The 62057-nt window shown below is 38.1% G+C and overlaps 1 protein-coding gene across 2 annotated transcripts; it reads left to right on the top strand.

The window, feature by feature from the left end:
* Window positions 1-6192: 6192 nt before the first annotated feature.
* On the top strand, window positions 6193-46095 carry CLCA2 (chloride channel accessory 2). Of its 2 annotated transcripts, XM_043460775.1 has the most exons (15): window positions 6193-6617; window positions 7510-7647; window positions 11075-11225; window positions 13869-13977; window positions 15231-15390; window positions 17427-17654; window positions 20568-20798; window positions 21868-22045; window positions 22871-22977; window positions 27727-27951; window positions 30351-30621; window positions 33337-33507; window positions 36875-37108; window positions 39018-39075; window positions 45566-45695. In XM_043460775.1, exons 1-14 carry the CDS (start codon window positions 6432-6434, stop codon window positions 39062-39064), a joined length of 2436 nt encoding a protein of 811 aa, XP_043316710.1. In that variant the 5' UTR covers window positions 6193-6431; the 3' UTR covers window positions 39065-39075; window positions 45566-45695. The 2 variants fall into 2 exon arrangements, with proteins under 2 accessions (XP_043316710.1, XP_043316709.1); XM_043460774.1 differs by lacking the exon at window positions 39018-39075 and having other exon boundaries at window positions 6198-6617; window positions 45566-46095.
* Window positions 46096-62057: the final 15962 nt, after the last annotated feature.

The raw sequence follows: 62057 nt of genomic DNA, 5'->3' as shown, positions 1-62057 counted from the left end.
CTATTACTTGGGGCCCCAGGATCAGAGATCCTCAGTATGAGGGTAAGGAGAATATGTTGCCTAAACAATTTAGGGTCTGTGCCCCTTACCAGCAGGAAAAAGTTACAGAAAGATTTCTCTGCCCCTTTCCCTGGCAACCATATTCTGCTAAAAGAAAAAGGGGGGGGGGGGATGAAAGAGTTAAAGCTTAGGCAGGCCCTCTAAAGCCCTTTAAGGAGGAGATGAATTCTCCCTCATGCTTTCTTTTTGCCTTGTGCAACAATGTATCTCGCCCAAGAATTGGCCTTTCTTTAGAAGCTAATGATCACACAGCACAACCTCTTACTCACAGAACTGCTTTTCTTAGGCTCTGTGTTAATGACTATAATTGTCACACGTCTTGCCTGGGAACCTGTTTCTCAAGAGGCACCCCTGATTACACAGCAACAGTGTATCTCACAGAGTCAGTTGCCCAGAACTGTTCTCCTTGGCTAATCTTGTGTCAAAGTTGTTTCAGGGTGTATGCCTTGGGAAAGGGTTTGATGGAATTCTTACAACCTTGAGGTATTCTTTGTATCTATTTTCAACAACTAGTTGAGAAGTATATGAGGCCCCTTAAACTAGAGAGGTGGGTATTCTCCTTCCCCCTCCTGATGTCTATATCAGAAGCTTTTTCTGTCACTTTCTCTTTAAAGAAAATCTACACAAAGCTCTGAGTGACTGAGACTGTCTTTGGTCCCGGAGTTAAATCTTCTCCTTTGGAGACCACGAATCCGGTGGCACCATTCACCATTCACTGCATAAGCTATTAAACCTAGCTATCTGTGTTGATGCTGCTATTTTCAACCTTGTACTTAGCCGTTGTTTCTTTACAAAGAATAAACAATGGTGTTACCACAAAAATCCATAATTAATGCAATATTTTTTCCCTGAGTTCTGAAGAAAACACATGCCTTTCCCATGAGAATTAAAAAAAAAAAAAATTGAAAGACTACACAGACTACCTCTTTCTAGTGTAAGGAATGTAATCACGAAGTGTGGCCCAAGGACTAGCAGCCTCAGCATCACCTGGGAGCTGAATAAAAGTGCAGAATATAGACCTTGCCTTGACCTCCAGAGTTGGAATCTGCATTTGAACAGGTAACTCTCAGGAATATTTAAATTTGAAAAGCACTATGCCAAGTATCTTTTGGTCTACTCTAGAAGGTCTGTGCAGGCTAATTTTGTTTGCTGAGAGTTTGCCTGGGGATTCAGAGCCCCAGGTACCTACACTCTAAAAACAGAAGGGGGAGCCCTAATCCCCCTATTTCCAGATCTGGTTAGAGTTGATTTCCTGTTCTTTGTCTGGTGGGATTAAATGGAGTAGTAGAAGCAGCACAAGGAGAGAAGGAAAACCGAAAATTTGCTGCCCCCTGTTGGTGGGAATGGGGGAAGTCAAGGAATCTGGCAGAGCTGGGGGCTTCTCAGAGGTATTGAGGACAGAATCAGACCAAGAAGAAAGCAGAAAAGGAAACTAGGGAAGAGTAGAGTTAAGATTTTAAACTTCTACTTCTGCTTTTTGTTCTTACTGAGTCTCTCTGGTTATTTTTCATCTTTTAAAATAATTTCCCCTACATGTTTGCTTTCTCTTTTTTCTTCTCTGAAAAAATAATGGTAGTAATATCTTATACATAGCGTGCTACTATACACTATCTGGTACATAATAGAACAATATTTTATAGAAAGCAACTTTATAGAATTTTTTGCAAATGAATATTCCATACCTTTCTCACATTTTCTTTATTGTGCTGTGTCCTCAGTCGCTCAGTCGTGACCAACTCTTTGTGAACCTATGGACTATAGCCCGCCATGCTCCTCTGTCCATGAGATTCTCTAGGCAAGAATACTGGAGTGGGTTGCCATGCCTTCCTCCAGGGGATCTTCCCAACCCAGGGATCGAACCCACATCTTTTAGTCTCTTGTATTGGCAGGTAGATTCTTTACCACTAGCTTGGATTATCATTAAAAGTAGTTCTTGTTTCCATTCATTTGGGCAAATTTTGGAGGGTTTTCTTGCACACAAAATCATCTTCATTATTGCCACCATGAGGGTGGAGTTATTGTTGTTCAGTTTCTCAGCTGTGTCAGACTCTTTGTGACCTCATAGACTGCAGCACACCAGGCTTCCCAGTCCTTCACCATCTCCCAGAGTTTGCTCAAACTCATGTCCATTGAGTTGGTGATGCCATCCAATCATCTCATCCTCTGTTGCCCCCTTTTCCTCCTGCCTTCAATGTTTCCCAGCATGAGGATCTTTTCCAGTATCCTTTTCTAAGATCCAAGATGCAAAAGTCAGCTTTTTGCAGCAGAAGACCAAAGTATTGGAGCTTCAGCTTAAACATCAGTCCTTCCAATGAGTATTCAGGGTTGATTTTTCTTTAGGATGGACTGGTTTGATCTCCTTGCTGTCCAAGGGACTCTCAACAGTCTTCTCTAGCTCCATAGTTCAAAAGCACCAATTCTTTAGTGCTCAGCCTTCTTTATAGCCCAACACTCACATCTGTACATGACTACTGAGAAAACCATAACTTTGACTATACAGACTTTGTCAGCAGAGTGATTTCTCTGCTTTTTAATAAGCTGTCTAGGTTTGTCATAACTTTTCTTCCAAAGAGCAAGCATCTTTTAATTCCATGGCTGCAGTCACTATCTGCTGTGATTTTGGAGCCCAAGGAAATAAAATCTGCCACTGTTTCCACTGCTTCCCCATTTATTTGCCATGAAGTAATGGGACCAGATGCCATGATCTTAGTTTTTTGTTGCAAAATCCCAGAGGTGAAAGACTGCATGGGGAGAATTCAAGAAATGAGAAATGAAGTGTAAGCATTCTGTGCTTTGGCAAAGTGGTGACTCAAGAAACACAAATGACTTCCCAGACCCTGTCTGCACGATCAACTGCACTCCTTTGCCTTGAAAATGAGTGTAACTGTAAAGAAAATGGGGTAAGGCAGGTGTACAATGTGCCATCTTCTTCCTTAGCAAGGTCTGTGTTTTATTTAAACTCTGCTCAATACTATGTAACAACTTAATTGGGAAAATAATTTGAAAAAGAATAGATATACGCACATAGGTATGATTAAATCACTTTGTTGTACACCTGGAACTAACAAAATATTGTTAATCAACTATACTCCAATATGAAGTAAAAAGTTAAAACAAATTTAGTCTACAACTGGTTTTACCTTCTGTTTTGATTTAGTTCAAAAACATTGCAAAACTGAAGTGGCCCATAAGCTTTGTAGCCAAGACACACAGATGATGATATTCTCCTCTTCTAAATGGGATTGCTGACAAGCTGAAACAAAAGCCTGAGAGAAAATTATTCAAAGCTTTTGGGGACTCCTCAAGATGTCAGATCTTCTGATTGTCTGACCCCAACTGCATGTTTAGCTCACTTTGATTATGGGTCTCTGCCTGCATATTCTGTGAGAAAGAAAGAGAGGCCTTCTGGGGTCAGCCTGAACTGCAGATTTAGACAATGAACAAAAATGTGCTTTAGATTCTTCAGTTACTGAAATGGAATAACTCTTATTTTCTTGAAAACAGATAAAAACAGTAGAATCCTAAAATTTATATAACATTGAAATAAATGCTTAAACATTGTAGTCCCATTTTTCTTCACTTCAGGTTTGTTTCAGTTCTCAGATATCATAAAATCTAAGGGAGCAGTGACTTTTTTTGAACGAAAGGATAATCTGGGTTTTTGTTGTTGTTGACAAGCTCTCACAATTTATCAGAAGTGGACACTGCTCAGGAATGACTTTAAGTCACTTAGTCAAGTCAGGATTTGCCAGCTTTTTAGTTTTGTCTCCTGTAGGGTCAGCGTGGTCAGAAGAGAAGGTAGGAAGAAGAGTACTCAGCCCGGCCCCAGGTCTGGTTGCTGAGAGCAGAAAGTGTTCTCAGGTAGGTCAGAACAGAGGCGATGGGAAAGGGCTTTCAGGAGTGAGTATGACTCCCAAGACACAGTTTAAAAAAAAAAAATGGGCCAGGGACTAGGAATCTGAAGAGGCAGGTGATGAAAGCAGAATCCTGCCAAGCAGCCAGACCTAGGGATTAGGTTCCAGAACCAAGGAATCAAAAAGCAGATAGACAGGAATGGATGTCATGCCTGGACTCTCAGCCCAAGGTGAGCAAAATCTGACTGTGTTTTTCAGGTTTTAACCCAGGTGAAGTTGGATAAAACTGTCCACTTATGATTGTTCTTTATAAGGTTGCTCGCACTCTGTAGCCAACATTCTCCACCCTACATTCTAAGGGAGCCATTGTAACTATTGACAAGAACAAGTAGAGAGAAAGCTGGATGTCCGCCCTCAGCTCCCACCTCAGCCAGCGAACAACCTACGTAAGTGTGCACAGTGCTAAGAAGAAACTTCCCTGATTGTGGCAAAAAGCTACTGTCATGATGTGGCTTACGCTTTTAATTTTTTAGTATATTGCTTTGCTGATGGGAATAATGCTTTTCTTGAAACCATAAGAGATTAGTAAAAGAAAATTAAATGCCAAGGAAAGCTGAAAATAAAGTGTATTGTTGCAATCAATGAGTCACAGTTCTGGACAAAGACTTTGAAGTTGCCACGCCTTATAGCTTCCACTCAGACACAGCATGAATGAGAGGAAAAACCACGGCTGTGAGTCAGCCCCAGAAGACAAGACAGCTGAGCTGACCTCTGAGCTGTAGCATGAGCAGCTCTGGTAGGCACGTGGTGACTAGTGACATTCATTCCCCAGCACCCCCGAGAGAGCACCGGAACCCAAGCAACTTCTCTTAAGAGGAATCAAGAGGGAAACGGTTCCAGAGCAGAAGCAATACCTTCTAGAAGAGATACTTTCAAAATTGGGAAGATTATTTTCACACTATAATCCAGGGCTGTTTCTTATTCTGCTTTACTTTACTTCTCTAACTCTGTTCATTCATTTATTCAACAAATCTTTATTGAGCATTTACTGAATTAGGTCCTAAGGAGGTAGTGAGAAAAATAGACAGGGTCCCTCTGTCATAGGCCCCTCAGCGGGAAGCAGGCAGCAGATAACACAATATGAATGTGACACTGTAGCCATGATCAGACTTCAAAGGGGAGGTACCTGATGCACTGACAGAGTGAAAGAGAGGATTCTAGGCAGGTAGAGAGCTCAGCTCAGGCTCCCAGGACGGTAAAGGAATTTGTAGGAAAAGTAGGTGAGACACAGTGGGAGGAAAGTTTACAAACAGAAGGACAGTAAGAGACAAATCCCCTTCAATATCCCTCAACATTTCAGCTCTGAACACTTCATTTCTAGTTTCTTGAGAACATAGAGACATGGTTCAGTGAAAAACCCTGGAACCTAGAGTCAACTGGTCTCATTCTAACCCTGTAATAACACTCACACAGCTTTGAACCAGTTACTTAGATTTTCTGAGCCTCAGTTTTGTTACCAATAAGATAGAAATGATAAAACCCAGCACACAATAAAAGTTAGCTCCCTTCCCTATTGGCCAGTTTTCATCATCTGTCTGAGACTCAATGTCTTCGTTGAAAAATAGTAGTAAAAATTACCTATACTAGGCAATTGAAATTTAAGTGGGTTCACTTGTAAACTCTAAAGCATTATATAATTATCAGGTAACATTAATCACTTATAAAATATTTGTGAGGCCTACTGTACTCCAGATCCTGTGAGAGCTATTGGAGAAATGGAAGGTTGATTGAGGCACAGCCTTGCTCTCTGGAGAGAGCTGCTAAAAGAGAAATTCATTCTTTTCCTTGACCCAGAGAGAAAAGGCAGCAAGGTCAGAGGGAACGGCCTCTATGGCCTGCATAGGCAGGCGAGTTCCTGGCACCTGACCCTCTCTGGGGGATACCTAATACCTTCCCTCCAGTTATCAGCTGACCTAAGGGAGAGGGTTGCAGGATGGATTTTCGAATCTTAAAAATCAGCAGACACAGGAATCTTCCATCAAACAAAAAATTACCTGAGAGCCATAGGGAAGTAGTTGCTCTGACTGATGGAGGAGGTTTTCAAAGATGAAGAGAGAAAAACAGATCTCTGTGTGTCTAGTAAAAGTGGATGGAAAAACCCAGATTCTCTAATTCCCAGCCCAGCCAGCCCTCCCTCTTTGAAGCTCTTTTTGCCTTATTTTCCTATTCCTTTTGAGAAGACATAAAATAAGTAAGGAGTGGAAGATTTCTTGCCCAACCATGATTCAGGAGGAAGCCCAGCCACAGAACAGGCAAGTGTGGTATCGCCTAGAGAAAAACGACTTGCAGAGACAGGTCTCATTTAGATCCACCCCAGATTTTGCAAAGAAGGCACCTCCTTCATCATAGACTCTAAGCCCTTCCAAGTTCGGGAAGAAATTATCTGCGTCGCCATTAACAACTTGGCACAATGTACCTGGCAGGACCAGTGTGACTGAATCGGAGGTTTTTCTCAACATGACCCACAGGGACAGTGAAGGTCCTGTTTGCAGCCTGAAATTTGTGACTCTCCTGGTGGCCTTAAGTCCAGAATTCCTCTTCCTGGGAGCCGGACTGCAGCTTCGAGACAATGGGTACGATGGATTACTTATTGCAGTCAATCCTCAGGTATCCGAGGATCAGAACCTTATCCCAAACATTAAGGTGAGTGGCGTATATGAAATTGAAACCATCATCTTATTCATATAGACCTGTAGCCTTCTTTACGGAATTAACAACCCTGCCTGGTTTGTATTTGAGCAGCAGAGAAAGGGGTGTTTCTCAAAGATAGCAACAACAATTATAATTAAAGCCAAGCCAATTCATTCACCTACTTCTGTGTAGTCTCAGCCTACATACTGTTTACCTAGCCCCCTTTTATCTGTTGTTGGTTACTACTAATTTTAGCTTTTGTGTTTAATGACTTGACTGTTTTGGGGGCAGAAACTCCAAAAATAACCCATTGTGGCAACAAAGACCAGATGTTTGGCTGATGAAGACTCATGATTGCACTTATTAAAATCATGTTGCTGAATTCCATCCTGAGGGTGGGAATTCTCAGACAGAAAGAGAGTCTGGATGGAGTGCCAAAAAGCAACATTCTTTTCACCTGAATGTCCTGTGAAGTAACTTGACTATTTTCACCTTAGTATGGTAAGGTAGACTCACACCTCCATTACTTGATTCTCCCTTTGGTATTGCTTTAATGAAATTAGTATTGTCATAAAGTATGGTCTTGGCCATGCCCACAGGTATGACATGAAAAAGATTTGTTTGGTGAAAGCTTAGAAAGCTTTGTGAAAGCTTTTCTTTTACAAAACTGGGAAAATTATATGGGCAAGCCGAGACACACAGTGTCCTAAATTCTCAGATAAGCATTTGAAGTTTATTTATTTTGCTTCTAAGTTTTCCCCAAATCTAATGCTGTCTCTAAAAGAAATGGGTTCCTTCAAAATATTTTCATTATTTTTGTTACTACTTATTTAAGTATAACTAGAAAACCAAAACAATAAGAATTCACAGTGATAATATAAACGTTTCTTTTATTTGGTTATAGGAAATGATAACCGACGCTTCTTTTTACCTATTCAATGCTACCAAGAGAAGAGTGTTTTTCAGAAATGTAAAGATTTTAATACCTGCCACATGGAAAGCTAGTAATTACAGCAAAGTAAAACAAGAATCATACGAAAAGGTAAGAATTCAGGATTTCGTTAAATGAATTTAACTGAAGAAGAAAATACAATATAATATGTTCAAACTTTAGGCAATAATAAATCATTGATATTAATACACAAATAATATCATTGAAAAGATTGTTATGCACAAAATGTATGAAAATGCATACATGTAATAAGTGAAAATTGTGAAGTAAAAAATAAGCAAAATGCCATTGCCCAGGCAGCCTCGCAGATGATCTCTTTCACTTTTTAACTTACAGGGTCCTTCCTTTCTGAAATTCTTGGTTAAGGACCAAGAACTAGTTTTATTCTGAGTATGAGATGTAAAGGGAATGATTCCAATTATGACTATCCTCATTTCCCACCCTGTCAGGGGCAATAAACATGCATGTCCACATGGAAGCCTAAGCCACTCACACATAAAAATTTGACTTTCCTATCCCACAGAGTGCAAATTAATAGAATTTCACATTAGCCCAAGTCCAGGACGCTGTTTTTGAGAGAAGCAAGGAAGAAAGCAGCATAAGAGGCATGGCTACCTTTTCTTTCCCAACCAAAAAAAGAAAAAAGAATTTAAGCTTCAGGGACTCTCATAGCTGAAAATTATAAACATCCATGGCCATGTCTAGCACATACTGGGAACATGCTACAAATAAATGTTAAATAAATTTGGCAAATGACTATTTGAGATTACTGTGAAAAGAGTCCTAGCAGCTACCAGAAGGGGCAGGAGCAGAGGCATTGAGGACACAGCTCAGGGCGTCAGCAATGGCGCAGGTTCAAGACAGCTCAAATAGAAGGGCTGGATTATGGTAATTTCCCCTTTTCCTTATTTGTGTCACTTGGCATGAATTTTCCTAAGGCTGTTTTAATTCTTAGCTCTTTTTTGAAGTTTATGCCTCAGTAACCAAATGATATATTAATAGCAATCTTGATAGGCATTCCAGCGTCCTAAAAAAGTTAAAGGGGCTCTTAAAACTATTTGATTTATAACAAAATGAAAGCATTTGATGCTCGGACATGGAGAAAAGAGAGACAGAGGCACTGGGATAAACTAAGAAGAGAGATACTGTTTATCAAACTTCAATTAAATGCCAGGCATTCCACATATACATATAATTATTACAATATTATTATATTGTTGATGTATTATTATATTATTGTGTATCAGCTGGTAAAGAATCCACCTGCAATGCGGGAGACCTGGGTTCGACCCCTGGGTTGGGAAGATCCCCTGGAGAAGGGAGCACCTACCCACTCCAGTATTCTGGCCTGGAGAATTCCATGGACTATATATTCCATGGGATCGCAAACAGTCAGACATGACTGAGTGACTTTCACTTCACTTCAAATGCCAGACATTACATATATATATAATTATTATAATATTAACATTATATTATTATATTCTTGGCACATTATATTATATAGTATATATTCCTACATATTCCATATAACTGCTTAATTGCTTAATATATATATTGCTTAGTCCTCAGTCACACCTAAAATTGTTGCTGTTAGTTGCTGTTATCAAAAATTACAAAAATGAGGCTCAAATATAGTAAGGATTTTATCCCAAGTCAAACAGCTGGTAAATTAAGGAGCAATTTTGAATCCATGCTTATTTGATTCCAAAACCTATGTTTTTTGTTCTAAGCTATGCTGTCACCAGTTATCTTACACAGATGTTGTTAATCACTTTGGCCTTTAGTGGAACAAAAAAGTATTGGCGTTAACCAACAACAAAATCAGGTGGTACTTCTTATCCTAATGGAGAAGATAAATAAATAACTAAAGCAAAGATGACTGAACAGAAAGATTGAAGAATCACTGAATCATATACCTGCTAGATACCAATTCTTTTAATCTCATAATGTTAATCAAGCAAGCATTTAGTGAATAATCATTATATACAGGAGCCATGCGAGGCGTGACAGAGGACACAGGAAAAGCAATATAGTTCCTGTCCTTGTGAATCTACAGTCCAGTGTAGGTAGGAAGCAGAGGGTGGAGAGAGGGTTAGGAAAAGCAGATAAAAACTGCCTTACTAAGACCTATAAAGTAGAATATAACCCCAAACAGCCTGAACATTCCATCCCATGCAGAGCACTCTTTCCTGGTTGCTTCAGGACAACTTTCCAGACATAGAAATGAGATTTTGTCCTCGTGAAGACTCTTCTAGGGCAAGACTGTAGCTCTTCCACAGGTGTTGCCTTGAAAAGTCCTTGGCCTGAATTTTTACCTTTCTAAAAATAAATGTTAATTATTATGAAAATAATCCATGCTTATTGCAAAAAGGCAATGTAGAAATATGGAAAATGAAAACATTACTTTCCATTATTCCTCAGTGGTGTGTACACAGACACACACACACACACCGGTACACATGTAGTACTTTTATAGTGATCATTACATATATATATAAACATATATATATATACACACACACACATTTGTGAAAGTGAAAGCCACTCAATCATGTCTGACTCTTTGCCACCCCATGGACTATACAGTCCATGGAATTCTCCTGTCCAGAATACTGGTAGGTAGCTGTTCCCTTCTTCAGGGGATCTTCCCAATGCAGGGATTGAACCCAGGTTTCCCACATTGCAGGCAGATTCTTTACCAGCTGAGCCACAAAGGAAGCCCATACACTTATAGGATTATATTAAATCTATTGTTCCAAAATCAGCTTTAAAGAAATCAACCAGATACTCAACTTCTAAGAAGAAGTCTCCAACTTCTAAGAGCAAGTCTCGAGACAATGTATTATCTTTCTTCCTAAAAATGAACAATGTTGTATATAAAACTGTGTTCTCTAGATGGTTATTTGAATAGATATTTATTTTAGTTTTCAACTTAAAATAATGTGTTTTATAAATAGTAATTTAAATGGTCAGGGTATAATATGAAATATATCTTCAACAGAAAAATTGTTTTGTTATTCTGATTGGTTATGGGAATAAAAGGACAAGGGATCAACCTACAGAAAGTTGTTCACAAAAAGCTATAACATTTCACAGTACAGCTCTAAATGATGTGTAAATGCTCTTAAAATTTCTTTAAATATTTAAATTACATTTTACAGTGTATATAATGTCAGAATTTTACTGTGTTGACTTCTGAGAAAATTTTAATCTGGAAAATGGGTACATCAAATGACAGTAATGAAGTTCCATGGAAATCTGTTAAGTTTTTTAAATGTACACATTTTTGAAAGTGACAGATATTTGTGTTGACATTTAGTTGTGAATTCATTCTAAACTCCATCTAAAGGCATATGTTTTTAAAAATCCATTTTTAAATTGGGATATAAACCACACAGAAAGAATGCACATATCTTAAATGTACAGTTCAATGTGTTTTAACAAATGTAGATATTTGTGTCACCAATATCACAGTCAGGATACATGGTATTACAAGGCATTTCTTTTAATCTAGGCAAATGTCATAGTAACTGACTGGTATGGGGCACATGGTGATGATCCATACACCTTGCAATATAGAGGATGTGGAAAAGAGGGAAAATATATTCATTTTACATCTGAATTTCTACTAAATGATGGCTTAACAGCAGGCTATGGATCACGAGGTAAGTGTGGTCAATCAAGAAACAGACAATGGACAGCACTGTTTATAATATTGTGCTCAGTGCTGAAAGGGATTCAGAGAACCTGAAACCTGTCCGGGGCTTACATTTGGATGAGAAGATAGGCCACATGCCCATAAAAATGATGAAAATCAAGGTGAGCCAGAAAGGGTTAAGCACCAGATTAGTGGCCCAGACAGGGAGCACTTTAAGAATTCAGCAAAGAGGGAAAGCATTTTGAGCATCTGAGTTAGAGATCCTCTCACAAGAGGATCTTCAAGGTTGAATATCATTTTGATGAATGGAAAGAAGGGAGAGAAGAGTGGGAAGAGTATGAATAAAACTGTGGCAGCAGAAGAACCCAGGGCATATTTGAGAGAAGGAAGCAGTAGACCCCACTGCTGGTGCAGAGAGATTATGGGCAGTGGATAAGGGGAGAAAATGCTGAAATGCACACGGGGTAGGTAATGGAGAGCCTCAAATGCCCAGATTAAGGAATCACCACTGAAGGTTTACAAGCATAGCAATGAAACCATCCAAGCAGGGTTTTTCAGAAGCTGAATGTGGCTGCATGGATAATCTGGCTTCCTCAGATCAATGAGGAAGAAATTGGATTATCGAGAGAATAACTAGAAGTCCAAGCATGAAGCCATGAGACTTGAGTAAGATTGGAAGCAGTGAAATGGGGAGGACAAGAAAGATAGCCATGAGAACAAGAAAATTTTCTCTGTGCCAAGTGCTGGGCTATTTGCTTTTTAAATGTTGTTTTATTTAATCCAAACAACTCTAAGTAAGGATAGTCCAGAGAGTGGAAAAATATTAAATAGAGATCAGAACTGCTTCAGAGTGAAAGGCAACAGGTGTGTGTGTGGGCAGCAGCATTAAGGAATATATTACGTTTTTGTCAGAAATAAAAGACAGCAGTTTAAAGGGGAAATCCACAAGTCTGAATTTCGGTGATTGAGTGTGAGGAACAGTGTTCTGTGCTTGGAAAGGCCTAGACTGTGGCTGGAGGAGGATGACTGGAGTGTGCAGAGAAGTCAGTGTCATAGGTTTGGAGACCAGCATTTAGTAGATGAGATCTGAGAAAGAAACTGTGGTGAGAAAAAAATCAGCAAGTCGAGGGCTAACTTTTCAATTCTTAATTTTTTGCCTTTGATTAATGTACAGTAGTGCCATTCAAATGTTGTTTTCACTTTTACCCCCATTTAAATCCAAACAGATTTTATTATCCTCTGTATAACTAGCAGGAAGTAGAGCCATGCACCCCATAAAATACACTTTATAAAATACTTTATAAAAAAGGTCTTTTTTCCTGGTAACTATGAGGTGTTGATAATCTCTGTACAAATATATGACTTCACCAGCACTTCTAAATTCCATGAGTAGGCAGAAACTTTTCCTTAACACTTTCAGCTTAGACTGTTCCCCTCCCTTCCTTTGTCCCAACGTCCCAAAATTGCACAACAGATCACAGCCCGAGTCAACTCAGCAAACATTTCCTGCCTTCCCAGATCTTAAAAGTATTCAGTAAAGAAAGTGTACTTTGGGAGGAGAGTTAATCTGGAAAATTCTAGAGAAGTCAGTTTTTTGCTGAACATTAAAGAAATGCAAGATTTAGAGAGGTAGAGAGAAACTTATAAAGGACTTGATGCCAACAAGGAGGATTTTCATGAGTAAGAGTTGGAGATAAACATGGAGAATCAGGGATATAATGAAAGAGAAAGGACCATCCAACCTGGTGAAGAGGTTCTATGATTCTTTTGGCTCCTTCCTCCCTCCCTGGCCCCAAGGTTTTAATTTTTACTCCAGACAGAATTATCTATAGGAAAAAAAGCAGCAGGCATGCCTGGATAAAACAGACTGAAAAACAGGAAAGCTTTATTTGCTTGTTTGGTGTCTTAGTCCATTTTGGTTGCTATAACAAAATATCACAGACTGAGAAGCTTACTCACAGCAGAAATTTCTCACAGTTCTGGAGACTGGAAGTCCAAGGTCAAGGCACCAGCAGAACTGGTGTCTATGATGGCCCACTTCCTGGTTCACAGACAGCCATCTGCTCCCTGTGTCCTCTCATGGCAGAAAGAAGAAGGGAGCTCTCTAGGGCCTTTTGATAAGAGCACTCATCCCATTTATTAGGGCTCCAGCCTTATGATCTAATAATTACTCCCAAAGGCTTTACCTTATAACACTTTCACATTTAGGGTCAGGATTTTGACATATGAATTTGGGAGGGACATAAAAATTCAGTCCATTGAGTTAAAACATTCAGTCCATATGGTTTTTTTCCTTTCCCAGAATCCTGAACTTAGAGGCATGTATGAAGCTAAATAGAAATCTGTTAGGCAGCTTCATTAGGGAAATGAGAGGATATGGGATTCCTCACTACTTTCTAACAGGTGTGCAACAGGTAAGTCACTGGTTTACACTTACAACACTAAACGTATTTTTATGCTCCCTTTTTTGTGGTGGTGGGAATAAAGCAGGAGATGGGAATGGCGTGGGGAAGAGGAAAGTGGAAGGAAGAATTGCACTTCAACCATTCAGAATCAGTATATATAGTCAGCTGATGCTATATCATCAATGATTAGCAAGGTCCACTGCTGAAATTTTAGGAACTCAAAACAAAAATTCTCTCTTCCACAGGCAGAGTGTTTGTTCATGAATGGGCCCATTTCCGTTGGGGTGTGTTTGATGAATATAACAATGAGAAACCCTTCTACATAAATGGGCAAAGTCAAATTGAAGTAACAAGGTTAGTGGTTTTTCACATGTTTAAAATTTCTTGTTTATTTTTTATTCTAAAATAGTTTATAATGGCAGGTAAAACTTAATTGACAATTTTGAAATTTTATTGCATTTTTAAAAATTTGTAAATATTTATGTGGTCGAATTTGAAAACAATATAAAAAGTTATACTCTTATATATCATGCTGCCACCACTGTCTTCACCCTATCCTCTTTCATTCCCTCTAGGTCACCCACCTTATTTGTGGTTTTTTAGGAAAATTGAAATAAATATTAACAAATATTTTTCTTCACTTTTTTTTCTTTTAATTGCATAGTGTTCCAAAGTATGATATGCCATAATTTTTCAACCCGTCCCTTGTTGTTGAACAAGTGAGTTGTTTACAACGTCTGTCATTACTACAGGTTGCAATGAGATATATATATGTATATATATATATATATACACATACATGACCTTCCCTGGTGACTCAGATGGTTAAGAGTTTGCCTGCAATGCCGGAGACCTGGGTTCAATCACTGGGTCAGGAAGATCCTCTGGAGAAGGAAATGGCAACCCATTCCAGTATTCTTGCCTGGAAAATCCCATAGACAGAGGAGCCTGGCAGGTTACTGTCTGTGGGGTCACAAAGAGTTGGACACAACTGAGCGACTTCACTTCACAATATTTGTTATTACTACAGGTCGTAATGATAGATATATATATATTATATATATTATTTCCATTTTATACAGGCAGATCTGTATATCTATTGAACAGCTTCTAACAATTACCAGGTCATAGGGTAATTTTAGTTGTAACTTTGGTAGATACTGATTCTTCTCCTGAAAGTTACAGGTTTTTCATCCTTTTGACAGTATTGAGACTGTTAAATTAAGAAGGAATCCTTTATCATCATTACATGTTCACCCTCTTCTTCCTCTGATGTCCAATGACAATGAGCTCAAAGAAGTCCTGATTCAGGATATCACCACTCATGCTTTCCTAGGGCCTTCGAAAGTTCATGGGGATTTCCTACTTGCTTTTGCTTTGACCTTGTATAGCTGGTAAAGCTCTTGGCAAAACAGAGCTTCCCATCAAAATCAAATGCCTGAAAATAAAGTGGAGTGCATTTATAAATTAATGACCTTTCTTAATAGTTTTAAAAATGTTTTATGTGTATCTAGCAATCTACAATCCTTAAAACAAATTATTTTATGAGTCAGTGAAAAGGAAACATAAGTTTTTATAAAACAAACCAATTTCTCTTACTATTTTAGGTGTTCATCTGACATCGCAGGCATTTTTGTGTGTGAGAAAGGTCCCTGCCCCCAGGAAAACTGTATTATTAGCAAGATTTTCCAAGAAGGATGCATGTTTATATACAATAGCACCCAAAATGCAACTTCATCGATAATGTTCATGCAAAGTTTATCTTCTGTAAGTATAATCTTAGAATAACAAACTTCTACAAGACCCCACCTTTCCCCAAGATAGACTGATATGTTTTAAGTATTGAAACAAAAAAGCAATTAAGATTCACTACATTTAAAATCTTGGGGAACCTTAGAGTTAATCCAGTTTTTACTTTACAGATTAAAAAAAATACCTCAGCATCCCCCTCCCCCCGCCACACACACAGTCCAAGGTGATCAGTAAAAACTGATTCCTTTATAAAAGTGATTATTTGCTCTCCGGGGAAGATGGTTTAACAAGGAGAATCCTGGAGTCTTCAAAAAATTTCTTGTATAGCGGTTCTCCTGTATCCTTTTATGGGAAAGTATACCAGGGGTTAATGACAGAGATGTAATTTATGATTATATTTCTCACATTTGAGGTAGAAAACCATTTTTATTTATATGAAATTCCCAAATTCTCTTTCCCTCATTTTGCATATTCTAGAACTTAAAAAGAAAAGTCTGTTGTTACCAAGGGAAGTCAACTAACCCTTAGCCTTACAGATTCAAAAACTCAATCTTGTCATTATTCCCCACCAACTGACAAGAAATTTGTGTAGGAATCCAGAACACATTTTTAATATTATTATTTAAAAAGAGTACTCTGTCATGGAGATCTGACACTTGCATCTTCTAGTCAATTCATTTTCTATTTGAAGGAAGCATCATGGAACAGCCAAAGTCTACCCAGAGTCCTGCTTTGACTTTAAGAGTGTAAAATCAGAAAGGAGGGAGATAGATAGGAGAGTCAGAGATTTAGTTCCATCAGCCTTCATAACCTGATACATTTTCCCAACTTCATCATCTCTGTGGGTCACTTCCTTTCCAACAGGCCAGGAACACCACGGTCAGTGTTCCAGTGAAGTTTTCTGTCTCTGTGGCTGACCCAATGTTCCTTGGATTGACACATTCATTTTTTTAGATAGTTTTTTTTCCCCTTCAGTCCCAATTTTAGTCAAGGCTAAGAGTCATTCTGTAACTTTAAGACAGACTTCTCATATTTCTTATCCAATTCATTATAGTTTTAATTTACAGTTTCAATATCTGAAGCCAAGCTAATTCCTTGTTATTTAATCCACATTTTTTGTGGCTAGTACTCTCTTTGTGATCATTGAAAGCCCTACTCATTAATATCATCAAAAATTTTCACCATCTCCTAACCATAGTCATGAAATATAAAGAGTTAAAAACAAACAACAATAAACCAGTTCTATCTTGTCTTCCCATCCTACTAAGAAACTCATGTCTTTACGCAATTGTTAACTTTTTGAAACTTCAGCTTATTTTCTAAGAAGTTAGACTCAAGATTAGAGAGTCTATAAGATTTCTAATTTTAGCTCTAAGCTTCCATGGCTCTATTAGCAGGAAGCTTCTATTCTTCATAGGAATATAGCCACTGGGAAGTAGATAACACATTACTTTGGAATGTAAATCATGCCTTTAAAAGGGGTGCTGCCATAGGTTTAGTATTTTTATATGAGTTATGGCCATATCTCCAAATGAGGGGAAGATCAGGAAATAGATTTCAGTTGCTTTTCTCCTTATCCTATTCTTACATAGATCAGTATTTGAACTACCTTAATATATGTTGACTGATCAATAGATAGAGATGCAGTGGTTATTAAATATGATTTCAAGGAATAGCTGACCCAAGATAACATCTCCTGGGGTGTTTTCTTTAACACATTATCATGCTAAGGAATGAGAATCGGGTTTTATTTTTTTAAAGACTAAGTTATTTATACATGGTCTACTCTCTCTGTTATCTAAGGGCAAGTAAAATTTAACAGAGATTGACCACAATACCACAAGGTTGCCAGTGTTTGAAGCAAAAGGTGTCAAGGTTCATTTTTGAAATGGTATTCTTGAAGTAAAGATGGACATTTCTGTAGCACTTCTGATTTCTCGTGTTTCAGCTCACTTTTCCTTTTACCTTTAGTTGTCTGAGAATGAGAAGTATGTCTAGTATGAGAGGAGTATTTTTATTTTATAAGTACTTTTATTTTGTTCTTTTTCTAGGTGGTTGAATTCTGTAATGCAAGTACCCACAACCAAGAAGCTCCAAATCCACAGAACCAAATGTGCAGCCTCAGAAGTGTCTGGGATGTAATCACAGACTCTGATGACTTTAGTAACAGTCTTCCCATGAGCGGGACTGAGCTCCCACCACCTCCCACTTTCTCTCTTGTACAGGCTGGTGACAGAGTGGTTTGTCTAGTGCTGGATGTGTCCAGCAAGATGGCAGAGGTAACATCTGAACCAAAATGGTTATCAACCATTCATCCCTTTTCTCTATCAGTTTTTAATTTCTTTTCTTTTCAGAGGATAAGGGCAGGGAAAGGTGAGGGCAAATGTTTGGAATATTTATGGGCATCATCTCTTCTTGCAGATGAGAGAAACAGATTCAGAATGTGGCCCAGAAATTGAGATAATGCAGATAAAAAAAATGCACAAGTAATTTCCAACCCCTATTTTTGCTAATAATTGCAATCTTTTCCAACAAAAACCCTCTACAAAACTCTGACATGTAACTGAAGGCTCCTTTCTGACCACATTCCACTCACTGGTAAACACCCTTCCTGAGGCAATAGACTGAGTTTGCAGTTAAATGTGCATATCCACTACATGTATATTTTCTATGTCATTGTGTACAGAGAATCATCTCAGTCACCTCTAAAAGCAGCCTTCCAGAAACCCACTCTCCAAAGCTCCATAATTCCTAGGCAGTATTAGAGATTTGAAAGTGAAAGTCGCTCAGTCGTGTCCAACTCTGCGGCCCCATGGACTATACAGTCCATGGAATTCTCCAGGCCAGAATACTGGAGTGCATAGCGTTTCCCTTCCTCAGGACATCTTCCCAACCCAGGGATCGAACCCAGCGTTCCCACATTGCAGGCAGACTCTTTACCAGCTGAGCCACAAGGGAAGCCCAAGAATACTGGAATGGGTAGCCTATCCCTTCTCCAGTAGATCTTCCCGACCGAGGAATCAAACTGGGGTCTCCTGCATTGCAGGCAGATTCTTCACCAGCTGAGCTGTCAGGGAAGCCCGTCAGAGGTTTGTCTCTGGAATCAGGTAGCTGAGCCTTGAGTCCCGGCTCCTTCACTTACTGTCTGTGGAATCAAGAGCAAATTACCTCTCTGGAAGCTCAGTTTTCTCTTCTGGTAAAACAGAGACAACAATACCTATTTCATTGTTGGGACAGAGCCAGTTCCTGGTGACTCACAGGAGTCAACTGTTAAATTTTTAGGAAATCTGCAAGTTGTAAAGGCAGCCATTATTAAAAATTAAACTATGTAGACTTATAATTAAATAAAATATTGAAATAAGCATTAATAAATGCTCAAAATTCATTACTTCCTAATTATTTTTCTACTATTTTTACCGCTTTGCATTGCCTGCAAATTAAGAATGGGTTTATTAGGTAGACACATGAAAATTATATGAAATTCAAATTTTAGCATCCATAGTAAAATTTTATTGGATGACAGCAACACTTATCTGTTTACATATTATCCATGGCTGCTTTAGCACTAAAATAGCAGAGTTGAGTAGTTGCTGAAGGGAATATATGTCCCGCCCAGCCTAAAACGTTTACTATCAGATCGTTTATAGAAGATGTCTGCTAATCCCAGATGTAGGCTCTTGAGGTTCTTTCTGGTCTATCCTATCTCTATGTCTGCTCCTACATATCTCTTTCCAACTGTGGACTCAGTGACATCGGGCTGACAACTTAAACCAGTCACAGTGGGAATATTTTACCCCACAGAAACTGCCACAAGCCCAGAATTTCCCCCTCTCTCTTTTCACCAGAAAGCCATTTTTTAGCATTTACCAGAGCACTACTAACTACTTCACAGGATTGTTGAGAGGATAATGAGATAATTGATATGAAGGTTTTGGTTTATAAGTGGCAACTGTTATTTTATTATAGTATTGAATACTTTAAGGAAGAGTTTATCCTCTTGCATTTTCTGGATCAGTTGTTTTGGAAATCTGGGTTTGATCCCTGAGCTGGGAAGATCCCCTGGAGAAAGGAATGGCTACCCACTCAGATATGAAGGCTGGCAACACAAGAGTAATGAAAGAGAGCTTCACGTTTCTGGCTTCACTAATTAGGAGTAGAGGTCATGACTATGATATTAGGGATAGCTACTATTTACTAAATGCTTACTATGTATCCATTTTGCAGATAAGAAAACTGCAGCTAAAAAGGATAAGTAATTTCTCTATGGTCACACTATTAGTAAAAGTTGAAGGCATATTCAGAGTCCTTGTTTTATCTACTCTGCCAGTTTACCTCTCAATATTGAAAGAAACAATATTTGGGAAGGAGGGCAATGAATTCAACGTGAGTACATTTTGAAACCCCTATGGGATGTTAAACTGGTGCTATTTCCTAAGCAGTGTGAAAAGCAGGTCCAGATGTTACGGGAGATACGTAGTTTGGAGACAGAGACCAGAATCATAACTGGACAGGCAGTCACTGAAGCTCAGCTTGTGGCTCCTGCAGCCTCCAAGACAAGTGGCCTAATGAATTTATCACTAGTGTCGCCTGCCCAACCGCAGTCAGTCATATTAGTATTACTTTATACTTAGTATTTCAAGGTGTAACTATTGTCATATACATATCTCAGTTGATCCTCACGGTAATTCTATTTTAATAAGTAAGAAAGAATATTATTCCTCCAATTTACAGATGGGATACCCAGTCTAAGATAAACATGGTAACAGAGGGTAGTGCTAGGATAGATACCTGACCGCTGTTCCTCTCTACCGTAAGGTCTTTGCACTGTTTCCTCTTACTCAGGATGAATTTTCAAAGAAGAAATTACAAACCAAGTCTCTATTGGTTCTACAGACCTTTGAATTCGGATAGGAGAGAAACAGTGGCTATATCTGTTCTTAGGGAATGGTAAAGTATGAACAGCATCTTGGGGGCAGAGTTCCAAATCACACCACCCTCCCCGAGAAGTGTTCATTTTTGAGCCTGCAATATCAAACAGTATTCTAGCATCATATCAATCTTTACAACTCAAAAAATCACAATCTGATATCTCTAAAAAATTGGCAGAGATATTTGCTAATTGAATTACTAAGTCATACTTTTGTCTACCAACCAAATGTTATTATCTTTCGTTTTTCCTTTTTGAAACATAGGCTGACAGACTCCTTCAACTGCAACAAGCAGCAGAATTTTACTTGATGCAGATTGTTGAAATTCATACCTTTGTGGGCATTGCCAGTTTTCATAGCAAAGGGGAGATCAGAGCCCAGCTACACCAAATTAACAATGATGATGACCGAAAGTTGCTAGTTTCACATCTGCCTGTCACTGCGTCAGCTGAAGCAGAAATCAGTGTTTGCTCAGGGCTGAAGAAGGGATTTGAGGTACAGTAGAGCACCCTAAGCCTCGGATCACCATCACTTTCCTTTCTCTCACTTCATATCTGAGGTTGCTTCTGATTTGGGGAAATCTGTTACAATGTCATCACAATGTCAAATATAGGAAAATAATAATGGATTAACTTTAAGATCAGGAACCACAACTTTCTCATCGCTGAATCCCCTGCACCTAGTAAAAGGCATATAACAGTAAATAGTTGCTTCAGAAATGTTTGTTGAAGCAATGAGTAAATAAATGAATACAATGGTCAAGGTTGGGACATCAGGATCATCTGAATAATTTCTAACACTGTCCCTATCCATTCTGGGACTGTGGCCATTGTTAACCTTGGATTTTCCAAACAAAATCAGCATGTCTGGCTCCTGCCTACAGTCATACTAGAACTTAAGCATATGAATATCAGTTAAAGCCAGAGGTATGTTTCAAGAATAACGGAGTTCATCTAAATCAGCATAAGTTTGGATTTGACACTGAGGATACAACCATTTGTTAAACATCTAGTAGCAAGCAGAACAAAGTTGCAGTTGTTACTGCTCATAGGTAAGTGTTTCTCAACCTTGGCTGCCCATCAAAATCACCTGGGGATGCAAAACTTCTGTTATCTTTGTCTCACTCTGAGAGATTCTGTTTTAATTTATTTTGGGTGTGATCAGACCATTAAAAATTTTTAAGTTCTCATCTGATTCTAATGTATAGCTACTGCTCTAGGTCCTTTTATTGGCCACTTATTGGATCTCAGAAGCAAGGATCTCACACTATAATGTTCTCCCATATCCTCTATGATGGACACTGTTCTAAACGAGGGCATCCCATAGTGATTTGAACAGGAAGAAGCCCTGTCCATGAGTAAGCTGACAATGGTGTGTAGGGTGACAGGTGCTCTGATGGGGTGAAGTAAGTACTGAGCACACATGTAGAGTGCAGGGAGCTATAGAGGACCTGGAAGAGGAAGAAGCCCCACTTATGGGGAATTTGCAATGAAAGTGAATTCTTCTGCTTAGTAAGGCAATCTGAATTACATCTCCTCCTAAATGACTGATACCCTGTGTTCAGGTGGTTGAAAAACTGAATGGAAAAGCCTCTGGCTCTGTGATGATATTAGTGACTAGTGGAGATGATGACCATATCACCAACTGCTTCCTCACTGCTCTCAGCAGTGGTTCAACTATCCATACCATTGCCCTGGGTTCATCCACGGTCAAAAACCTGGAGGAACTGTCACGTCTTACAGGTAAGTAAATTCCTGGGAACATATTCTAGAGACTTTGCTTTCAACTTGAATATTCAAAGAACAGCCATGAAACGCATATAATGTGAACAAAATACAGGGCTTAATTGAAGGAAAAAAATATAAACAGTTTTCTTAGAAAAAAACACAACAATTCAGTGCTAAATTCTGTCAAAAAATTTGCTGACTTTTTTGTACTTTCCTTATGAAGTGCCAGTTATATACATCTAATGAAAATATTATTACTACTTCTTTGTTAAACCAACCTGAGTATGTGTAATCACGGAGCTAAAAGTATGTTTAAATGCACTAACTTCTATGATAAGATCACACGCAGTATTAAACGTATATCTTTTTGTTTTAATTGAGGCATAAGATAATTTTATCTTATATTCCTTATATTCTATAAAAAATAAGTACGCTAACTTGAAAATTAGGTTTTATTGAATTATGTTTGAAAATAATGTTTTCAGAATGTAAATGTAAACATATAGCTATATAAATAGGTAGCAATTAACCTAGATTATCTGGGAATTGCCTTCATTAAATATTTATTGAATTCAATAAATATTTATTGAGTTTTTATTGCATACTGGATAAAGCTCGAGACCCTATAATTACAGCCATGAATAGCACAAAGACACCTGCCTTGGCCATCTACTCACCACGTGATTGTATAGGATGTCTTGTATAGCAAGCCAAGCACAGCTCCTGTTTTCCCCAAACTCACCCTCTTAAGCAAAGGAAGTTTGTTAGGAAAAGCCTATCATTTTATCTTTTGTATTACTTTACATTTTAATACATTTTAATCCCACTCATGTATTTCAGGAGGTTTAAAGTTCTTTGTTCCAGATAAATCCAATTCCAATAGCATGATTGATGCTTTCAGTAGAATTTCCTCTGGAACCGGAGACATTTTTCAGCAACATATTCAGGTCAGAATTTCCTCAGTATTTTATTTACAGATGAGTGAAAGAGGAGCAAGAAAAATAGATGAATTGTGCTGCCTCATTAACCTTATTTGAATATGTAACAGTCCTTGTTAAATTAAAAGAAGGCTTTTAATGAGTTTCTTGACATCACTAGATCCAGGTTCCATCTTTATCTGATGTCTATACATCTCAGACCTACGAGTCATCTCACAGATGGTGAGTGAACCTCCCAAGTTAATGGCTTGATGGGAGCAATGAAGTCAGTAAGTGTTCTAAGAAAACATTTAACATGAAGATTATGTGTACACAGTAAAAGCAATGATCACAATTCTGTCATTAGACTTGGAAAAAGATGAATTTTAAATGCCAATTTATATGTTAGATTAGAGTACAATTTGCTCTCCTGAATAGTCTTTCTACCTTTGATTTTCTCTTTAATAATATGAAAGAAAAACAAATGTTCAAGAAAGTAAAACAAAAAAATTAACAAAACATAGTTCCTATAACTCAAATTAGTTTCCAGACTTGGCCACCTCTCCCCCATTCTTTGCACGTCATTAACCCCATTAGACTATGGGCAGAAACTATATCTAATCCCCTTGAACAGTACAGAGCGTGGCAGAGAATGTGTTTGGCACAGTAGTCAGCAACCAGGGACACTTGTGAAATTGGTTCGGACAAATAACCCACAATGTCTTTGCTGTTATCCACCAATAAAATTTTATGTTCTTTACAAGTTTGAGCAACTTTACAGTGTTGCTAATGTATTTATTTAATAAATGCAATTTTTCAAAGTTATGTACAGATTTGTATCCTTTGTGAATGCACAGCAATTAAATGAAAAGGATCTGGTGTCAGCTAACCTGGGCTCTAGCCCATTTCACCTCCTTGCTGTGTGACAGCTTCCTTCCCTAAGTCTTAATGATTTCATCTGTGAAATGTGAGTGACCACAGCACTCATCTCAGAGGGCTTTGTAATGCCCTCTGAGAACAATGTGAACAATATGAACACATGAACAATATTTTGTTAAATTTTTTCATTTACTTTTTTAAACATTTAAAAAAATTTCATATTATTAAAGAGAAAATCAAAGGTAGAAAGATTTTTTCAGGAAAATCAAAGGTAGGAAGATTTTTTCAGGATAAGCCTCTTCTCCTCCTCCATCAGAGGGCAGACAGAATGAAAACCACAATCACAGAAAACTAACCAAACATGGACCACAGCCTGTCTAACTCAATAAAACTATAAGCCATCCATGTAGGGCCACCCAAGACAGATGGGTCATGATGGAGAGTTCTGACAAAACGTGGTCCATTGGAGAAGGGAATGGCAAACCACTTAAGCATTCTTGCCTTGAGAACCCCATTAATAGTATGAAAAGGCAAAAAGATAGGACACTGAAAGATGAAATCCTCAAGTCAGTAGGTGCCCAATGTGCTACTGGAGAAGCGCAGAGAAATAGCTCCAGAAGGAATGAAGATGCTGAGCCAAAGTGGAAACAACTCCCAGCTGTGGATGTGACTGGAGATGGAAGTAGAGTCCAATGCTGTAAAGAGCAATATTGCATATGACCCTGGAATGTTAAGTCCATGAATAAAGGTAAATTGGAAGTGGTCAAACAGGATATGGTAAGAGTGAACATTGACATTTTAGTGATAAGTGAACTAAAACAGACCAGAATGGGTGAATTTAACTCCACTGACCATTTTATCTACTACTGTGGGCAAGAATCCCTTAGGAAAAATGGAGTAGTCCTCAAAGTCAACAAAAGAGTCCAAAATGCAGCACTTGGATGCAATCTCAAAAATGGTAGAATGATTTCTGTTCATTTCCAAGGCAAACTATTCACAATCACAGTAATTCAAGTCTATGCCCAAACACTAATGCCTAAGTAACTGAAGTTGAACTGTTCTATGAGGACCTACAAGACCTTATAGAACTAACAGCAAAAAGAGATGTCCTTTTCATCATAGGGGACTGGAAGGGAAAAGTAGGAAGTCAAGAGATACCTGGAGTAACTGGCAAGTTCAGCCTTGGAGTAAAAAATGAATCAGGGCAAAGGCTAATAGACTTTTGCCAAGAGAACGCACTGCTTATAGCAAACACCCTCTTCCAACAACGCAAGAGACAACTCTACACATAGACATCACCAGATGGTCAACACTGAAATCAGATTGATTATATTCTTTGCAGCCAAAGATGGAGAAGCTCTATACAGTCAGCAAAACAATACCGGGAGCTGACTGTGGCTCAGATCATGAACTCCTTATTGCCAAATTCAGACTTAGTTGAAGAAAGTAGGGAAAACACCTAGACCATTCAGGTATGACCTAAGTCATATCCCTTACAATTATACAGTGGAAGTGAGAAATAGATTTAAGGGACTAGATCTGATAGACAGAGTGCCTGAAAAACTAAGGATGGAGTTTCGGGACATTGTACAGGAGGCGGTGATCAAAACCATCCCCAAGAAAAAGAAATGCAAAAAGGCAAAATGGTTGTCTGAAGAGGTATGGACCTAACAGAAGCAGAAGATATTAAGAAGAGGTGGCAACAATACACAGAAGAACTATACAAAAAAGATCTTAATGACTCAGATAACCATGATGGTGTAATCACTCACCTAGAGCCAGACATCCTGGAATGTGAAGTCAAGTGGACCTTAGGAAGCATCATTATGAACAAAGCTATTGGACGTGATGAAATTCCTGCTAAGCTATTTCAAATCATAAAAGGTGATGCTGTGAAAGTGCTGTGTGCAATATGCCAGAAAATATGGAAAACTCAGCAGTGGCCACAGGACTGTAAAAGGTCAGTCAGTTTTCATTCAAATCCCAAAGAAAGGCAATGCCAAAGAATGTTCAAACTACCACACAATTGCACTCATTTCATATGCTAGCAAAGTAATGCTCAAAATTCTCCAACCTAGGCTTCAACAGTATGTGAACCAAGAAGTTCCAGATGTTTAAGCTGGATTTAGAAAAGGCAGAGGAATCTGAGATCAAATTGCCAACATCCGTTGGATCAACGAAAGAAAGAAAAAAAAAAAAAAACCACATAGTGTTCCAGAAAAACATCTACTTCTGCTTTATTGACTACGTTAAAGTCTTTGACTGTGTGGATCACAACAAACTGGAAAATTCATTAAGAGATCAGAATACCAGACCACCTAACCTGCCTCCTGAGAAATCTGTATGCAGGTCAGGAAGCAACAGTTAGAACTGGACATGGAACAACAGGCTGTTTTCACATTGGGAAAGGAGTATGTCGAGTCTGTATATTGCCACCCTGTTTATTTAACTTACATGAAGAGTACATCAGGCGAAATGCTGGGCTGGATGAAGCACAAGCTGGAATCAAGGTTTCAGGGAGAAATATCAATAACCCCAGATATGCAAATGACACCACCCTTATGGTGAAAACGAAGAGAAAGTAAAGAGCCTTGATGAAGGTGAAAGAGGAGAGTGAAAAGGCTGGCTTAAAACTCAACATTCAGAAAACTAGGATCATGGCATCTGGTCCCATCACTTCATGGGAAATAGATGGGGAAACAATGGAAACAGTGAGAGACTTTATTTTCTTGGGCTCCAAAATCACTGCAGATGGTGACTGCAGCCATGAAATTAAAAGATGCTTGGTCCTTGGAAGAAAAGCTATGACAAACCTAGAAAGCATATTAAAAAGCAGAGACATTACTTTGCTAACAAAGATCTGTCTAGTCAAAGCTCTGGTTTTTCCAGTAGTCATGTATGGATGTGAGTGTTGGTTCATAAAGAAGGCTGAGTCTTGAAGAACTGATGTTTTTGAATTGTGGTGTTGGAGAAGACTCTTGTGAGTCCTTGGACAGCAAGGAGATCAAACCAGTTAGTCCTAAAGGAAATCAACCCGAATATTCACTGAAAGACTGATGCTGAAGGTGAAGCTCCAATACTTTGGCCACCTAATATGAAGAGCCACCTCATTGGAGAAGACTCTGATGCTGGGAAAGATTGAATGCAGGAAGAGAAGGGGAGGACAGAGGACAAGATGGCTGGATGGCACCACTGACTCAGTGGACATGAGTTTGCTCCGGGAGATGGTGAAGGACAGGGAAGCCTGATGTTCTGCAGTCCACATAGCTGCAAAGAGTTGGACAGGACTGAGCGACTGAACAACAACGATGACAGAGGACTTTCATAAGGATTGTGTAAGATAATATATGCAAAGCATTTAGTACAGTGCATGTCATCTGTATGTGGTTTACATATGTTACACACACACACAAGTCACAATTGCACACATAGTTTAAGTGCATACAGCTTAAATCATGACTAAATGATTTTTTTTTAATGTACAAAACCCAGCTGAAACCCATGTCTGATATCTTATCAAAATACATAATGGTATCTGGACAGATTATATACAAATTAATTAGAGCATATTCACAAAATGAAGTAAAAAGAAGCTGGTTTTAACTGCTACTCTGAAGCTAATGTTGATTTGGATAAGAGGCAAATATGAGAACACCTAAAATCTCTTGATAAAAATTAATGAAGTGACGTGTACTAGCTACAAAAATATTTTATATCTACTGTACTTATAATACTTTGCTGAAGCAAATATTTTTGCATGAAAAATAATTTATATACTTAGGACATGTTAGAGTGAAATGGTTTTTATTTCTGCCAATTCAGTTTTGTCATAAAAATAAGGAAAATATGGAATGATTATGCATATGCTGGAAACTGTCACTTATATATTCTTTTGAACAGCTTGAAAGTACAGGTGAAAATGTTAAACCTCAGCATCAGCTGAAAAACACTGTTACTGTGGATGACAGTGTGGGCAATGACACCACCTTCCTAGTTACATGGCAGACCAGTGGTCCCCCTGAGGTTGTGTTATTTGATCCTAATGGAAGAAAATACAGCATGGACGATTTTATCACCAATCTGGCTTTTCGGACTGCTCGCCTCTGGATTCCAGGAACAGCTAAGGTAGGTGTTGTAAGCTTGTTCATAGTGACAACGTTTAGTCAAGCACATGACTTTCGAATGAATCACAGAACTAAATGCATTGTGTAAAAGAAACCAATTCTGATATACCAAAATTCTACTTTAAATTTATGAGGGAGTTTTGTGAATGTTCAAAATTTAAAAGGAACGACTAAGGTATGTTCAAAACTTTAAAATGGATACCAAAGCCTTCTCTCACTTCAACAGTGAAAATTAGCATTTACATAGTGCAAATAAGTTTTTGCTTACTTCCTTCTTTACAAAGTCTATATAGAATACTTATCCTTACACTTCAAAAAAAAACCCTCTACTTAGAATTTATAATATAAACACATGCAGTATATGTTTTGGAACACCTCCTATGTGCAGGGTCTTGTTCTAGGTGCTTTAAAATAAAATGCCATAATAGGAATAAGAACAGGGTACTCAGAACACAAAAAGGCATGTGCAGGCAGTAGGGGAAGGAGAATGCTTCCTGAAAGTGAAGACATCGAAATGGAAATATGGAGGACTAAGGAGCCAGAGGTGTAAATGACATTCTGGGCAGAGGAAACAGCACATAGAAAGGCTTATAGAAAAATAATATGGCTTTTCATAGAACTGTAAGTACTAGTTTGATGTGGATGAAATACAAAATAGCATAGAAAGTGGAGATTTAGGAGAAGAAGAGGAGGGTGTGATGGGGTTAGACGGATATACAGGAGTCAATAAGAGGAACAGTTAAAGGGAACCACTAAAGGTTGTCAGCAGGGTGGTAAATTCGTTAGATCCACTCTTGCATTGCCTTGAATGCCATCCCTCTTCAGGTCTGTTGGCCTTCACCTCCCCTTCACATGACTGTCGATAGCCTCTGCTAGGTCTTCCAGCCTCTGCACCAGCATCCTTCCTTTCTGCACCTTTATTAGAGTGATCATTCTGAAGCACAAATCTTATCAAATCTGTGTCCTACTCAAAACTCTTTGATGGTCTCAGAATAAAATACATGTGGTTATTATTGCATACCAAGCTTATTACTTTCTGGCTTCTGCCTAAACTTATCTCTTTTTTAAAATTATTTTTTAATTTAAAATTTTTAATATAATTTTAAAGGCTACTTTCCATTTATAGTTATTACAAAAGATTGGCTATATTCTCCAGCTTGCACAATATGTCACTGAGCCTCTCTTATATACTATTTGTACCTCCCACTCCCCGACCCCAAGCTTATCTCTTAACCTTTCTCCCAAATACCTTATGCTCTGCCCTTCCTTTTCTCCACACTCATCATGTGCTTTTCACACCTGTGCACAAAGACCAGGCCACTTTACCTACTTCTTGCTGCTTTTGCCTGACCCCTTTGTCTGGATTAGGTGCCCTGTATCAAAACACTTGCTATGCCCACAGAGAAGTTTTCCATGTGGAGTTTCCACCATGTGTCTGTTACTAATGTTATGAGTACAAAAACCAAAAAAAAAAAAAGATAGATAATCTTGTTGCTTGAATTGTGACTTCACTGTAAAATGGTAAAGCATTGTTTCCCAATGAAGAAGGCTGGGTAGGGCATTCAGGCATCTTAATTTTACAGTCAAACCTTAACCCATTGTTCTCTCTTCTTCTTCCTGCTCCACTGTGTTCCTCCTGCTACTTCCAGGGTTTAAGAAGGAGCAGCAGTAGGAATGAAGAAAAAAGGGAATACTTATGGACAGTTTTATCAAAAAAACAAAGTTCTGCTACACTGTAGTTTAAGTTTTTTCTTCTAGATATTCTTTTGCAGGTTTCCCTCAGGCAGCCCGGGCAGATAAAGAGAATGGTATCCAGCAATATTTCTATAATTCAACATAGACATTCTGAAATCCTGACCTATTTAACAATAGTATTCCTTTTCTTGATCCCTTATAGTGCATGTGGATTTTGTTGCTTGAGATTTCTGGGTCTGGGAATATTGAAGGAAGTAGAGGGAAGGAAGGATACTATTGCCTTTTAGTCCAGGTTTTCCACATAAATCATAATTGTCCACTTTATTTGTTATAATTTTTTCCATTATGTAAAAGGAATAAAAACACTGAACCTCCTTTTGGGTGAAGGAGCTCAGATTAGTGTTTGCCAAGTACCTTGAAGGTGGACACTTATTATTATTCTCTAAAAATGTGAATCAAATTGTGTCCTTCCCCACGAACAAATTCAGGGTTTAATTCCCTAAAGAGAAAGTAGGTTGTACAGTGAAGTCATGTAAATACTGAATTTAGTTATCTCTTAACCAATATTACTCTTCCTGAAATTCTTTTGTATTATTTTAGAAAATGCAGTATCAACAAAACAAGAACAATAAACCCTTGGAGGTTAGGCTTGCACTTTAAAATAAGGGTTGGTTTTTTTCTTGACAAACAGTCTTTGTTTTGCAGCCTGGGCTGTGGACTTACACCCTGAACAATACCCACCACTCTCCTCAAGCCTTGAAAGTGACAGTGACCTCTCGCGCCTCCCGCTCAGCCATGCCCCCTGCCACTGTGGAAGCCTTTGTGGAAAGAGACAGCACCCATTTTCCCCATCCTCTGATGATTTACGCAATTGTGAGAAAGGGATTTCATCCCATTCTCAATGCCACTGTAACTGCTACAATTGAGCCAGAGACTGCAGATCCAGTTATGTTGAAACTTTTTGATGATGGAGCAGGTAACAAGGAATTCCATGTCATTTTTCATGTTCTTAAGAGCTGTTCTGATGTAATATCAATATGAAGTTATTTTTTTAATTCTCTAAATTTATATTTTTTCTCACCTAATCTTATGAGATTCTCAGATTGTCATAGTCATTGACATACCAAGTAGCTACAGGTTTCCATCTGCACAGCAAAAGTAAAAAGTGAACTTGGGAAAACGAGTCCCCTTGAGGCTCCTGAGAGTGGCTGTGTGTGAGCAGCACTGAGGGAGGAAGTCTCCCGACATTCAGGTCTTGGCTTCCACCTGTCCTGTGACACTGAGCACATTCAGTAAGGTCACTTGGGAATAGGCATGACCACATTCCTCTCGGATTCACCAGTTTTACTATGCACTGAAATAATTGGATTAGACAATTAAATAGTAAATGAAAACCCAAAAAGGGAGATGCTTGAACTTGTGAGTCATGAGATGTCATAGACTGTTCTTTAGTCAAGTAGCTCAGATGATGAGAGAAAATAGCCAGTGCCTTTTACATGTGTTATTTGATCACAAGAAGACCAGGCCAGCAAGCCTAGTGGAATCAGGGTAGAGATTTTTCCATCTCTGGAAAAACAAAGCAAATAAAACCAAACTCTGCCTCAAAGCACTCATTCTGCATAGAGTTAAGAATTTCATCATCATACCTCATAGCACAGCATCAAGCTGGGCAAGGAACAGCAGTTGGGCTCTTTCTGACTAACTTGTCTTAACTTTTAAAAACAAACTCCTTTATTGTTTTATCTTTCCTGTTCTGTTCTTTTCCTAATCTAAATTCTCAGAATTACAATAGACCTCGAAGTTTATGTTGGCAGCCCCAATGTTTGATCTACCATTAAAATCATATTCCTTCCCTTTGTTGTTTCAAAGGTAAATTTTTTTCAAGAGCCTCATGTTTGACAACTCATTAGTATCTTGCCATGGCAATCTTGTATGATATTTATGAAGCAGAGGTTCATTTAAAGGATTTTAGTTCAAGTCCACCTCAGACAATACTAGAGAAGTCCTCTTGTTTTGCCTACTGGAATGGAGCCAAACAGTTTTTCAGACTCTGATGCCACACCTTTCACTTTTTGTGTATAGTCCAAAAATACACCTGGGCTGGCCTGGAGAACAGATCCTGCTGTCTTATGTTCAATATGCTCAATAGGCTTTTATATTTATTCCCTGGAACCATTTTATTTATTTGATGTCAAAATTTAAGACGGATGAAAGAAACAATGAAAAGGCTGTTTAAACATCAAAGTGTAAATTTTTATTTTCCCCCTGTATTTACACACTTGCATATAGTTTTCTAATACTTATTTTTATAGTGGAAATAGTATTTATCAGCTAATAAAATGAACAATAATAAAATTTATACTAATAAAATGTCATAATTTAAAATGTACTTTCTTATGCATACTCTCAAGTAATCATCACAATCACCATGTGAGATGTTATGCCCATTTTATAGGAGAGAAACAGAGGCTCAGAGGGATCAGCTACTAAGTGGCAGATCCAGACCTTAAAAAAGTCCCCTGAGATCCAAGTCAGTGTTCTTTCCCATTTCTTTCTGACTCAGCAATTAAAAGAGGTAACAGTGGTAACCATGGCAGGAAGAGATTTGGTTTTATCATTTCTCAACAAAGATAGACCTTTATAAATAATTAAAACAATAAATATCCAGATCTGGTTCCTTTCCAGTACATAAAAACATTTTCTAAAACTACTATGATGATAAAGTGCTTAGTGTTTTTGTTTTAATAAAATATACTCCCATTTTTCTCATGTTAAGAAGCAGCCCTGCCTCTCTAGCTGAGATTCTAGAGCCCTTCAGTGCAGGGCTTGGGTGTGTGGTGTGAGAGCCGAACTGGCCCTAGAATAAGACAAGCTGCTTGCCCCATGTGGCCATCTGCACTTGAACAGTGAATGTGATCTCCGGCCTCAGCTACACCTTCTATGGCTGCCCTGGAGTCCAGGCCTTGCTGCCATTCAGTCCCATACTTGGTTTGGAATTGAATGGCTCTCTGAGGAGCAATGCAAATGGAAGAAAGTCTAGCAAGCTTTCAGAATGCCTCCAGAAATAAGGCACATTCTCCTGAAGCAGACAGATCCCAAAGCCTGTCCTTCTCCAAGTCAGTGAGCCTCTTCAAATTGAGAACAACAGTTCCATGTATCCTCTAATGAGGAAATTAAATAATTTCACATTGTTATATCAACTACCAAAGTTTTTTTTTTGAGTCAGGGCTTCAGGGTACTCATAAACATTTTGAATTTGTATGAAAGTGTGTGTTTATGTATATATATATTTATTCACTGGGAGCAGAAAACTTTTACCTCCAAAGGGTCTGTGACTATAAACTGACTTAAGAATGTATTTGGTTTCTGTGAAAACCTAGTACTATTTTCAGTGATAGAAATGAGAACTCTAAAGGTGATGAAATGCTTTACTGGCACTAAAGCAGGTACAACTCATTCACCTTTAGAAAATAAATTTTCAGAGGTTAATGAATCACAAGGAGAAATTATAGAGCCAATGGAATTTTTTAACCACCTGATAATGTCAAAAGTAGATATTAGCATGCCCGCATAGGTCAAAAATTGGAAAAATAAGGAGAATAAATCTTATTTTAATGACTTAATTAAATGTTAGTAATCAACTGTGATAAGTATTGACCTTGAGTTTCTTTTTATATATATATATAAACAGGTGCCGATGTTATGAAAAATGATGGAATTTACTCGAGGTATTTTTTCTCCTTTGCTGTAAATGGTAGATATAGCTTGAAAGTGCATGTCAACCGTTCTCCCAGCATAAGCACCCTAGCCCACTCTATTCCAGGAAGTCATGCTATGTACGTACCAGGTTACATAACAAATGGTAAGAATCATAAATACTGTGATTTGAATAACATTATTTAGTGTGTGTCTTTCTAGTGAATGTGTGTATGTGTATGTATTAGAGAGAGGTGAATTTCAAAACTCGTGCAAGTCAGTGCATAATTTGTTGATTATCTCTTCAGTCCTTAGTGATTTATGGTAGTGGATAACAGGAAGGCAGTAGGTAATTCCCACAGATTACTTTGACCTCTTTCTTGTGAGTGTTTTATCAGAATTACTACCAGGCAAGGGGATTAATTGAATTTTCTCAGTTCCAACTCCTATATTTCTTTATAGAGCTTTAGGCAAAAGGAAGAGGCAAAACGTTGTTAGCAGTTTAAAGAAGCAAGCAAACAGCCCAAACAATCCACACAGGAAATGAGTTCCTGAAAAAATATGAGTGTGGATATTATGGGAAAATGAGGGCTTCCTGAAGATGTTCTGCCTTACTTCAAGATAAAAGTGCCGAATACACATCTCTTTTAAACACCATTATTATAGTAGTTCCCGGTAGGAAGCTGTGGTTAAAGTATAACAAACAGAAATATGCTGTAGTTTTTAAACATAATCTTAAAAAATGTTAGGAAGCATTCTTATTAGCAAAACAGCACTCTTTAAGAATACCTACATGTATTTTAGCAGCTACAACCAATCATTTGGACTATACAGTAGCATGATTCTATATTTTTCTACTATATGTACTTTTCAGTAGAAAACAATTAAGATGTTACAGTGGATTTGCATCTCATGATATTTTTTGCATTGCTAGAATATAACTTGCTCTCACCTATATTTAAAATAATTTGGATTACTTCAAAACCAACGTAAATCAATTTGCTAGGTAACTCAACTTTACTACCACGATATGATTTTGTATCTAGATATAATACTTCATTTCAAAATAGATATCTCCTCCTTTATATCATACATTGACGTTTTTGAAAGCCTAGTAAGAGACAGGCTTAGTCCTAGGAACTTGGGATACCAGGACTTATTGATATCAAGTCAATAAGACTTGATTCCTATCAAGGAGCTTGCAGACTACAGACTGGTATCTTTTTTAAAGCCATGAATTTAAAGGATTCAAATATCAATATCTATAGTACACTGAGAATAGAAAAGTCGTATTCAACTCTGCTTTTCCCTATGTACTTCATATAGGCCCTTGATAGCACAGAAAGAAAAATTTAAATTTCTCTAAGCATGCCTAGCTCACATAACATTCGTTAGCTCATTTTCAGGTGATGACCCTGAACGTGCACAATATGGCACAAAATGGCAACTGCTCTGTTTCCACACAACCGAATCTCCGAATCTGCAGCAACTACTCCCTTCCTCTCCTCCCCAGGGCCTCTGCTGAATCTGCTGTAGATTCCACCCAGCCTGCTCTTTCAGAGCTTGAGAGCTCTCCCTTGCATGTCCCCACACTACTGATCCCTCTGAACAGCATTCAAGAATATTAAAAAGAAATTTTGTTGATCCCCCTTAAGCTACTGTCCACCTCTTTACTCTCTGTCATCTAGTTCCTTGAAATTAAATCTGTCTATACCTTCTTGTCCCCAGTTTACTATTCAGCTCACTGCAAGCAGACTTCCAGCCACATGACCATGACGCCACTGGAATTGCTCTGGTTCTAGTTACCAATGACTACCTGCTGTTAAGTCCAAAGGACACATTTCAGTCCTCATTTTACTTAACACAGCTGATTGATTTCTCTTTTGTCATTTCCTGGTTTCTATGATACCACACTCTCTGAATTACCTCTTATTCTCTGGAATTTTTATTCTTAGGCTCTTTTTCCCCTCCTCTTTTTCTACCAAGCCTCTAAGTGTTAGCAATTATCAGAGCTTAGTGTTAACCTTCTCACTCTTCTATCTGGAGCCACACTGCCTGAGTTTGAAATCTAGCTCCTCCATTTACTAGTTGTGTGACTTTGGGCAAGTCACTTAGACTCTGTATGCTTAGCTTCATCATCTATAAACATGGGGGCAATTGTGCTCTCCTCATAGCATTGCTGAAAAAGTTAAATAGTTGATACATGGAAGGTACTTTTAAAAGTGCCTGACATATAGCAAGCACTCAGCAAATGCTATTTGTCTTTACAGCTGAAATTCTTACTGGGTAATAGCATTAACCTACATGGCTTTAATAACATCTTTATGCTGATAATTTCCAAATTTGGAGGTTCAAAAGTATTAAATGTAGCTAAAACTTTTTCTTTGAGCTTATAATCTATGTCTAACTGGCTCCTTGACATCATCAATTAGATGTTTTACAGGGACCACAAACCTTGACACTTAAATTTGTCTTCTCCTCTTAGCCTGTTAGTCTTTCCATTTGCTCGTTTTAGGAAGGTGGGAGCTATTCTTTTTGTTCACCAACTTTCTCTCCTTTACCATTTCATATTCAAATGCATAACCAGATTTTGCTGATTTCTATCTCCAAAATGCGTCTCAAAATGCCTACTTGCCTCCTCTCCACCACTGTCACCAGCCCAAGCTACCATCTCCTCCTATCTGGACTGTTGCAGCGGCCTCACTGCTCGCTCTGCTAGTCCATTCTCCGCTGAGAGCAGCCAGAGTGACCTGTCAGAGAGCAAAGTGACCATATCACTGCCTTGCTTCCCCGCAGCATGTAAGATTAAACTATAAAACTGTCACAGTGGCCCACAAGGTCCTGCCTGAACTTCCCTCTCCTCGCTCATCTCAAACTATCTTCCTCCTAGATTTAAATGTTTCTAATGTGCAAAGCTCTTCCATACCTCAGGATTTTTTACTCAGCTTGCTCTCTCTGCCTGGAATGTTCTTAACCTCCACTCTTTACCTCCCTGACTCCTACTCATCCTATAGGAAATCTTTAAATGTTACTTCCTTGATTCCACTTTGAGTTATTGGTTGCTGCTTAGTTGCTAAGTCCTGTCTAATTCTTTATGACCCCATGGACTGTAGCCCACCAGGCTCCTCTGTCCATGGGATTTCCCAGGCAGGAATATTGGAGTACATTGCCATTTCCTTCTCCAGGACATCTTACAGACTCAGGGATGGAACCTGCGTCTCCTGTATTGGCATGCATAGCACCCTTCCTTTTTTTTTCTTTCAACATTTGCCACAATTATAACGTGTGTTTATAAACAGGACTTATAAATTCTGTGAGGGATACTGTTTTGTCTATGATTGCTGGCACAGCATATGCCCTCAAAATACTTATTGAATGAATGAATGGTTGAATGAATAAAAGAACTGTTGAATAAACAAACTTATTCTAAAGATGTAGCAAAGGAAATAAGGACTTGTCAAAAATCTATAAAAACAAGCTATCCAGGAGATTGTAATTTGTTGTTTTGGCTATTTTTTTCTTTGATGTCACAGGTAATATTCAGATGAATGCCCCAAGAAAATCGGTGGGCAGGAGTGAGGAGGAGCAAAAGTGGGGCTTTAGCCGAATAAGCTCAGGGGGCTCCTTTTCTGTGCTGGGCGTTCCAGCTGACCCACATCCTGATGTGTTCCCACCATGCAAAATTATTGACCTGGAAGCTGTAAAAGAGGAAGAAGAGGTGGTTTTATCTTGGACAGCACCTGGAGAAGACTTAGACCAGGGCCAGGGTAGGTTTCTTGCTTTCATTGTCTGTTTTTCTGTAAAGTGGCATTTCCAATAACTGTCAGGGGTCAGTTGGCTAAAAATAGCTTTGGGGATTTACAGCTGACAAAGTTGTGAGGGTTGTCATGAAAAGTTTTGAGTTGCTGATAAGGCCATGTATCCTGGAGCACAGGAAGAGAATGTATCAGCTCCCCCAGGATTGAAGAGGCCCTGGTAGACTTACTGACACTAATATGGAAACCTCTGTTGGAAACATGAATATCACATGTAACAGTGATCTAGTCAAAAGATATGGGTTTTACATGACGAGCATGACTTTTAAATACTGGAGGTGATTAGTCTTCTGAAGATTGAATGGTAAATTGTAAATTCAAGGATTTACAATTCAAGTTTAAGGGAATAATTCCTGTAAGTCATGAAGTACTTGGCACACTGTCCTCTCCTACTTCTGGTCATCATTTTTTGTTAGGGAGGCTGGGGCCTGTTCTCCAATGAGGCTTTCTAACCCTTGCTTGGACATGATGAGTTCCTTCTTCTACCCTCTCTTTTCTAATGCTTTTATGCCAGCCTCCAGGCTTCCATCTACCTCATTTCTTGATAGCAACTCAACAGACTAAATTCTATGAAAGAATAAATGTTCCAACATATTTGCCATTACCAGAACATGATTATCATTGGTTACACATGAAATGGTTGATTTCCTAAAGCCTCTGATTGAGATTTCTGTAGGAACCAACCTTCTCTCTTGAAAGCTAATTTGTCAATATCAGTGAATAACAGTGGCCACCTTAGGCCTCTTCCAGTCTTGCTTTCAAATTTGATCTTTTTTTTTTGGCTTATAATTCTCTACTACTCTCTCCAGAAAGCGTCTTAATTACAAATAATTCTGCACTGCTGAGAAAGTCAATATTGTACTTTTGTCTTGAAAAATCTGTTATCACAATGTATCTCTTCTTGCTTAAGAAGAAGGAAGAGAAATATTTTACATTCTAATTTAAGGACTCTCCCAATTTAAAGTTTGGAGATATGAATTGATTGAAACTGTGGGATGGGTCTATCACTTGTATAATGGAAACAGCTGTAACTTAAGATTAAAGCCAAAAAGTAGTCCCCACTGTGACTATAAGTCCAGCTGTTGGATCTTTGGCAGTTTGCTTAAACTCTATTAGCCTCAGTTGCATATGTGAAAAATAGAACTAAGACTATCTATTTCACAAAGTATTATAAATATGAACTAAGGTGGCATATATGATACAAAATGGAGGAGAAAGTGGGCCCAGGAAATTTCCTGGACTCTTGATTTATGTTTCTAGAGTTCTCTAGCTTCTTATTTGAAGTAAGGAGCCACCCACACTCACTCCCATCTTTATGTAAAAGTAAGTGTGGTGCCTGCCGTCTAGAATTTTTCCTCTTTCCTCACTGCCTGAGAAGCACAGTAGTGTGAAAAGAGACAAGCTCAGCCTACTGGTGACTGTGTTCCCAGTTCTCAGGGGTTTCAACTATACGCTGAATTAAGAGTACAAAGAAAATGGGTGTACAGTATCAGTGGTTTTGGATGGCTTGAAAAGAAGAAATACAACTGAATGGGACTTTAGAACTGATATTACAAAGGGCTTTAGAAAGGGAGAGAGGATTTCACACACTCACATAAATGGGCCTGCAGGATGGGGAGGATGACTAGAGCAGGATGATTAAAGCATATCAAGCTTGTTACAGTGTGAAATCTCAAATCACAAAAGATCGGGAGGTAGGGAGTGGTTAGATGTGTATTAACTTGCTGAGATCACTCAGTCATAACTGACTTGATGACCCAGCAATGGCAAAATTGACCAATTAGCCATGAGTATACCAACTAGCAAGTAGGTGCCTACTTAACTCATAAACATGTGCTTTCATCCCCTCTTTTTTTCACAGATTGTTGTCTAGAAAGGTGTGATATTCACCTCTATCACCAGAGTTAAAAACAATCAGGGTATGTCTCTGGCATTACATTATGAAAAATTTCACTATTCTTAAAAACCTTATTAGCAATAAATGAACAACTTATATATATCACTGTATATACAGTACCAACTCTTTACCATATACAATATACTGTAAAAAGATGACAAAGTATATGAAATGAACAAAATATTACCAGATCATTATTATGTTTGGGAATATATGTGGACAAAGTATTATGGAAATGGGTTATTTCCTTAACTCTTCATTAAAAGTTTGGGTTAATAACTGTTAAAACTGAGTTTTTATTATTTACTGTGTGCTAAGTCGCTTCAATATGTTCAATTCTTTGCAACCCCATAGACTGTAGCCCGCCAGGCTCCTCTGTCCATGGGATTCTCTGTCCATGGGCAAGAATACTGGAGTGGGTTATCCGGCCCTTCTCCAGGGGATCTTCCCAACCTAAGGACTGAACCTGCATCTTTTATGTCTCCTGCATTGGCAGATGGGTTCTTTACCACTAGCACCACCTAAGCAATATTAAGTGCCCAGTACAGTGCTAAGTGAAAGTGAAAGTTGTTCAGCCATGTCCAACTCTTTGCAACCCCATGGACTATATAGTCCATGGAATTCTCTAGGCCAGAATACTGGAGTGGGTGGCCTTTTTCTTCTCCAGGGGATCTGCTCAACCAGGGAACGAACCCAGGTCTCCCGCATTGCAGGCGGATTCTTTACCAGCTGAGCCACAGGGAAAGCCCAAGAATACTGGAGTGGGTAGCTTATCCCTTCTCCAGCAGATCTTCCTGACCCAGGAATTGAACCAGGGTCTCCTGCATTGCAGGTGGATTCTTTACCAGCTGAGCTATCAGCAAAGCGTGTAAACAGTGCTAAACATTATGTAAAAGTAATTTAAGATGGTATTACACTCCAAGAACTTATAATCCTATGTTAAGAGAGAAAAGACATAAAATAGTCAAAAAACCATTTTATGTATTACACAGTGCCATTTGTACAATTCAGACTTTGGGAGTTAAAGGTATTAAAAGGATGTAGAGTGGGTGGAAGCAGATCAAAGGCCAGATTCTAGTGCCAGAGGCCTGAGCAGAGCCTTTGGAGTAGTGACAGATCACAAAAGCACCAAACTTGCACCTCCTTCCTCGTACTGAGTAGCTTCCATGTGTCTAACAGCCTGACTTTCAAACTGTTTTTTCTGACATCTTTTCATTGTGTTCTTATACAACTGTCATTGAATATATTTATAAATTGTTGAAAAATTGCTGCTTCTGAAAAGCTTTTCAGTGACAATAGTTTTTCCCACTTCCCCCAAACCTCAGTTATGTTTCTTGGATGGAAGAAGGCTCAATGTAGGAGAAACATAAAATAATCCTCAAGGGATGGTTTGGATTTCAAATGAAGAGAGGAAGTGGGAACTGTACCCACTGACAAAGAGTAAACTCCCTGAAGATTGGGTCAGGTTTTTGATTTTCCATGTACTAAAAATTTATTGGCAAAGATGCTAATGAAAGTGTAAACCTTGGTAACTGGAAGAGTAGCTTATTAGGAAATAGGAAATAGGAGACAGTGTAGCCTAGCAGAAGGTATTGAGCTCTGGAATCAGATGGACCACCTTTTATCTGCGTAGCCTTAGGCAAGTTACTTGATTTCTCTAAACTTCTGGTTTCTAGTCTGAAAAAGCAGATAGTAAGAGTACCCATCTTAGTTGAGAGAACTGAATGAGAAAAGGCACAAAGAGGGATTAAAACAGTGTGTGTGTGTGTGTATGTGTGTGTGTGTGTGTGTGTGTATGTGTGCGTGTGTGCATGTGTATGTGTGTGTGCGTGTGTGTATGTGTGTGTGTTTGTGTGCGTGCATGTGTATGTGTGCGTGCGTATGTGTGTGTGCGCATGTGTATGTGTGTGTGTGCGTGTGTGTGTGTATGTGTGTGTGTGTGTGCGTGTGTGTGTGTGCGCGCGCGTGCTAAGTTGCTTCAGTCGTGTTCAGCTGTTTGCGACCACATGGACTGTAGCTTGCCAGGCTCCTCTATCCATGGGATTATCCAGGCAATAATACTGGAGTTGGTTGCCATGCCCTCCTCCAGAGGATCTTCCCGACCCAGGGATTGAATCTGTGTCTCATGTGTCTCCTGCTTTGGCAGACAGGTTCTTCACCACTAGTGCCACCTGGGAAGCCCAAAACAGTGTCTGGTCCGTACTAAATGCTCAGTAAATATCAGCAGTTATAACATTTTGGAGCCTGAAAGGATCTTAAAGATAAACTAGTCTGACCCCTTGTTTTAAATGCAAGGGAATGTTCCTGAGAGGTTAAGTGTCTTGCTCATGGCCTTGAGAGCTGCTTTCATAGGCTGAAATATACTGGGAATGTAGAGGTAGAGGCCAAAACTAGAGATATACCTGAGAGGTCAAAGATACAGAACCAGCCCATTTTCTTTCTCACAGGGAGGCAACAACTGTTGTAAACAGAAAGAAACCTTTCATGAATGTATGAGCTGAATTAGTTTTGAGTCTTTGTAGTTACACAGTTGTCCTGAATCATTTTTAATAGCTGCTCATTGTTGAAAGTACATGGCGCTTGGAATTAGAAGAAATGAGTTCATTTCCCATACTATAGCCTCCTAACTTGACTATAGGCATGACATTTAACCTTCTGAGTCCCAGTCTTTTTTATTTTAAAATGGGATGATCAACTTCACACAGGGAGAGCTAGGTATGTGGAAAATCTATGTAAATGCAAAGGCTTATGGAATATTACTTGTTTCATTATTTAGGAGAAGATTCTGGCACAGCCCCATGGGGAGGGCTTTCTCCATAGAGAACAAAGGGCATAGGAAAAATGAACATGTTCCATTGTGAGTGTAGATCCGATGGTCAGCCTAGCTTCTCATTCCTATCTATACAATTGTATTTGATCCACAGCAGGAAGCAATTCAAGTGGGTTCACCCAGAGAAAATTGGCTGATTGATAAATTTGAATATGAAGGTGATTTTTGGTTTGCCAGCCTTCTCTAAGGGTACTTTACTCTAACTACAACTCAGAAATAGAAATAGTCTCATTATTAAAAGTTATTATAGATTTAGAAAATGCTCAAAACATGGATATCACTAGGATATTTTTATTTTTTTGATTAAAACTCAGAATGTCCTGTTGTTTTTATTCCTGAGGATAAAATTGTTCTTTGTTGAATTCTGTTCACTGTTGAATCTATTTTTAACCATTTTAGGTAAGAATTATGCTATATTAGAGTTAGTACTACAGGTGGCTTTCTTTAGCAATTATTTCTGACCAATAATTTTGTTTTTGAGTTGATATTACATGAATACAGTTTGAAAGTCATAGCAGTACAACAATATAAATGTACTTAACACTGCTGAACTACACACTTTAAAAAGTGGTAAAAATGGTAAAGTTTATGTTATGGGTATTTTACCACAGTTTTAAAGGTCAAAACAATATAAGGGAAATCAAAACAAAATTCTGCCCTCATTTACTCAAATTTTTCTCTTCTATCAATTGCATTTTTCTTAATTTATCTCAATCTGCCTTGCATTAGTATTATGCTACTACACATATAGAAAGAGACATGGGTGGCTCAGATGGAAAAGAATCTTCCCGCAATGTAGGATACCAGGGTTGGATCCCTGGGTTGGGAAGATCCCCTGGAGAAAGGGATGGCAACCAACTCCAGTATTCTTGCAAAGAATCCCATGGACAGAGCTGCCTGGCGGGCTACAGTCTATGGGGTTGCAGAGTCAGTTTCAACTGAGCAAGTAACACACATACACACACATATAATATGTGAATCTTTCAAAAGTATATTTCCATTTACCCTCTGTCATCCATTGTGATCTTGCTGTCATATATTTTACTTCTACATTTGTTATAAACCCCATAATGCATTATTATGGCTTTTGTTTTAAACAATCAATTATCTTTCAAAGAAATTTTAAAGAGAAAAAATATATCCTTTTTAATTACCTATCTGGTATAAACACCATTTCTAGTCCTCTTCTATTCTTCCTGCAGATCAGAATTTTTATCATTTCCTTTGTAGTTGAGGTCTTTGAGTAACAATTTTTTTCAATATTAATTTTTCTGAAATGTGTCCCTTAATTTTTAAAGGATATTTTTCACTAGGATGTAGATTTCTAGGGCAACAAGTGTTTTTTTCAGCAGTTTAAATATATTATTTCATTGTCTTCTGGCCCCAATTTTTTTCTGACAAGTTAGCTTTCAATTATTTTCCTTTATCTTTGGTGTTTAGCAGATTGACCGTGATTTGACTCAAGTGTGGTTTTCTGATACTTACTCTGTTGGGGATTACTGAACTCTCCTAGTCTGTGGAGTATTCTTTTGATAAAATTTAGAATATTTTCAGCTGGTAAATCTTCAAAAAATATCTACATTAATTTATTCTTCTTTCCTTCCTGGGTATTATATATCATATCATAACTTATCATACACACCAAATGGATATGTCTGAGGATCTTAAAAGTCACTGAGATTCTGTTCAATTTTTGTTCCTTTTCTTTAATGGACCTGTCTTCAAGGTTACAAATTCTTCCATTGTGTCCAGCCTGCTACTAATCCTCTCAAATGATTTTTTTCACTGTATTTTTTTCTAAAATTTCCATTTGTTTCCTTTTTAAAGTCTTCATATCTCTCTTCAAATTTCCTATGCCTTCATTCACTATATCCAGCTTGTCTTGTGTGTAGACCATATTCACCATGGTTATTTTAAGATCCTTGTCTATTAATTTCGAATCTGTCATTTGTGACTGCTTTGATTTGCTGATACATTTCTTGACTACATATCACATTTTCTCTTTCTTTGCATGTCTAGTAATTTTTATTATATATTGGACATATGGTAGTAAATTATAGACTCTGGACTTTGTTGTACTCCCCTGAAGAGTTTTGAAATTTTCCAGTAGATACCTTGGATCACCTGGAATTTTAGGATGCTTGATTTTACTTTTAGATAGTGTTTGTCTATTTCAGTTTTGCTCTTAATCGTATGGTATATCCCTTAATCCTGGGACACAATTTTATTCCTAAGGCACAGCTTTTATAGTGTTTTAACAGGCATGTCAAGATATTTACCAAGCTCCTTTAAAGTGGCAAGACTCACACTCCAAACTCTGTATCTCCCCTGTGATGGGCACTGGCAGAAGACTCCACTCCATTTATGAGCCATCTAGCTGTGGTTTTCCCCTTGAGTCCTTGATTTTTCACCAACACATGTAATTCAGAGGTCTTCCAATAATGTGAGAGAAGATAATACCCAGATTTGGGGCTCATCCCTCTGCAGCTCCCCAATTTTCAACCACTCTGGCAATCCCACACTATCTCCTCTAATTTTTAAGACCAAGAAGATAGTAGCTTTGTGTATCAGTTCTAGATAGTTGTACTGAAGTGGAAAGTACCTTCAAAGGAAAAGTTGTATAAATGTAAATCAGTCCCAGTCTGGTTTTCTTCTTTTACAGGTTGTAACTCCTTTGGTTCTTATTTGTTTTTATTGGATTCTAGTTTTTCTTTCCCCTTTCCTTCTTCAGAGTTTATATCTATTATCTGCTAATGAGTTAGTCCAATAGAAGCCACTCAACAATTACCATTTATCTTTGATTTAAGTTACAAATATTTTTGTCATGTAACATATATGCTTATATTTTGCTTAAGAGTCTTTTTCCCATGTAGAAAATTTTTATTTTATGTGTATAAATTCATGGAATTTTTTGTTTATGGCATCTGAATCTTGAGTCCTAATTATAAGGTCCTTTTCCACTTCAGGTTTTTAAAGAAATTCATTCATTGTTTCCTACTACTTAATATTTTTCTACATCAAACTTTTTATTTACTTTGGAATTTTTATCCTGAAAAAAATGTTTGCAGTATGGATCATATTTTTTCCATCTTTTTGCCCGATTGTTATAATATCATTATCAAGAAATTTGTACCTTCCCCCATTAACTTGGATTCTATCTTTATCATATACTAAATTCCTGAATATATTTTGGCAGATTTTTATATATGAATCTGTTCATGCACCTGTGCTGCAGTTTTTTAGCTATTGAAGCATTGCAAGATTTTTATATATGATAAAGTCAGTCCTTCCACTAAAAATTTGCTATTTTGTAAATTTATATGGCTAATTTTGATTATTTAGTTTCTGTTTAAACTTGCAATAAGCTCGTTAAAACAGAAACTAGAGGTACTTTTAATAAAATCATGTAAAATTTATAAAATAACTTAAGGAAAAATAACATGTTTTATTCTGTTGAATCTTGCTATTGAAAAACATAATAAATCTTTTCTCTTATTCAGTTTTTAGTATGAGTTCTTATGTAGTGTCTTAACAGTTTTGTTCATATGCATATTTCTCGCCTTGTTTATTCATAGGTATTTTGATTTTTTTGGTTGCTATTGTCATTAAGCCATTTCTAATAAACTAGAGAGTTTATTCAAAATCACCTAACTTCCCATTTGTATTTTTTTTTTAATTTCAGCTAACAGCTATGAAATAAGAGTGAGTAAAAGTCTGCAGAAGATTCAAGATGACTTTAGCAATGCCATTTTAGTGAATACATCGAAGTTAAATCCTCAGCAAGCTGGTACCAAGGAGACATTTAAATTCTCATCAGAGCTTTTCACAAACAGACCTGAACATCAACCTGATGGAGAGGCACAAAAAAGCCACAGAATTTATATGGCAATACGAGCAGTAGACAGAAACTCCTTAAAGTCTGCTGTCTCTAACATTGCACAGGCATCTCTGTTGATTCTCCCAAATTCTCCTCCTGTACTTGCCAGAGATGATCTGATATTAAAAGGAGTTCTGACAGCAATAGGTATTATAGGAACCATTTGCCTCACTATAGTTGTAACACACTGTGTTTTAAAAAGGAAAAAGAGAGCAGGTAAGAAAGAGAATGAAACAAAATTACTATGAGCAAATGTACAGAGTACATTCCCGCTTAAATATAAGTGGCTTTTGCACTTTACAAAAACATACTAATAAAGTCAAATTAACATCAAATTATTAAAAATGCCTTGAGTTTCTGTGCAGTATAGATCAGAATTTTACATGGTAACTAGACAAAAAATCTTTTTTATAGCATTAATTTAGGGGGAGGGGAATTAGAAAACCTTTAGGCTTTGGCTATGGACAAAATAATGGAATTTATTCTCTAAGTTTATGTGTTGAAAGGCAAAGGCAATAGCAAAATTGAAGCAAAGATTCAAAAGCTTGCTCTATTGAAGAGGAAATACAGCCCCAAGTAAAGAGAAGAAGTTTATGCCTGAATGATACAGTATAATTATCTACATGAAACAATTGTTCAGTTGTTATGATTAATTTTTCATTTCTCCTTATTTGTTTAGAGCAGGTTGCTTGTTTATGACTAAAAGTCAAGTTGTATTTTCTATATGAAGCACCTATTGTAAAGTTCTTTTCTTCTTTCATTTGGTTAATTAGACTATAGATAGATGCCACTGCTAATGCTCAAAGAGATTTGGTTCACTGTAAGAGGTAACCTTAAAATGTAGGTATTATAAAACCTGACACTGGTTTTATAACAGAGGTGTAATAAATTTATTGCTTAAATGTTCTACTCTTATCAAAGCAGTTTTCCAAGTAATTTGCTTTGAGTGTTATTCAATGAAAATGGTTATAGTTCTCATAAGACTAAGTAAAGAAAAAAGTACATAGTTCTGAGCTTATTTTAACACAAAAATAGGCTATACCATTTCATTCAACTTCAACCAAAGAAGTCACAGGGGAGGAACTGACCTTTGGAAATTATTAACTAATTCTGTTTTTTACTGTTTAAATAAGACTTCAGGAATCCTTTCCCCATAAAAGATTATTTACCTACAGGTATTTACCTACAGGGGTGGAGGATGACCAGAGAGAGGCAAGCACAGGTCATAAGGAAATAAAAAATTATCTTTTATTTAATTTTACTCTTTTTTTTTAAGATTATGGGGCAATAAAATTGCATGCTTTGCATATTATAGAACTTAAAATTTTATTGGGTAAATATAAACAATAATGTGGAATAGAACTGTTTCATTACTAGTACCAACTAAGAATGACAATTAGGTTAAGTTTTGGAGGTGGACTTCCTTGGTGGTGCAGACGGTAAAGCGTCTGTCTACAATGCAGGAGACTTGGGTTCGATCTCTGGGTCGGGAAGATTCCCTGGAGAAGGAAATGGCAACCCACTCCAGTACTCTTGCCTAGAATATCCCATAGACGGAGGAGCCTGGTGCAGGTTACTGCCCATGGGGTGGCAAAGAGTCGGACACGACTGAGCGACTTCACTTTCACTTTCACTTTGGAGGTGGAGAGGGAATAGTGGGGAGCTGGAAGAAGAATGCAAAGAGACAAAGAGCATGAAACCTTGAGTAAGAGACTCCAGAACAGTGCTGGGGAGTCAAATGACCAGCAAATACCTCTACCTAGGCTGCCTCCTTGCAGTTCATATGACATCCCAGGTCTGGCCTGTCACATGCTGAATCTCACGGTGCCTAAATTTTCACTGATGGGGACTTCAAGATTTCACTGGGCAGGCAGTCCCTCATCCCTTTCTTCCATTGTGTCGGTATCCTGGGATCTACTTTTTTGTAGCTTCACTAAGCTGGTAAAATACTGAGATGGGGTGGATGGGTTTTCAAATCTTTTCCTCAATTTATAAATAGGGAAATGAAGGGCTAAGGGAGTAATCTAAAGCACTGTGCTGGCTAACGGCAGAGTATACAGGAGTGAAGTTGTCATAATGCTCCTTCACTCCTGCCTATTTTTTTAATTTGTTTATTTATTTATTTTGGCAGTGTTGGTCTTTGTTGCCGTGTGGGCTTTCTCTAGTGGCAGCAAGCAGGGGCTACTCTTTGTTGTGTGTGAAGGCTTCTCATTGTCGTGGCTTCTCTTGTTGCAGGGCGTGAGCTCTAGGCAGGCAGGCTTTGGTAGTTGCATCACCCAGGTTCTAGAGCTTCAGGGCTTCAGTAACCTTGGCACATGGACCCAGGTGCTCCTTGGCATGTGGGATCTTCCCAGACCAGGGATCGAACCTGTGTCCCCTGCACTGGCAAGTATGATCTCAACCACTGGACCACCAGGGAAGTTTACTCCTGTCTATTTAAGAAAATGTGGGAAAATGCCAGGGATATGTCTAGAAATATTTAAATCTTCAAGGTTAATAAGCAAGAAAACAGGGTTAGGCTGAAGGAACAGGGCTTTTTTTTTTTTTCTTTTAGTTTTGTGGGTATAGTATGAACACATGGCTTTAAATCCACAAATCACTGCATTGAGAGAGACAGAACTGAAACAGATTAATGATGTTGAAGTGGTAAAGTGAAATATAGCAGAGTTGAAAGATTGATCTCATCAAAGGTATAGGGTAAACAAGCTTCAGTGATTGTGAGGGAGTGAAAAACACTTTGTCGGCTTATCTTTTACTCATTGCAAGAAAGTCTGCTTAAACAAGTGAGTTCTTTGAAAGAAACATGGTGCTTGCAACTGCTTGCTAGGAGCTCATCTCCTGCCTAGTACACCTAGGCTTATCCAGGTGTACATTAGACAATAAGAAAGATGTGGTAAATCTGGGATGATACTGATTTCAAGACCCCAATGATCATCAATAGAACAGAGACATAAGAAAGGAGGTGACACTGATCCTGAACAAATGATAAAGAATATAAATATATGAGAGCTGGGCCAAAGAGAATGAGCAACTGTGAAGTATTGGTCACTAGTGGGATACCACATGAATGGTGATATCACTGATGATTTGATCCAAGATCGCAAGAGGAGGAAAAAATTTTGAGCCAATTGCTCAATTATTTGGGAGAGGAAAGAGAAGTTTAGGAATTGAAGGTGACATAAGCTGCTCTGCGGCTTAGTCATGTCTGACTCTCAGCAACCTCATGGACTGTAGCAAACCAGGCTCCTCTGTCCATGGAATTCTCCAGGCAAGAATACTGGAGTGGGTTGCTGTCCCCTTCTCCAGGGAATTTTCCCAACCCAGGGATCAAACCCAGCTCTCCTGCATTGCAGGCAGATTCTTTACCAGCTGAGCCACCAGGGAAGCCCAAAGATGGATAAGCTGCCTGGGAGGTAATATAGGAAAGTATTATTATTATTATATTCATATGCCAGAATGGTTAGTTATGCAATATATAGAAATCTGTTCCTGATATTGAGGACAATATCCTTTCCATTTTTACACTATTCTTTTTAGGGATAGTAAAAGCAGGTTAAATTTCAGTGAGAGAGATTTTTAGGAGATGAATTCATGTAGCCTATGTGCTGAGCAGATTGCTATTATATGTGCAATGTTGACTGTTCCAAAATGCAAATGCTTTTGCACCTGCATATTATTAGAAAGTCTACTAAAAATTATTTTGTTTGGTTTTGCCTTATGCCATAATGTAATTATTTCAGAAGAATTGATCCCCACCTATATCATTTATTTAAAACAACATGATGAATCCAATTGCACTAATGGCAAATTTCTTCATATCAAACCAATCATCTTGTTGATAATATTTATAACCCTGGAATAAAATATAAATCACAACCCTTTGAAGGCACTGGAAACCAAGAAACACAGGTGAAAACTGGAGGGGATATGATCCTTGAAAAAAGGAACACAGTCTAGGTGATATCCACATTTAACCAGTATTTCCCCCAGAAGTCATTCCCAGTTTGCTCAGAATATCTGGATAGAGCTCAAGCAGAAAGCAGCAGTATTACTGAGCTGATAAACCAAAAGTAAGAGTTCTGTGTTGCTAAAGCAGTTGGCAACTGATGGAGGAAATTTCAGAAAGGAAGCAACTGTAAGGAGGAAATTCCCAAATCTGCAACTTCTTAATCCTTGGATAAATCTTAAACTGCAAAAGAATTTAAAGGAAAATCAGAGCTTAGAGGCTGAAAGAGCTGAACAGAGATTTCAGCAACTGCCTAGTCCTGAGGAGAAAAAGTTTAAGGTTCAACCTCATCTAAGTTGGAGGAGTTGGTAAGCACCTTGTGTTTTCATTGAAACTCTGGAAGGGCCACAACTGTGGTAAGGATCACACCCACAGACTAAGAATTAGGCCCTAGAACCAAGGGCAAAACTAAAATAGATCTGTTCTGACAAAGTCTAAAACCAATACTCTATAGAATCAAGATTATATTCACCAATAATTTGATTATGCCAGAACATAACTCAGAGAAAGAGGACATAACACAAAGTCTTTACAATTTATCATCCAGTACATAATAAAACATTAACATACACGGCAACAAGCAGGAAATCTGTTCTATAATTAATAAGAATAAAACTTTGTCAATAAAAGATGATCCAAAAATGATCCAGATTTGGAACTGGTAGATAATTAGTTTACAGTAACATTATAAATAAGATAAATTATAGGAAAAGATAGATATAAGTGATTAATTGAGGAAGAATTTCAGGAAAGATGTGAAAGTCTTTAAAAACAAGCAAATCAAAATCCCAAAATTGAAAAATGAAATGTATGGAAAAAGTCTGTAATGGATTAACAACAGACTGACACTACAGAAGAAAGGATCATATGACTTAAAGAAAGGAAATTAGAAAGCATCTAAACTGAAGCATTTCATTAAAAAAGAAAAACAATCAAATGACTTGTGTGACATTATCAAGTAGTCTACTGTACACATAAATTAGTACCAGAATTAAAGGGAGGGAAATAGAGCGTAAAATATTCAAAGAAATATGAAAAATTTCCAAATTTGATTCAAACTACCAACCCACAGGTCTAACATGCTCAGTGAATCTAAAATTGGTATCTATATAAAGAAAATAACACCTACATATATTATAGGAAAGGTGACTAACTACTCATCAGAAATAACTGAGGGCAGAAAAAAACAAAATGATATCTTAGAGTGCTAAAAAATATCTGCCAATGAGGAGCTTTATATTGAGCAAAGATATATTTTAAAATCTAGGCAGCCAAAAACGTCAATAGTGCCATGATTGAGAAACCTTGCTTCACAGGGAGGAAGAGAAAGGCACCATTCATATGGACATCTGACACATGAATGTAAGAAAAGCGAAAAGTGAAAGTCTTTCAGTCCTGTCCGACTCTTTGCGAGTCCATGAACTATACAGTCCATGGAATTCTCCAGGCCAGAATACTGGAGTGGAGAGCCTTTCCCTTCTCCAGGGGATCTTCCCAACCCAGGGATCGAACCCAGGTCTCCCACACTACTGGTGGATTTGTCACCAGCTGAGCCAAAGGGGAAAATGAGAGCAAAACTGAACCAGATCTCAATGAAATAGAGAAGACAAAATGAATAGAAACAAATAGTTCAAATAAACTGAAGACAGTCCGTGTTAGAAGATTTAACTCCTATGAGGCTGGTAGAAAATCTAGCTGATGAAAAATTAAGAAGGGAGATGGATATAAAGTTGGGTGGATGCTGCTTTATATGCTAAGATCTGTGTTATTATCTGGGACTGTAAAATACAGGAAAACAAGGAATAGAAGCAGGGGGAAAGTCAGATAAATAGCAGGCTCTGAAGAAATGAGAATCTGATTTATTTTGTATGTATCATAGGACTTTATTTTCCTGGGCTCCAAAATCACTGTAGATGGTGATTGCAGCCTTGAAATTAAAAGATGCCTACTCCTTGGAAGGAAAGTTATGACCAACCTAGACAGCATATTAAAAAGCAGAGACATTACTTTGCCAACAAAGGTCCGTATAGTCAAAGCTATGTTTTTTCCAGTAGTCATGTATGGATGTGGGGCTTCCCTTGTGGTTCAGCTGGTAAAGAATCCTCCTGCAATGTAGGAGATCTAGGTTTGATCCCTGGGTTAGGAAGATCCCCTGGAGAAAGGAAAGGCTGACCATTCCAGTATTCTGGACTGTAGAATTCCATGGACTATACAGAATATACAGTTGGGTCACAAAGAGTTGGACACTCGCAAAGAGTTGGACATGGGTTCCATGGACTATACAGTTGGGTTGCAAAGAGTTGGGCACGACTGAGTGACTTTCACTTTCACATATATGGATGTGAGAGTTGGACCATAAAGAAGGCTGAGCACCAAAGAACTGATGCTTTTAAACTGTGGTGTTGGAGAAGACTCTTAAGAGTCCCTTGGACTGCAAAGAGATTAAACCAGTCAATCCTAAAAGAAATCAGCCCTGAATATCCTTTGGAAGGACTGATGCTGATGCTGAAGCTCCAATAATTTGGCCACCTGATGCAAAGAGCCAACTCATTGGAAAAGGCCTTGATGCTGGGAAAGATTGAAGGCAGGAGGAGAAGGGGAGGACAGAGGACGAGATGGTTGGATGGCATCACTGACTCAATGGACATGAGTTTGAGCAAGCTTCAGGAGATGGTGAAGAACAGGGAAGCCCGGCATTCTGCAGTCCACGGGCTTGCAAAGAGTCAGACATGACTGAGCAACTGAACAACAGATCATAGGAAGTGGAAAAGCACAGCTCAGGCACAAAGATAGAGACAAAATAAAATATGAAAGCTAGGGATACAGTTATAGAATACATGATGATAGACAGAGAAGTACTCAAAGGCACAGAAAAGTATGCTCATATGCATGGAGGTAATTAGAGCTTGTCCCCAAAGATCAAAAGAGAGGCCTCCCTTCATAAATTCCTTCTGCACTTAGACCATAAAGCTCTTATCAGCAAGATGATTCCATGCATGGGTGGAAAGCAACCCAGATGGTAGCCAGTTTGTCTCCTCTCAGCTACAGGTTGCTGTGCTTGGTTGCTCAGTCGTATCTGACTCTTTGTGACCCCGTGGACTGTAACTCACTAGGTTCTCTAAGGCCACCTTTTCTGACATGCATGTGTCCATGGGGATTTTCCAGGCAAGAATACTGGAGTGGGTTTCCATGCCTCCTCCAGGGGTTGAACACAGGTCTCCCGCATTGCAGGCAGATTCTTTGCCATCTGAGCCGCCAGGGAGGCTTCTAAGTCTTATCAAAAAGCTGCTTTCTGAGCTGTTCTCTCGAACACTTGTCTCAAGGGCACAAGGAGGAATTCATTCAGTACAACGGGCAATAGCTTTCGACAGAAAGATATCTTGGCTTGTGGAACAGAAGCAACATAAGTTAGCAAACATTCAAAAGAACATTTATAAAACTAGCATAACCTTACTTCACACTAATATAGGGAAGAAGAATCAAGAGCATGAAGATAAAAGAAAACAGAGAGTGTTAAATGGAAGAATAAAGAAAAAATAGGTGAGAAATTAAGAATAGAGAAAACAGAACTACCACTTCTATGCTAACATTTTAGGATTTCCAATGACAGTATTTAGTCTAACATTTTAGTTTTATATATGAATTTAGTTCACTTATAAAAGTAATACATGCTATTATTAAAACTATAGATGTTTAAGATGTTATAAAATAGATAATCAATAAGCTTACTTATTAATTCTACTTCTTGCTATTATAAAGTATATTTTGAGGGACAAATTATATTATCCTTGTACATATAATCTTATACACCTGTATGAGTCTATTGGTAAATTCCTAGGATGGAATTGCTATGTTGAAAGACAAACACACTTAAACTGTAATGCATATGTCCTTCCAAAACATTTGTACCAATTTTTCTGTCATCAATAATGTATGAATACCTTACAGCCTTATTACCATTACTAAAGGATGTTATGAACTAGGGTGTGGAAGCAGGAGTAATATTGAGGTGCTATATGGCAAACAGCTTAAAATTACCTGTTAAACACACCAATGTCCTACATATATATATTGGTCATTCTTACTTGATGCCATCTAATGCAAAGCCCCAGCCTTTTCATGTTGTTGACTTCCCCTTCAAGGCTACAGTTTGGGTAAATGGAATGAAGAAGAAGTGTAAAGATACTTTATTGAATAAATTCCATATGCCAAGAACTGTACTGTGTTTTTTTAACTTTTCAATATTCAAAATACCAGTATATACCATAGTTAATATAATTAAAAGTAGATTTTATGCAAGAGGTATTGTTAGAGATAGAAAAGACATTTTGTGATGACAATTATATAACAATCCTAAATTTGCCTACACCAAAACCATAGCTGAACTGAATAGAAAGAAAAATAAATAGATAAGTTCACAATTATAATTGGAGATTTTAACATATCTCTCAGTAAAAAGACAAAAATTGGTAACAAATGAGAAAATTTGGATAACATGATTAATTAACTTGGTTAAACATGTACAGAACACTGTAACTTAATAACTACAGAGCAAATATCTTTCTCAAAAGCACATGAAACATTTTACCAACCAGACCATAAGCTGAGGAAAAAAGTAAGATTCAACCAATATCAAATAATTTAAGCCTTAGAGTATGCTTTCTGGCTCCAGTGGAATTAAACTAGAAATTAATAATAGATTATCTAGAGACTCCCCAAATGTTTGCAAATTAAGCAATAGCCTTCTTTTCACATAGCACATATGCTAATAAAAGAACCCAAAATAAAAGTTAGAAAATATTTGGAACTGAATAATAATTAAAATATGTCATAGCAAAACTTACAGGATGAAGCTAAAACAATAGAAGGAAATTTAAAGAAGAAATAATATGTTTTAAACAAATAGTTTGTTTAAAACTATTCAAGAGAATAGAAAAATAGGAAACATTTTCCAACTTTTTTGAGACCAGATAGCCTTGAAACTAATACCTGGCACGACCATTATAAGAAAGGAAAAGTTAAGGCCAATCCCTCTCATGAACATAGATGCAAAAAATCCTAACCAAAATGTAAGTACACCAAAAAGTATACTACATCATGATCAAGAACTTATTCTAGGAGTGTAAGGAGGATTTACTATCGAAAACTCAAACCCATGTAAGCCCCCATATTACCAGCATAAAAAATAAAAGTCAATAGCTGCATAAAAAGCACTTGGGAAAATTTAAAAACCTATTTATGATTTTTACAAAGAAAACTGTTAGCAAACTAGGAATAGATGGAGACTTTCTTAGTCTGATGAAGATATCTACAAAATATCTCTAGGTAATATCATACTTAATGGTAAAATATAGGATGCTTTTTCATTTGGTATTGGGAACAAGAATAAAGATATCCATTCTTTCCACTGGTACTCAATGCTGTACTGGAGAGAAGTACAAGTGTAATAAGAGAAGGAAACAAAATAAAAATATTATAATATAAGATTGAAAAGGAAGAATATTATTATTCATAGATGACATAATTATAAGCATACAAAATCCAAAAGAATCTATAAACTACTAGAAATAAATGTATTTAGTAAGTTCTGTGGAAGAAAAGTCAATACACAAAAATCTATATTTTTATATATCAGCAATAAATTAGAAAATGAAATTTTATAAAAATACCATTTATAATAACACCCCCAAATTTTTAAAAACCATGGAAATAACTTTAACCAAAGGTACATAAGACTTTTACCCTTAAAACTATAAAACATGATTGAGCGCAAATAAATAAAACTTAAAGTGAAAAGATATTCCCGGACCATGGATTGAAAGACTCAAAAACTCAATATTATAAAAATGTCAATTCTTTCCAAACTGATGTATAAATATGTATATATTTGTTTATTTTAAGTAAGAAGTGGATTTATTTAGAGAGATACACATTTCATAGACAGAATGTGATCTGTCTCAAAAAGGCAAAAAAGGGTTTGGGAGAAATACAGTCCACCGACAGAGTGTGGGCCATTTCAGAAGATGAGAGGCCCTGAAATATGAGGTGAAGAATTTTTATAGGCTGAGTAATTTCAGAGTCTAATGAGTAGTAGGATTATTCCAACTATTTTGGAGAAGGGGTGGAGATTTCCAGGAATTGGGTAACCATCACTTTTTGACCTTTTATGGTTGACCTCAGAATTGTCAAGGCGCTGGTGGTTGTTATCATTTAGCTAACATATTACAATGAGCATATAAATTTAACACGATCCTGTCAAATCCAGGAATTTTCTTCGGGTAGAATTCCCAGGCTGATACTTTTATAGTTAAACGCAAAGGACCAAAAATAGCCAATATAATCTTGAAGAAAAATAAATCTAGTGTTTACACTACTAAATATTAAGACTTATAAACCAGCAGTAACTAAGACAAGACAGTACTGAGATAATAAGCCTGGTCATATACACCAGTAGAACTGTATAGTCTGGAAACAGATCTGCACACTTGCAGTCGCCTCATTCACAACAAAAGCTCAACTGCAACTCAGTGGGGGGACAGGAATGCATGCTCAGTTGCTCAGTCATGTCAGACTTTTGGTGACCCCATGGACTGTAGCCCACCAGGCTCCTCTGTCCATGGGATTTCCCAGGCAAGAGTACTGGAGTGGGGTCCCATTCCCTTCTCCAGTGGATCTTCCTGACCCAGGGATCGAACACAAGTCTCCTGCCTCTCCTGCCTTAGCAAGTGGATTCTTTACCACTAAGCCACTTAGGAAGCCCTTGGGGGTAAAGGATGATCCTGTCAATAAATGATCTGCATGTGCTGCTACCTAGAGAGCAAAACAAAACAAAACAAAATCTTGAATCCTACCCCATACTTTATATACAAAATGTAATTTTTGATAGATCACAGAACTAAATGTGAAAGATAAAATGACAAAGCTCTAGAATAGAATATTGTATAACATCTTCATGAACTTGGAAACGCTGTCTCCAACATGACCCCAAAAACATTACCCATAAAATAAAACATTAAATTGAATTCCATTAAAATGAAGAACCTCTGTTTATCCAAGAGAACCATTAAGACAAGCCACAAACTGGGAAAAGATACTTGCAATGTATACATCCAATAAAGAACTCAAACGAGAGAACTCCAACCCAGAACATCAAAAGAATTCCTAAAATTCAACAAGAAAAAAACCTGATTAAAAACTGGGCAAAGACTTGTAAAGGCACTTCATAACAGAGGATATCCAAATGACTAGCAATTAAATGAAAAGGTGTATAGTAACATCAGTCATCAGGAAACATGCAAATTAAAACTACAGTACAACATGATTATACCCCATCCAGTGTGGATAAAATTGTAAAGACCAGCCGCACTGTGTACTAGTAGAAATGTAGATCAATCAGTACACCATTTTGAAAAGTGTTTGGGAGATCAACTATGGCTAGACATACACATATTCTGTGCCTTAGCTAGTCCACTCTTGGTACATACCCAACTGAAGTCAATGCTTATGTCTATGGCACTGTTATTTAAAATAGCCCCAAACAGGAAATAATCCAAACGTTCACCAAAAGCAATCAGTAAGTAAATTGTGGCATATTTTTACAATGGAATACAAAGGAAAAAGAGCACGATTACTGCTACATAAAACAACATAGCTGAAATCCATGCTGAAAATATTAGGTGAAAGCAGCCAAACACAGGGAGGCATACTTATATTTCTGTTTATATAAAATACACAAATAATCCGGGCTGCCTCTGACAAAGCCAGATCCAGGCACCATGGGTGAGATGCTATGTGAACCAAAGCCTCTGTGAGTCTGTTCAGGCTGAACTTGGGTACCAGAGAAAGTAGAGCTGCCGCCACAGCCTGCCCAGCGGGTCCATGTCAGCTCCGCCCTTCCCTTGAGACACAACCAGCCAGTGGCGTTAGTAGATGAGGCAGCCGCAAGCACTCTCCACTGAACAAGCAGTCAAGCCCCAGCCAGCAGGGAAGGCCAAGCAAAATATAAGCAGGCACTGAAACTGCTCTGTCATGCCAGGTGACGCCTGTCACAGGCATCCGCTCCAGCCATAGCTCACAAGGGCAGAGTGACCCAAGGCTCAGACACCTCAGGGATGAAGGGCTGGCTCACTCCATCAGGCAGACAAACAACACAGATCAGCCAAAATGCTGGCTAAAACTTAGGGAAACTGCTGATGAAGAAAGGAGATAATACATATCTGTACTGGTCTTGAGACCAGCTGTAGCAGCAGGCACCACAAATTATTTCAATAACTCTCTTGCTTTGGGTATTTTAGGAGATTGCCCATGACCAGCAATTCAAAGGAGATTCTATGAATGACTGATCTTATACCTTCTCTCAATGAAAACGTGAACTAGCTCATGTCCCTACCCCCAATTCCAGCCTTACCTTATAATAATGGGACTAGATATGATGAAAGGACAACAGTGGATCTGAGCAGTTCAAGAAGTAAATTGTACTGGACTCACCTTATTGAACTTCTTTAGGTTTGTTTGGCCCCACCTGACCCATTGGGCACCTCAATCACTACCTACTCCTTGTAGGCCCAAGTGGATCTACTGCCAGAGGTCAATCAGGCACCACTTGGAATCTTTGCCTGTTTATATACCATGAGGCACAGCGTTTTTCTTTCTTTCTTTTTTTTGCAATCAGTTGCTGAAGGTTTGGGTGACACAAGAAAGCTCAGGAGAAGTGATCACATGTAGATGAGAAGGATCCAGACACTTTCCCTTCCTCCGATTGCCCATTAGGAGACATCCCAGATGGCAGGGCAGCTGAATCTGCAGGGTAGCCTGCTGATCTCTATGACACCACAGTGGTGTAATAAGCACTTTTTATTACTTCCCAAGCTTCCTTGAATTATTTCCCCTTTCTCTCACTCCCACTGTTCTGGAATTAGGCTTGCAAATCACTAGTACCTAAGCTTGCCTAGGCTCTCTTTTCTAAGGAACCCAGGGGAGAGACATGTATAAGGGGGGGTGGGGTGGTGTCTGAAATATTTTAAAATGTAAAACTCTTAATGATGCATGCATGTTAAATGCATACATTTAGTCAATAAGCACTGAATAAATTATTTTTATGTAAAAGCATACTGGACAACTACTTTATAACTGGGTACTTCCACTCTATTTCAATGCCTCACTTTTGATTAATTACAGATTATATACTTAAGCAATAAGTACTAATATTTGCAGCTTCTTTTGTGGCTCAGCTTGTAAAGAATCTGACTGCAACACGATAGACCTGGGTTCAAACCCTGCGTTGGGAAGATCCCCTGAAGAAGGAAAAGGCTACCCACTCTAGTGTTCTGGCCTGGAGAATTCCATGGACAGTCCATGGGGTCGCAAACTGTTGGACATGACTGAGCAACTTTCACACACTAATTATTAGCAACAAGTACTAATTTAATTTTTATTGAGTGAATGTCAAAGAAAAAGGCAAGATGAAACTGATGCTTACCACTATGCAAAGATCAAATGATATTATCAGTCAGTCAATTCAGTTGCTCAGTCATGTCTGACTCTGCAAGCCCAAGAATCGCAGCATGCCAGGCCTCCCTGTCCATCATCAACTCCCAGAGTGCCATCCAGCCATCTCATGCTCTGTCTTCCCCTTCACCTCCTGCCCCCAATCCCTCCCAGCATCAGGGTCTTTTCCAATGAATCAACTCTTCGTATGAGGTGGCCAAAGTATTGGAGTTTCAGTTTTAGCATCAGTCCTTCTAATGAACACCCAGGACTGATCTCCTTTAGGATGGACTGGTTGGATCTCCTTGCAGTCCAAGGGACTCTCAAGAGTCTTCTCCAACACCACAATTCAAAATCAATTCTTTGGCGCTCAGCTTTCTTCACAGTCCAACTCTCACATCCATACATGACCACTGGAAAAACCATAGCCTTGACTAGACAGACCTTTGTTGGCCAAGTAATATCTCTGCTTTTTAATATGCTATCTAGGTTGGTCATAACTTTTCTTCCAAGGAGTAAGCATCTTTTAATTTCATGGCTGCAATCACCATCTGCAGTGATTTTGGAACCCCCAAAAATAAAGTCTGACACTGTTTCCATTGTTTCCCCATCTATTTCCCATGAAGTGATGGGACTGGATGCCATGATCTTAGTTTTCTGAATGTTAAGCTTTAAGCCAGCTTTTTCACTCTCCTCTTTCACTTTCATCAAGAGGCTCTTTAGTTCTTCTTCACTTTCTGCCATAAAGGTGGTGTCATCTGCATATCTGAGGTTATTGATATTTCTCCCGGCAATCTTGATTCCAGCTTGTGCTTCTTCCAGCCCAGCATTTCTCATGATGTACTCTGCAATAAGTGAAATAAGCAGGGTGACAATATACAACCTTGATGTACTCCTTTTCCTATTTGGAACCAGTCTATTGGTCCATGTCTAGTACTAACTGTTGCTTCCTAACCTGCATACAGGTTTCTCAAGAGGCAGGTCAGGTGGTCTGGTATTCCCATATCTTGAAGAATTTTCCACAGTTTATTGTGATCCACACAGTCGAAGGCTTTGGCATAGTCAATAAAGCAGAAATAGATGTTTTTCTGGAACTCTCTTGCTTTTTCAGTGATCCAGTGGATGTTGGCAATTTGATCTCTGGTTCCTCTGCCTTTTCTACAACCAGCTTGAACATCTGAAAGTGCACGGTTCACGTATTTCTGAAGCCTGGCTTGGAGAATTTTGAGCATTACTTTGCTAGTGTGTGAGATGAGTGCAATTGTGTGGTGGTTTGAGCATTCTTTGGCATTGCCTTTCTTAGGGATTGGAATGAAAACTGACCTTTTCCATGGAATGAAAACTGGCCACTGCTGAGTTTTCCAAATTTGCTGGCATATTGAGTGCAGCACTTTCACAGTGTCATCTTTTAGGATTTCAAATAGCTCAACTGGAATTCCATCACCTCCACTAGCTTTGTTCATAGTGATGCTTTCTCAGGCCCACTTGACTTCACATTCCAGGATGTCTGGCTCTAAGTGAGTGATCACACCATCATGATTATCTGGGTCATGAAGATCTTTTTTGTACAGTTCTTCTGTGTATTCTTGCCACCTCTTCTTAATACCTTCTGCTTCTGTTAGTTCCATACCATTTCTGTCCTTTATCGAACCCATCTTTGCATGAAATGTTCCCTTGGTATCTCTAATTTTTCTTGAAGAGATCTCTAGTCTTTTCCATTCTGTTGTTTTCCTCTATTTCTTTGCATTGATTGCTGAGGAAGGCTTTCTTATCTCTCCTTGCTATTCTTTGGAACTCTGCATTCAAATGGGAATATCTTTGCTTTTATCCTTTGCTTTTTGCTTCTCTTCTTTTCACAGCTATTTGTAAGGCCTCCTCAGAAAATCATTTTGCCTTTTTGCATTTCTTTTCCATGGAGATGGTCTTGATCCCTGTCTCCTGTACAATGTCATGAACCTTCATCCATAGTTCATCAGGCTCTCTGTCTTTCAGATCTAGTCCCTTAAATCTATTTCTCACTTCCAGTGTATAGTCATAAATGATTTGATTTAGGTCAAATTTACCATTCATTTACCTGAATGGTCTAGTGGCTTTCCCTATTTCTTCAATTTAATTCTGAATTTGGCAATAAGGAGTTCATGAAATGAGCCACAGTCAGTTCCCAGTCTTGTTTTTGCTGACTGTATAGAGCTTCTCCATCTTTGGCTGCAGAGAATATAATCAATATGATTTCAGTGTTGACCATCTGGTGATGTCCATGTGTAGAGTCTTCTCTTGTGTTGTTGGAAGAGGGTGTTTACTATGACCAGTGCATTCTCTTGGCAAAACTCTATTAGCCTTCGCCCTGCTTCATGCTGTACTCCATGGCCAAATTCGCCTGTTACTGCAGGTGTTTCTTGACTTCCTACTTTTGCATTCCAGTCCCCTATAATGAAAAGGACATCTTTTTTGGGTGTTAGTTCTAAAAGGTCTTGTAGTGATACTACAAATGATATTATAGGAAGGGATATTTCAAGTAATTTGAATACAGGACAGTGCTGGACCAATATGAGTTTTCGCCTGAGACTTGGCAAACTTAAAAGAATCTACACAGTGGCTGACGATAATCTAAATGCCTCTCACCTAACAGACATTAATTTCAGTAAAGTAATTTAACACTTATTTGAATTTTATTGGGCAGTAGAAGCTATGGAATAATGAAATAGAGGTCTGATAAGGAAACTAGAGGGAGTTTGCCTTGCACAGTCAGATATAAATTTCATCTTTTCTAATGTTGCTTGCTAATGCTTTTGGTGCAAGTAGATT

The sequence above is a fragment of the Cervus canadensis genome, chromosome 2 (genome assembly GCF_019320065.1).
Source record: "Cervus canadensis isolate Bull #8, Minnesota chromosome 2, ASM1932006v1, whole genome shotgun sequence".
NCBI classification, from domain to species: Eukaryota; Metazoa; Chordata; class Mammalia; order Artiodactyla; family Cervidae; genus Cervus; species Cervus canadensis.
This window is presented reverse-complemented; position numbering and strand designations above follow the sequence as displayed.

Bases quoted from the DNA above. Each gene is read 5' to 3' on its own strand.
- CLCA2 (XM_043460774.1), top strand. From the start codon at position 6,432: ATGACCCACAGGGACAGTGAAGGTCCTGTTTGCAGCCTGAAATTTGTG. The intron at 15,391-17,426 runs GTAAGTATAATC...TTCTTTTTCTAG, and splicing joins TCATGCAAAGTTTATCTTCT to GTGGTTGAATTCTGTAATGC. The intron at 22,046-22,870 runs GTAAGTAAATTC...CATGTATTTCAG, and splicing joins GGAACTGTCACGTCTTACAG to GAGGTTTAAAGTTCTTTGTT.